This window comes from Tachypleus tridentatus, unplaced genomic scaffold (genome assembly GCF_004210375.1).
Source record: "Tachypleus tridentatus isolate NWPU-2018 unplaced genomic scaffold, ASM421037v1 Hic_cluster_2, whole genome shotgun sequence".
In the NCBI taxonomy this organism is placed as follows: domain Eukaryota; kingdom Metazoa; phylum Arthropoda; class Merostomata; order Xiphosura; family Limulidae; genus Tachypleus; species Tachypleus tridentatus.
The window spans coordinates 9,549,824-9,612,095 of NW_027467782.1; the positions used below are offsets into that span (position 1 = coordinate 9,549,824).

At 32.1% G+C, this 62,272-nt stretch overlaps 1 protein-coding gene and 1 long non-coding RNA gene across 5 annotated transcripts; one reads left to right on the forward strand and one right to left on the reverse strand.

The window, feature by feature from the left end:
- Window positions 1-29,893: 29,893 nt before the first annotated feature.
- On the forward strand, window positions 29,894-34,698 carry LOC143242713 (uncharacterized). The gene is made up of 2 exons (XR_013023163.1): window positions 29,894-30,210; window positions 31,177-34,698. It is a non-coding gene; the product is annotated as an uncharacterized LOC143242713 (long non-coding RNA).
- A 5,984-nt stretch (window positions 34,699-40,682) lies between these two features.
- LOC143242167 (uncharacterized) lies at window positions 40,683-55,114 on the reverse strand. 4 transcript variants are annotated; one of them, XM_076485492.1, is made up of 5 exons: window positions 54,819-55,114; window positions 47,430-47,557; window positions 45,818-45,873; window positions 43,167-43,289; window positions 40,683-40,916 (listed from the first exon to the last, which is right to left on the reverse strand). In XM_076485492.1, the coding sequence occupies exons 2-5, from the start codon at window positions 47,446-47,448 to the stop codon at window positions 40,836-40,838; spliced, it is 279 nt and encodes a 92-aa protein (XP_076341607.1). In that variant the 5' UTR covers window positions 47,449-47,557; window positions 54,819-55,114; the 3' UTR covers window positions 40,683-40,835. The 4 variants fall into 4 exon arrangements, with proteins under 4 accessions (XP_076341607.1, XP_076341608.1, XP_076341606.1 ...); XM_076485493.1 differs by having other exon boundaries at window positions 54,815-55,114; XM_076485491.1 differs by having other exon boundaries at window positions 47,430-55,114.
- Window positions 55,115-62,272: the final 7,158 nt, after the last annotated feature.

A 62,272-nucleotide genomic window follows, 5' to 3' on the forward strand; every position in this document is an offset into this window, starting at 1 on the left:
TTAACAGAAACTCAGTGGAAGTGTTGAGTTCAGTAAACATAGTTTAACAGAAACTCAGTGGAAGTGTTGAGTTCAGTGGAAACAGTAAACATAGTTTAACAGAAACTCAGTGGAAGTGTTGAGTTCAGTAAACATAGTTTAACAGAAACTCAGTGGAAGTGTTGAGTTCAGTAAACATAGTTTAACAGAAACTCAGTGGAAGTGTTGAGTTCAGTAAACATAGTTTAACAGAAACTCAGTGGAAGTGTTGAGTTCAGTAAACATAGTTTAACAGAAACTCAGTGGAAGTGTTGAGTTCAGTAAACATAGTTTAACAGAAACTCAGTGGAAGTGTTGAGTTCAGAACATAGTTTAACAGAAACTCATAAGTGTTGAGTTCAGTAACAGTTTAACAGAAACTCAGTGGAAGTGTTGAGTTCAGTAAACATAGTTTAACAGAAACTCAGTGGAAGTGTTGAGTTCAGTAAACATAGTTTAACAGAAACTCAGTGGAAGTGTTGAGTTCAGTAAAACATAGTTTAACAGAAACTCAGTGGAAGTGTTGAGTTCAGTAAACATAGTTTAACAGAAACTCAGTGGAAGTGTTGAGTTCAGTAAACATAGTTTAACAGAAACTCAGTGGAAGTGTTGAGTTCAGTAAACATAGTTTAACAGAAACTCAGTGGAAGTGTTGAGTTCAGTAAACATAGTTTAACAGAAACTCAGTGGAAGTGTTGAGTTCAGTAAACATAGTTTAACAGAAACTCAGTGGAAGTGTTGAGTTCAGTAAACATAGTTTAACAGAAACTCAGTGGAAGTGTTGAGTTCAGTAAACATAACAGAAACTCAGTGAAAGTGTTGAGTTCAGTAAACATAGTTTAACAGAAACTCAGTGGAAGTGTTGAGTTCAGTAAACATAGTTTAACAGAAACTCAGTGGAAGTGTTGAGTTCAGTAAACATAGTTTAACAGAAACTCAGTGGAAGTGTTGAGTTCAGTAAACATAGTTTAACAGAAACTCAGTGGAAGTGTTGAGTTCAGTAAACATAGTTTAACAGAAACTCAGTGGAAGTGTTGAGTTCAGTAAACATAGTTTAACAGAAACTCAGTGGAAGTGTTGAGTTCAGTAAACATAGTTTAACAGAAACTCAGTGGAAGTGTTGAGTTCAGTAAACATAGTTTAACAGAAACTCAGTGGAAGTGTTGAGTTCAGTAAACATAGTTTAACAGAAACTCAGTGGAAGTGTTGAGTTCAGTAAACATAGTTTAACAGAAACTCAGTGGAAGTGTTGAGTTCAGTAAACATAGTTTAACAGAAACTCAGTGGAAGTGTTGAGTTCAGTAAATAGTTTAACAGAAACTCAGTGGAAGAAACATAGTTTAACAGAAACTCAGTGGAAGTGTTGAGTTCAGTGAACATAGTTTAACAGAAACTCAGTGGAAGTGTTGAGTTCAGTAAACATAGTTTAACAGAAACTCAGTGGAAGTGTTGAGTTCAGTAAACATAGTTTAACAGAAACTCAGTGGAAGTGTTGAGTTCAGTAAACATAGTTTAACAGAAACTCAGTGGAAGTGTTGAGTTCAGTAAACATAGTTTAACAGAAACTCAGTGGAAGTGTTGAGTTCAGTAAACATAGTTTAACAGAAACTCAGTGGAAGAGTTGAGTTCACTCAGTGGAAGTGTTGAGTTCAGTAAACATAGTTTAACAGAAACTCAGTGGAAGTGTTGAGTTCAGTAAACATAGTTTAACAGAAACTCAGTGGAAGTGTTGAGTTCAGTAAACATAGTTTAACAGAAACTCAGTGGAAGTGTTGAGTTCAGTAAACATAGTTTAACAGAAACTCAGTGGAAGTGTTGAGTTCAGTAAACATAGTTTAACAGAAACTCAGTGGAAGTGTTGAGTTCAGTAAACATAGTTTAACAGAAACTCAGTGGAAGTGTTGAGTTCAGTGAACATAGTTTAACAGAAACTCAGTGGAAGTGTTGAGTTCAGTAAACATAGTTTAACAGAAACTCAGTGGAAGTGTTGAGTTCAGTAAACATAGTTTAACAGAAACTCAGTGGAAGTGTTGAGTTCAGTAAACATAGTTTAACAGAAACTCAGTGGAAGTGTTGAGTTCAGTAAACATAGTTTAACAGAAACTCAGTGGAAGTGTTGAGTTCAGTAAACATAGTTTTAACAGAAACTCAGTGGAAGTGTTGAGTTCAGTAAACATAGTTTAACAGAAACTCAGTGGAAGTGTTGAGTTCAGTAAACATAGTTTAACAGAAACTCAGTGGAAGTGTTGAGTTCAGTAAACATAGTTTAACAGAAACTCAGTGGAAGTGTTGAGTTCAGTAAACATAGTTTAACAGAAACTCAGTGGAAGTGTTGAGTTCAGTAAACATAGTTTAACAGAAACTCAGTGGAAGTGTTGAGTTCAGTAAACATAGTTTAACAGAAACTCAGTGGAAGTGTTGAGTTCAGTAAACATAGTTTAACAGAAACTCAGTGGAAGTGTTGAGTTCAGTAAACATAGTTTAACAGAAACTCAGTGGAAGTGTTGAGTTCAGTAAACATAGTTTAACAGAAACTCAGTGGAAGTGTTGAGTTCAGTAAACATAGTTTAACAGAAACTCAGTGGAAGTGTTGAGTTCAGTAAACATAGTTTAACAGAAACTCAGTGGAAGTGTTGAGTTCAGTAAACATAGTTTAACAGAAACTCAGTGGAAGTGTTGAGTTCAGTAAACATAGTTTAACAGAAACTCAGTGGAAGTGTTGAGTTCAGTAAACATAGTTTAACAGAAACTCAGTGGAAGTGTTGAGTTCAGTAAACATAGTTTAACAGAAACTCAGTGGAAGTGTTGAGTTCAGTAAACATAGTTTAACAGAAACTCAGTGGAAGTGTTGAGTTCAGTAAACATAGTTTAACAGAAACTCAGTGGAAGTGTTGAGTTCAGTAAACATAGTTTAACAGAAACTCAGTGGAAGTGTTGAGTTCAGTAAACATAGTTTAACAGAAACTCAGTGGAAGTGTTGAGTTCAGTAAACATAGTTTAACAGAAACTCAGTGGAAGTGTTGAGTTCAGTGAACATAGTTTAACAGAAACTCAGTGGAAGTGTTGAGTTCAGTAAACATAGTTTAACAGAAACTCAGTGGAAGTGTTGAGTTCAGTAAACATAGTTTAACAGAAACTCAGTGGAAGTGTTGAGTTCAGTAAACATAGTTTAACAGAAACTCAGTGGAAGTGTTGAGTTCAGTAAACATAGTTTAACAGAAACTCAGTGGAAGTGTTGAGTTCAGTAAACATAGTTTAACAGAAACTCAGTGGAAGTGTTGAGTTCAGTAAACATAGTTTAACAGAAACTCAGTGGAAGTGTTGAGTTCAGTAAACATAGTTTAACAGAAACTCAGTGGAAGTGTTGAGTTCAGTAAACATAGTTTAACAGAAACTCAGTGGAAGTGTTGAGTTCAGTAAACATAGTTTAACAGAAACTCAGTGGAAGTGTTGAGTTCAGTAAACATAGTTTAACAGAAACTCAGTGGAAGTGTTGAGTTCAGTAAACATAGTTTAACAGAAACTCAGTGGAAGTGTTGAGTTCAGTAAACATAGTTTAACAGAAACTCAGTGGAAGTGTTGAGTTCAGTAAACATAGTTTAACAGAAACTCAGTGGAAGTGTTGAGTTCAGTAAACATAGTTTAACAGAAACTCAGTGGAAGTGTTGAGTTCAGTAAACATAGTTTAACAGAAACTCAGTGGAAGTGTTGAGTTCAGTAAACATAGTTTAACAGAAACTCAGTGGAAGTGTTGAGTTCAGTAGAAACAGTTCAGTAAACATAGTTTAACAGAAACTCAGTGGAAGTGTTGAGTTCAGTAAAAACATAGTTTAACAGAAACTCAGTGGAAGTGTTGAGTTCAGTAAACATAGTTTAACAGAAACTCAGTGGAAGTGTTGAGTTCAGTAAACATAGTTTAACAGAAACTCAGTGGAAGTGTTGAGTTCAGTAAACATAGTTTAACAGAAACTCAGTGGAAGTGTTGAGTTCAGTAAACATAGTTTAACAGAAACTCAGTGGAAGTGTTGAGTTCAGTAAACATAGTTTAACAGAAACTCAGTGGAAGTGTTGAGTTCAGTAAACATAGTTTAACAGAAACTCAGTGGAAGTGTTGAGTTCAGTGAACATAGTTTAACAGAAACTCAGTGGAAGTGTTGAGTTCAGTAAACATAGTTTAACAGAAACTCAGTGGAAGTGTTGAGTTCAGTAAACATAGTTTAACAGAAACTCAGTGGAAGTGTTGAGTTCAGTAAACATAGTTTAACAGAAACTCAGTGGAAGTGTTGAGTTCAGTAAACATAGTTTAACAGAAACTCAGTGGAAGTGTTGAGTTCAGTAAACATAGTTTAACAGAAACTCAGTGGAAGTGTTGAGTTCAGTGAACATAGTTTAACAGAAACTCAGTGGAAGTGTTGAGTTCAGTAAACATAGTTTAACAGAAACTCAGTGGAAGTGTTGAGTTCAGTAAACATAGTTTAACAGAAACTCAGTGGAAGTGTTGAGTTCAGTAAACATAGTTTAACAGAAACTCAGTGGAAGTGTTGAGTTCAGTAAACATAGTTTAACAGAAACTCAGTGGAAGTGTTGAGTTCAGTAAACATAGTTTAACAGAAACTCAGTGGAAGTGTTGAGTTCAGTAAACATAGTTTAACAGAAACTCAGTGGAAGTGTTGAGTTCAGTAAACATAGTTTAACAGAAACTCAGTGGAAGTGTTGAGTTCAGTAAACATAGTTTAACAGAAACTCAGTGGAAGTGTTGAGTTCAGTAAACATAGTTTAACAGAAACTCAGTGGAAGTGTTGAGTTCAGTAAACATAAACATAGTTTAACAGAAACTCAGTGGAAGTGTTGAGTTCAGTAAACATAGTTTAACAGAAACTCAGTGGAAGTGTTGAGTTCAGTAAACATAGTTTAACAGAAACTCAGTGGAAGTGTTGAGTTCAGTAAACATAGTTTAACAGAAACTCAGTGGAAGTGTTGAGTTCAGTGAACATAGTTTAACAGAAACTCAGTGGAAGTGTTGAGTTCAGTAAACATAGTTTAACAGAAACTCAGTGGAAGTGTTGAGTTCAGTAAACATAGTTTAACAGAAACTCAGTGGAAGTGTTGAGTTCAGTAAACATAGTTTAACAGAAACTCAGTGGAAGTGTTGAGTTCAGTAAACATAGTTTAACAGAAACTCAGTGGAAGTGTTGAGTTCAGTAAACATAGTTTAACAGAAACTCAGTGGAAGTGTTGAGTTCAGTAAACATAGTTTAACAGAAACTCAGTGGAAGTGTTGAGTTCAGTAAACATAGTTTAACAGAAACTCAGTGGAAGTGTTGAGTTCAGTAAACATAGTTTAACAGAAACTCAGTGGAAGTGTTGAGTTCAGTAAACATAGTTTAACAGAAACTCAGTGGAAGTGTTGAGTTCAGTAAACATAGTTTAACAGAAACTCAGTGGAAGTGTTGAGTTCAGTAAACATAGTTTAACAGAAACTCAGTGGAAGTGTTGAGTTCAGTAAACATAGTTTAACAGAAACTCAGTGGAAGTGTTGAGTTCAGTAAACATAGTTTAACAGAAACTCAGTGGAAGTGTTGAGTTCAGTAAACATAGTTTAACAGAAACTCAGTGGAAGTGTTGAGTTCAGTGAACATAGTTTAACAGAAACTCAGTGGAAGTGTTGAGTTCAGTAAACATAGTTTAACAGAAACTCAGTGGAAGTGTTGAGTTCAGTAAACATAGTTTAACAGAAACTCAGTGGAAGTGTTGAGTTCAGTAAACATAGTTTAACAGAAACTCAGTGGAAGTGTTGAGTTCAGTAAACATAGTGGAAGTGTTGGTAAACATAGTTTAACAGAAACTCAGTGGAAGTGTTGAGTTCAGTAAACATAGTTTAACAGAAACTCAGTGGAAGTGTTGAGTTCAGTAAACATAGTTTAACAGAAACTCAGTGGAAGTGTTGAGTTCAGTAAACATAGTTTAACAGAAACTCAGTGGAAGTGTTGAGTTCAGTAAACATAGTTTAACAGAAACTCAGTGGAAGTGTTGAGTTCAGTAAACATAGTTTAACAGAAACTCAGTGGAAGTGTTGAGTTCAGTAAACATAGTTTAACAGAAACTCAGTGGAAGTGTTGAGTTCAGTAAACATAGTTTAACAGAAACTCAGTGGAAGTGTTGAGTTCAGTAAACATAGTTTAACAGAAACTCAGTGGAAGTGTTGAGTTCAGTAAACATAGTTTAACAGAAACTCAGTGGAAGTGTTGAGTTCAGTAAACATAGTTTAACAGAAACTCAGTGGAAGTGTTGAGTTCAGTGAACATAGTTTAACAGAAACTCAGTGGAAGTGTTGAGTTCAGTAAACATAGTTTAACAGAAACTCAGTGGAAGTGTTGAGTTCAGTAAACATAGTTTAACAGAAACTCAGTGGAAGTGTTGAGTTCAGTAAACATAGTTTAACAGAAACTCAGTGGAAGTGTTGAGTTCAGTAAACATAGTTTAACAGAAACTCAGTGGAAGTGTTGAGTTCAGTAAACATAGTTTAACAGAAACTCAGTGGAAGTGTTGAGTTCAGTAAACATAGTTTAACAGAAACTCAGTGGAAGTGTTGAGTTCAGTAAACATAGTTTAACAGAAACTCAGTGGAAGTGTTGAGTTCAGTAAACATAGTTTAACAGAAACTCAGTGGAAGTGTTGAGTTCAGTAAACATAGTTTAACAGAAACTCAGTGGAAGTGTTGAGTTCAGTAAACATAGTTTAACAGAAACTCAGTGGAAGTGTTGAGTTCAGTAAACATAGTTTAACAGAAACTCAGTGGAAGTGTTGAGTTCAGTGAACATAGTTTAACAGAAACTCAGTGGAAGTGTTGAGTTCAGTAAACATAGTTTAACAGAAACTCAGTGGAAGTGTTGAGTTCAGTAAACATAGTTTAACAGAAACTCAGTGGAAGTGTTGAGTTCAGTAAACATAGTTTAACAGAAACTCAGTGGAAGTGTTGAGTTCAGTAAACATAGTTTAACAGAAACTCAGTGGAAGTGTTGAGTTCAGTGAACATAGTTTAACAGAAACTCAGTGGAAGTGTTGAGTTCAGTAAACATAGTTTAACAGAAACTCAGTGGAAGTGTTGAGTTCAGTAAACATAGTTTAACAGAAACTCAGTGGAAGTGTTGAGTTCAGTAAACATAGTTTAACAGAAACTCAGTGGAAGTGTTGAGTTCAGTGAACATAGTTTAACAGAAACTCAGTGGAAGTGTTGAGTTCAGTAAACATAGTTTAACAGAAACTCAGTGGAAGTGTTGAGTTCAGTAAACATAGTTTAACAGAAACTCAGTGGAAGTGTTGAGTTCAGTAAACATAGTTTAACAGAAACTCAGTGGAAGTGTTGAGTTCAGTGAACATAGTTTAACAGAAACTCAGTGGAAGTGTTGAGTTCAGTAAACATAGTTTAACAGAAACTCAGTGGAAGTGTTGAGTTCAGTAAACATAGTTTAACAGAAACTCAGTGGAAGTGTTGAGTTCAGTAAACATAGTTTAACAGAAACTCAGTGGAAGTGTTGAGTTCAGTAAACATAGTTTAACAGAAACTCAGTGGAAGTGTTGAGTTCAGTGAACATAGTTTAACAGAAACTCAGTGGAAGTGTTGAGTTCAGTAAACATAGTTTAACAGAAACTCAGTGGAAGTGTTGAGTTCAGTAAACATAGTTTAACAGAAACTCAGTGGAAGTGTTGAGTTCAGTAAACATAGTTTAACAGAAACTCAGTGGAAGTGTTGAGTTCAGTAAACATAGTTTAACAGAAACTCAGTGGAAGTGTTGAGTTCAGTAAACATAGTTTAACAGAAACTCAGTGGAAGTGTTGAGTTCAGTAAACATAGTTTAACAGAAACTCAGTGGAAGTGTTGAGTTCAGTAAACATAGTTTAACAGAAACTCAGTGGAAGTGTTGAGTTCAGTAAACATAGTTTAACAGAAACTCAGTGGAAGTGTTGAGTTCAGTAAACATAGTTTAACAGAAACTCAGTGGAAGTGTTGAGTTCAGTAAACATAGTTTAACAGAAACTCAGTGGAAGTGTTGAGTTCAGTAAACATAGTTTAACAGAAACTCAGTGGAAGTGTTGAGTTCAGTAAACATAGTTTAACAGAAACTCAGTGGAAGTGTTGAGTTCAGTAAACATAGTTTAACAGAAACTCAGTGGAAGTGTTGAGTTCAGTAAACATAGTTTAACAGAAACTCAGTGGAAGTGTTGAGTTCAGTAAACATAGTTTAACAGAAACTCAGTGGAAGTGTTGAGTTCAGTAAACATAGTTTAACAGAAACTCAGTGGAAGTGTTGAGTTCAGTAAACATAGTTTAACAGAAACTCAGTGGAAGTGTTGAGTTCAGTAAACATAGTTTAACAGAAACTCAGTGGAAGTGTTGAGTTCAGTAAACATAGTTTAACAGAAACTCAGTGGAAGTGTTGAGTTCAGTAAACATAGTTTAACAGAAACTCAGTGGAAGTGTTGAGTTCAGTAAACATAGTTTAACAGAAACTCAGTGGAAGTGTTGAGTTCAGTAAACATAGTTTAACAGAAACTCAGTGGAAGTGTTGAGTTCAGTAAACATAGTTTAACAGAAACTCAGTGGAAGTGTTGAGTTCAGTAAACATAGTTTAACAGAAACTCAGTGGAAGTGTTGAGTTCAGTAAACATAGTTTAACAGAAACTCAGTGGAAGTGTTGAGTTCAGTAAACATAGTTTAACAGAAACTCAGTGGAAGTGTTGAGTTCAGTAAACATAGTTTAACAGAAACTCAGTGGAAGTGTTGAGTTCAGTAAACATAGTTTAACAGAAACTCAGTGGAAGTGTTGAGTTCAGTAAACATAGTTTAACAGAAACTCAGTGGAAGTGTTGAGTTCAGTAAACATAGTTTAACAGAAACTCAGTGGAAGTGTTGAGTTCAGTAAACATAGTTTAACAGAAACTCAGTGGAAGTGTTGAGTTCAGTAAACATAGTTTAACAGAAACTCAGTGGAAGTGTTGAGTTCAGTAAACATAGTTTAACAGAAACTCAGTGGAAGTGTTGAGTTCAGTAAACATAGTTTAACAGAAACTCAGTGGAAGTGTTGAGTTCAGTGAACATAGTTTAACAGAAACTCAGTGGAAGTGTTGAGTTCAGTAAACATAGTTTAACAGAAACTCAGTGGAAGTGTTGAGTTCAGTAAACATAGTTTAACAGAAACTCAGTGGAAGTGTTGAGTTCAGTAAACATAGTTTAACAGAAACTCAGTGGAAGTGTTGAGTTCAGTAAACATAGTTTAACAGAAACTCAGTGGAAGTGTTGAGTTCAGTAAACATAGTTTAACAGAAACTCAGTGGAAGTGTTGAGTTCAGTAAACATAGTTTAACAGAAACTCAGTGGAAGTGTTGAGTTCAGTAAACATAGTTTAACAGAAACTCAGTGGAAGTGTTGAGTTCAGTAAACATAGTTTAACAGAAACTCAGTGGAAGTGTTGAGTTCAGTAAACATAGTTTAACAGAAACTCAGTGGAAGTGTTGAGTTCAGTGAACATAGTTTAACAGAAACTCAGTGGAAGTGTTGAGTTCAGTAAACATAGTTTAACAGAAACTCAGTGGAAGTGTTGAGTTCAGTAAACATAGTTTAACAGAAACTCAGTGGAAGTGTTGAGTTCAGTAAACATAGTTTAACAGAAACTCAGTGGAAGTGTTGAGTTCAGTAAACATAGTTTAACAGAAACTCAGTGGAAGTGTTGAGTTCAGTAAACATAGTTTAACAGAAACTCAGTGGAAGTGTTGAGTTCAGTAAACATAGTTTAACAGAAACTCAGTGGAAGTGTTGAGTTCAGTAAACATAGTTTAACAGAAACTCAGTGGAAGTGTTGAGTTCAGTGAACATAGTTTAACAGAAACTCAGTGGAAGTGTTGAGTTCAGTAAACATAGTTTAACAGAAACTCAGTGGAAGTGTTGAGTTCAGTAAACATAGTTTAACAGAAACTCAGTGGAAGTGTTGAGTTCAGTAAACATAGTTTAACAGAAACTCAGTGGAAGTGTTGAGTTCAGTAAACATAGTTTAACAGAAACTCAGTGGAAGTGTTGAGTTCAGTAAACATAGTTTAACAGAAACTCAGTGGAAGTGTTGAGTTCAGTAAACATAGTTTAACAGAAACTCAGTGGAAGTGTTGAGTTCAGTAAACATAGTTTAACAGAAACTCAGTGGAAGTGTTGAGTTCAGTAAACATAGTTTAACAGAAACTCAGTGGAAGTGTTGAGTTCAGTAAACATAGTTTAACAGAAACTCAGTGGAAGTGTTGAGTTCAGTAAACATAGTTTAACAGAAACTCAGTGGAAGTGTTGAGTTCAGTAAACATAGTTTAACAGAAACTCAGTGGAAGTGTTGAGTTCAGTAAACATAGTTTAACAGAAACTCAGTGGAAGTGTTGAGTTCAGTAAACATAGTTTAACAGAAACTCAGTGGAAGTGTTGAGTTCAGTAAACATAGTTTAACAGAAACTCAGTGGAAGTGTTGAGTTCAGTGAACATAGTTTAACAGAAACTCAGTGGAAGTGTTGAGTTCAGTAAACATAGTTTAACAGAAACTCAGTGGAAGTGTTGAGTTCAGTAAACATAGTTTAACAGAAACTCAGTGGAAGTGTTGAGTTCAGTGAACATAGTTTAACAGAAACTCAGTGGAAGTGTTGAGTTCAGTGAACATAGTTTAACAGAAACTCAGTGGAAGTGTTGAGTTCAGTGAACATAGTTTAACAGAAACTCAGTGGAAGTGTTGAGTTCAGTAAACATAGTTTAACAGAAACTCAGTGGAAGTGTTGAGTTCAATGAACATAGTTTAACAGAAACTCAGTGGAAGTGTTGAGTTCAGTGAACATAGTTTAACAGAAACTCAGTGGAAGTGTTGAGTTCAATGAACATAGTTTAACAGAAACTCAGTGGAAGTGTTGAGTTCAGTGAACATAGTTTAACAGAAACTCAGTGGAAGTATTGAGTTCAGTGAACATAGTTTAACAGAAACTCAGTGGAAGTGTTGAGTTCGGTAAACATAGTTTCAAACAACATCATTCAAACACACACACTCTAATATAACTTATCTATTTTAAACAACATCATTCAAACACACGCTCTCTAATATAACTTATCTATTTTAAACAACATCATTCAAACACACACACTGTAATATAACTTATCTATTTTAAACAACATCATTCAAACACACACAGTCTAATATAACTTATCTATTTTAAACAACATCATTCAAACACACACACTCTAATATAACTTATCTATTTCAAACAACATCATTCAAACACACACACTATAATATAACTTATCTATTTTAAACAACATCATTCAAACACACACACTCTAATATAACTTATCTATTTCAAACAACATCATTCAAACACACACACTCTAATATAACTTATCTATTTTAAACAACATTTTTCATTTTAGCACGAAAAAGCAAAAAACAAATATCAGTCGAACTTAATATAACATCTTTATTTTAAATGTCGTCATTCTGATTTCCACATCAAAAAACTGAAACATCTAAATACTGAATACTATTTATAACCACCATAGACAAATACAACATCCTCATTTTTACAGTGATAGTAGTATTTTATAATTTTAATATTAACAATTGTATTATTACTCAAGATTACAGCAGGAATTCTCAATACTGTAATATCTGATGATGCTACCTACAATGTTCAATATTCTCACACTTGATAATGCTACAATATTGAATATTATAATATTTATTAATAATACAATATTCAATATTTTAACACTTGATGATGTTACCATGTTCAATGTTCTAATACTTGGTTATGTTACAATGTTCAATGTTCTAATACTTGGTTATGTTACAATGTTCATTGTTCTAATACTTATAATACAATGTGTACCATAAGATGTAAGTACACATTTTAATGATAAACAGTTTTGTTGTTGTTTTTGATACTTGAAATCTGCACACAAACTGTACGTGCTAGCTGTCCCTAATTTCGAAATTATAGACTAGAGAGAAGGCATCTCGTTAACATCACCCATCGCAGTCTCTTGGGCTACTATAATTGAATAGTGGGATTTGTCTACCACCTTTATGACATTCTTACTATTTCAAAGTATTGAGTGTGAAGAGCCAAGAGACACAAACCATCGGTCCTCAGATTGACAACCGTCACGATAACCATTAAACAACACTTAGACTAATTATAAACTGCTTTTCAATTTATAGAACTACATGATAAATTCTTCAAATAGAATTTTCATCCTGAACAACACATACTGATATACAAAATGTAAAGAGTGTGGTCAGTATACCAGAGAGATGGTAGCCAGTCAATAACACGTTATCACAAATAGGTGATGTGGTTAGAGCACTCGACTAGTAATCTGGGAGTCGGGTGTTCGAAGCAGCTGTTCCACCAAATATGCTCGCCTTTTCAGCCGTGCGTGTGTTATAATATAATAGTCAATCCTTCTATTCGTTGGTATAAAAGTAGGCTAAGAGTTGACGGTGCGTGGTGATGATTAGTTGTCTTCTCTCGAGTGCAGATAGACCTCGTGTAGTTTTGTGTGAAATTAAAAAACAAACAACTTGCCAGAGAGACTTTCAATTTTATGGTGCGCCCACAGTCAAAATGCAGGACGTGTTTAGCGGCGTCACGTCTTGAACCTGAGCTCCATTGATCGGTAAGCTGACTTTGTAACTATTTGGCCACCCTGGTTCCGCCACAAAAGACCAATGTATCACCTTAATATAGGAAGGTGATGTACCATCACAATAAATATATATAATATATTATTATTAAAAGGCATTCTAATAGTCTACTTCTTACTGCTGCAGTAGCGAAGTGTTTCATCCTTATATTAAACGATTGGTAAAGATGCACGAATTTGTAGTTTAAGAAGTGGAGAAACCACGTATCGTGGATCATTCAGCGTTTTACGTAAGCTGTCACCAAGATTAATGTTAGTGGAATACCAAGTGACTCACACACGATACAAAAAACTCCTTCCTCTTGATAGTGGAGCCACGTGACTGTAACCTGTATTACAAAACTCAGATTAATATCTAAATACACACAGTAAGTGTTTTTTATGTCTCTGTCATATGTCTGCAAAAATCAACATCAAGTATCTCTGTTTTCCTGAAATTATGTAGGAACATTCTTTACTATGACTAGCTGGGGTACCTGTACCGTGGATGGAAGTTATGTGAATTCATAATTAATGAAAGGTTATCTCAGGATATGAAAAGTTTTTATCTCTACACATAATAAAAAACACCCTAAAATAGCAAAAATAAAATTATGAAACCATAAATTTGAATATATCTCCTCATGGATGCGTCGCGCCAAATGTGTTCGCCCTCCCAGCCGTGGGGATGTTATAATGTGACGGTCAATTCCACTATTCGTTGGTAAAAGAGCAGCCCAACAGTTGGCGGTGGGTGGTGATCACTGGCTGCCTTTCCTCTAGTCTTTCACTGCTAAATTAGGGACGGCTAGCGCAGATAGCCCTTGAGTAGCTTTGCGCGAAATTCAAAAACAAACAAACAAACCTCATGGATGCAACAAACCTTCGTGCCAAATTTAGTGAAGATCCATCTCAGGTGCTAAGTAATGAGGGGGAAAAAAACAGCAAAATGCAAAATTGATAACTTGTGTATTTCCTCATGGATCTAATGAACTTCCATACCGATTTTTGAAAAAGATCCATGCAAACTGTGCGAAGTATTTACATGGCCAAATAACAGACAGTACTATTCTTTTATATATATGACGCCAGTAAATTAGATCTGCGTGTGTTGTATTTATGACGTCATATGTTCACCCCGAGAGCGGAGAAAAATGAATTTTTTCTGGAGAGGAAACTGAAGTGAAATCAGAAATTCGTAACCCTACTGCAAACCTACATGCACTCAAGATAAATATTTCGAGAAGTTCGAGGTTACACATTGCATAATAAAACGTTTTTCAAGTATCATTCAAGCAAAATTCCATTATAGTATGAAGAGTAAACTTGGTAAGAAAACATGGCTTTAACAACAAGCACCAAACTGTAATGTAAATATAAATATAAGGTAAAAATAGATAAACATACATAAACTTTTAGAACACCTACATTACCTCTTTGTTTAATCTTTCAGTTACTGTGATTATGTTTAACTACCTTTCTTTAATGCTTTTATAGCTATGCCTTATTTATTTTTAAATAAACCGATACGAGAAATGAGTCTTAGGTTACATTTCTTAAGCTTAGAAATATTAGAATGAAAAATCCCATCGAGAATTTTTTTTAAAAATTTACCGACGCAAATTAAAGACAGTTGATACTTCAGCTTACCATTCTATACCCACAATTTTTATTATATTCTTACAGTATTATGTACTATATCTGTTAAAGTTTACACTTGTAATATCACGTAGCAGTAAAAACAGTTTTAATTTCTCTTTTAAACGTTTCTTTCTAAAATAAAGGAGTAAAACTTAGATAATATAAAAGTTGTAACGTACTTTATAATAACAATTTCATTAAAATACATTCATATTAAAGTGGTTTAATTACATTTTAACGTAACTCAGTAACATGGACATTAGGTTTGAAAATGGCTTCGTTGACACATGTTGACAGGAGTAATGCCATACTTTTAATCATAACATATGCATAACAACTACTTTATGTCTACGACCAATGACGAACTCAATTTCTGTAAATCTGAAGCATAATATTTTCATATCAACGACTTTATGCCTACAATCAATGACAAACTTGATTTCTGATAATATGTTTCCAGTCAACTTCAGAGGTAGTTACTTTAAAGTTACTAAGTTCGTTAGTAACATCTTTCTTTGTTAGGGCTGTGGTATATAATCATACCTTGTGTTTTTTACCTCCTTGTATTAATACTGATTTATTTTAACATTTGGTATTTATGCAGTTCCAGCATAACATGGTCAAGCAAGTCACTAAATTTCCTTTGCTCAACATGTTTTGTATCATTCACCTAAATAACACTACATGTCTTTTGTGGTAGAAATGGCAATAACATCATCTATTATTTGTGAAGTTGTACATTTAACATTTTTATTGAAAGTCGAGTGATCTCTTGAAAAATTAACTTCCAAATATCTAATGTTAACCAGGTTGGATGAGTGTGTTGTTAATGAGTTAATTCAATTAGTAACATGATATTTATTCAGTTTGGAACATGGTCTTAACAGAATTATTATTCCTTGTGATTTCATCCAAACACCTTACAACAACATCAAACCTGACTCTACTCTAAACGCAACCATCCATTGTAGCATATATTTGTTTGAATAAGGATCATTTACTTTGATTTTACATTTATGTCTCACGAATTAAGGTAATCTAATATTACAAAATTATTTCACACTACATGTCTTGAAGAATCTCCCATTATTTAGCTGAACTATAGTGCAGGAAATCGGTGCCAATTTCAATTTGTAAACTCATCGTTAGAAATATTAAAATATACATGTTATTTTTATAAATTCTATATGTATTATTTTGGTATAAGTTAAATGACTAATAAATTAGTAAAGTTTGCCGAATACATTATATATTAGAGTATTTTAGCTGCATTAAGAGAGTTCAGGTATACTGAATAACTTGGATCAACTAATAAGTAAAACAAATACAAGTCGGTCCCTAAACACGAAGCAAGGTAGTCGTTGGACCTGCTGTCCTTTATTCAGCTGACCCAAATGTACCTGAAACTACGATGCGATTATCCCACATTTCCCGATCAAACTCTATATAATTAACTACTTTTATCTCTCAAAATTGAATAACATAGTTAAAATCTGGATGTACAATGCCTAGTATTAAGTTATGTCTGAGGAGATTTCAATCAATGTATTAATCGGGAACGATTTTTAAATCTTCTGTTTTGCTTTACAAGGTGATTTGTTACACTAGAGTTTAAACAACTATCTAAAAAAATAATTATGTTTAATATATAATACTGTACAAAATAAAAACAAAACTATATTCTTGTCTTTCTATAGATATTTTCAGAAATCTTTGATTTGAGCTTCTTTCTTGCTGACTAAAACTATTTACTTTCATATTAAAAGCTCGATAAATTCTCATTGTCAAAAATTATTAGACACAACTCTAACTTAGTAATATTCTTATAATAAAACAGTTGCTGTATGCTTCATGACCAGTATCAGTAATATGTCTTTAAACGTTCGGGACTCTTTCAGCAATATTGCTGACACTTAAATATAGCTTATAACCAGAAGAGACTTATCAATTATCATATCAAAAGAACCTTCAGTCAAAAATCAAAGTATTATTCTTCCACATTTTGTATATCCAATATGCTTATGTCTGTTATTGTAGAACACACCTTACAATAACAATGTGAAATTACAGGCTTGAGAAAAAAACTGACACATTTATTGACAAAATTTCTAAATACACTGTTATTCTATAAACACTTTAGTTCATAAAATACCAGATCAACTTTCATTAAACTTTTCTACACTATGTTTATATTACGGTTGCAGATAAAGTCTATATTTTACACCTGTACAACAACACGAGAAAATAAACAGTGATACATCATACTAAAAATATTTCAACACATAAATAAACGAATTATGGAGTCAACATAAATTGAACATGTAAGATTTCACTTTGTCGGTTCAGAAAATTATTTTACGTTTCAAATGTTTTATTCAGATGTAATCGATTATCTTCTACTTCATTGAAACATCATCAAATACATTAATAATAAGAGGTGCAACTGAAGTTAGGTTGGTTTTTAATTCTATACTTTGGATTCTGGCAAAGAAAATCTGCAAGAGCTGTGAGTTTAGAAAGGGTGGATTGAAGTGAAGGAGATTTTGTATCCTGTTCTACAGATAAGGTATTTGTATTTTTTTTCAACTTTGATTTCAAATTATTTGAGAAATTTCTTTGTGGGTGTTTTGAAGAAGAGGTGCAATTGAAGTTCGGTTGATTTCTAATTCTATACTTTGGATTCTGGCAAAGAAAATCTGCAAGAGTTGTGAGTTTAGAGAGTGTATATTGAAGTGTAGGAGATTTTGTCTTTGATTCTGCAGGTAATGAAAATGTTTTTGAATGATTCTCATCGACAGGTTTAAAGAGATGGTTGGTAATTTCAGTTTTCGGCAATCCATCAATCCATCAATTATTGGCTTTTTGTTATCCTTGTGAAATACACAAAAATATATTAATAATATATTTGTCTGAAACAAAATCAGTCACGTAAAATAAATAATATCCTTATTTAACGGAAAAACATTCGTAATTAGGTAACTCAAATGTATTAATATTGATGTTAAAAATACACGGCCTGGCATGGCCAAGAGCGTAAGGCGTGCGACTCATAATCCGAGAGTCGCGAATATTTGTTGGTAAAAGAGTAGCCCGAGTAGCTTAGTGCGAAATTAGCCCTCAAAACAAAATCAAAACAAAAAAAATACATTAAACTCATTTCATTTTAAATATCAGATGTGTGGGTTTTAATATTTTCCTCTAGCAATATTTAGTGTAAATATTAATCTGTCCTATATATAGATATATAGTGGTTTGTCATTTTAAGAAAATAAAGAAATTTCGATAAGTATTGAAATACAGAAAAAGTGATTAATGCCAAATTACTTTCAGTGCTTATGATGATTTATCAATATCAGTTTACGTTCATCTTAACTTCACAGCTAACTTCACGTTGTGTACGTGACAACCGAGTAGCAAAACAGTTAAAAACTGGTCCACCAAAACTTGTAATACAGGAAGGACGTAATAGAAACTTTAGCTACTAAGTTATTGTTCATATATCTCAGACTGTAAAACGAATTCATATTATTTATTTACTATTGAAATATTTAAAAATATCTTAAATATCATACGGTGATGAACAACTTCTTAAAAGTCGTTTGTTTTTCATTTCACCTAAAGACTTCGATGTTAAAATTCTATAATGTAGCAGTGAAAGAATAGAGGGAAGGCACCGAGTTATCACCACCAGCCGTCAACTCTTGGGCAACTCTTTTACAAATAAATAGTGAAAAAGAAATAAAACGAAAATATTAATTGCATATTAAATGAGTTAGCTAGTGAGTTTATATTTCTAACGAATACGGATAATTAACACTTGAATCTAAATTGTTTCACCCACTGTAAGTTCTAGTTAAAATTCGAGTTTAATTGCATAGTTCTAAAACTCCACACCTTCCTTATTCGTAAGCCTATTACATGTTAGAAATATTTAATCTGCATAAAACTCATTACCTATAAACTTGAGGGAATTCGATCCTATTGGATGCCTCTGTACTACCTAACAATAAACAAATTAAACCAACAAAAATATCATGCTTACCATAATAAAAGTATTAGAAGTGGTATTCCCACCGTGGCAAAAAACAAGTGGAGGAGTAAATAACTTTTCTATGAGGGATGCTGAAATTAAAACAATATTATCATTGTTTAACATTGATATCGTTTCTTAATAAATGTTTTCAAGTCGCACCAGTTGGGTAATATTTAACCTGCGAAAATATTTAATTTCAACTCATTAACAATTTCAATACCTATAACTAAAGGAAACCAACGGGAATGAAGCACAGGAAACCATTTGTTAAAACCTAGTCGTAACTTAAATTACAGAAGATGTTTTATTAAATCAGATATATAGCATCTTTTTTAAAATAAATATGTCGAAAAGACATCCTATATATAGAGATCATTGTACAAACATTTATATAAATACTTATTTATGGAGTTTTACTAAATTTTTTTTGTTCAAAATCATAGACGTACGAAGAATGTTTCAGAGGGTGGCTGTACAATTTTTGTTCCATTGAGTTTATATTTTCTGCTTCAGTTTTTTGTCTTAAATTAAATTAAATTAAAATTAAAATCTGTCCAATTAACTGTAAGTATTACAAGCTAGAGGGGCTGTTCCGATCGTACTCAATTTCATTACCATTATTAGTAGCCGCTGATTATGTCAGTTTTTGACCAGAAACACTTTTCAAATTTTACTCTTCTCTGTATATCGGATTCTAATACCAATTTTAAAACGGCTAAATGAATAAATGTCCATTGTATCGTTACACTGTGGACTTTGAAGATATAGTTTGATTCCCACTATTTCAATCATTTACCAAATGAAAACAGTTGCTGATTTGTAAACCTTTAGCCTATAATCCTTTGTTAAGTCAAATTATTGTTTATTACTCTGTAAACAATAGAAATATGTCAGCTTCATCACAATTATGTTGTTTTTCAATTGTTTCTTCTCTTCAGTAATCATAATAAATGATGAAGTTGTCCAGGATAGATTAGAGCCCCCTATACTCCTAACTTCTCGAATTCTGAAGTTTTTTGCTGATTTATTGGAAAACTGAGCCTCCTTTTAAAACATTGTCCTCACTTCTACGTAGTTACCAACCATGACACAAGAACATTTTTATTTCGGATTTTTTGTAATCATTCGGATATAAGATACTAAGCATGTGGCCTAATGTGCCATAACTTGCAAATACAACAATACGTTACTATATTTTATATTCTGTATTGTGAGAACGTATAATTCAGATCGTTAGAAAAAACAAATGTATTTAAAAAAAAAAATGAAAGTCGGAGAAAATTAGGAACAAACAGTGATAATAAAAATAACTTAAGTTACATTAAAACTAACAAATAAGAAAAATAAAATCTTAAAAGGTAACTGATATAGAACATCGAAACAAAAACCAGTCAAACCTCTGTTTCAAACAAAAATCTAATAAAATCAGGAGTACCAAAGAATAAAATCACAACAAAATAATTTGTTTGAATAGTAGAAACAGTTCACTGGTCTGAACTTGGTATTTAGTTCACAACGTAAGTTGGTTTATTCACAATATAAGAAGTGGATAATATTAAACTACATAAATAACATGACTTGTTAATGATACTGACTAGAATATCTAAAGTTATTTGAAAGTTAAGCATTTGCAGCAATATAATTTATAAATATACCTGAGACAAAGTGGTTCTTAGTGCGGTTATAAGTATGTAATAAAACTTACGTTTACATGCATCCCGTGAAGAGGCTCCGGGGTTTGTAAATCGTCTTCCAGGACAAGCTGAACATTTGCAGGATCCAAAATAATCACTGTAATGATCCTTGAGACACGGGACACATTTTTCCTGTTTTTTGCTTCTGAACTGTCCAGGAGGGCAGGGAACTTAATGAAAGGAATAATTTTAACGTATGTATTTAACCATATCCTAAACACCACGAATTTGACAAAAGCAAGGGAATTAAATCATGTAAAAGAACCAACACAAGCTCGTAAACATTTAGTTTTATAGATAAATAAGTTATAGTATTTATAAGTTTTCTCTAAAAGCTGCTTTGTTAACATATTTTCCAAAAGAATCGTCAGATACATCGAACGTACAGAAAAAAATTAGTGAAGATCAATTTGAAATAGTGTTTAGGTGTATATATATGAAAAATATATTTTTATCTATTGCAGATCTATGTATTATTGTTACCTTAAAAAATGCACAAAAATAAATTAAAAATTCTGATTTCGCATCTCAAACGATATTCTACAGTTTTCATAACAATGAAAACACTTTCCAAGATTTTTCATATAAAAGGTTTATTTGTGTTTTAAATTCACTCTGTGTGAAATTATGAAACATTTAATATGGTTTAATATTTACTAATTAATAAAATAGTTTCCATAACTTAGTTTGTGTCCAACAATTTGTTGTTTGGTTTGTGACTTGATGTCTTCTTTTCAGTAAATTACATTACCGCTGTAGTCACCCTTATCGAAAGCTTGAACGTCTACAATTGTAAGGTGTTTGTATATTTTCAACTTCGGTTTTACTTTATATGATAAATTTCTTTGTGGCTCTTTTGAAGAAGAGGTGCAATTGAACTTCGGTTGATTTTTAATTCTATACTCTGAATTCTGGCAAAGATAATCTGCGAGAGCTGTGAGTTTAGAGAGTGTATATTGAAGTGTAGGAGGTTTTGTTTTTGATTCTGCAGATAATGGAAATGTTTTTGAATGATTCTCATCGACAGGTTTAAAGAGTTGGTTGATAATTTCAGTTTTCGGCAATCCATCAATTTCACTTTTTGTAAGATCACTTGAAATCATTGGGTTTTTGCTATCCTTGTGAAATAAACACAAAAATATGTTAATAATATATTTGTCTGAAACAAAATCGGTCACATAAAATAAATAATATCCTTATTTAACAGAAAAACATTCGTAATTAAGTAACTCAAATGTTACATCAAATTAACATTGATGTTAAAAATACATTAAACTCATTTCATTTTTAAATATCAGATGTGTGGGCTTTAACATTTTCCTCTAGCAATATTTAGTGTAAATATTAATCTGTCCTATATATAGATATATAGTGGTTTGTCATTTTAAGAAAATAAAGAAATTTCGATCAGTATTAAAATACAGAAAAAGTGATTAATGCCAAATTACTTTCAGCGCTTATGATGATTTATCAATATCAGTTTACGTTCATCTTAACTTCACAGCTAACTTCACGTTGTGTACGTGACAAACGAGTAGCAAAACAGTTAAAAAAACTGGTCCACCAAAACTTGTAATGCAGGAAAGACGTAATGGAAACTTTAGCTACTAAGTTAATGTTCATATATATGAGACTGTAAAACGAATTTATATTATTTATTTACTATTGAAATATTTAAAAATATCTTAAATATCATACGGTGATGAACAACTTCCTAAAAGTCGTTTGTTTTTTCATTTCACTTAAAAACTTCGATGTTAAAATTCTATAATGTAGCAGTGAAACTATGGAAGGCACCTAGTTATTACCACCAGCCGTCAACTCTTGGGCTACTCTTTTACAAACAAATAGTGGATTTGACCGTAACTTTTTAACATCCCGATAGCTAGAAGGAGACGGGGATTCAAGTCCCCGCCTCTCACATTGAGAGTCGAGTACCTTAATCATCTGGCCATGTCAGGCCTACCTTGAGGTCGTAAAGACAAACTTCAACCTAATTTAATAATAAAATGTAATAAAACAATCTTGAATATCACAAAAAAATACGTTGATGAACTAATTCCTTAAAGTCAAAGAGTCAAACTTGAAGCAAATTTGAATCTTATTCAGAACAATGATTTGTCATTCCATAAGAGTGGTCTTGAGTCTGTATATTCAAATTAGAATATAAATTAAATATTTATTAAAGTGTGAGAAGAATACTTATAAAGTACGTCTTTTCCGGGATTCAGTCCGTTGGCAATGTGTATTTTGTATCAGTAGATTTAGTATTTGATATGGTACATTTTAAGATTATTGTTTCGGTCAATTTGATATAATCACTTGTCAAATGTGCCTTAGCAGCTAGAATGGGCGCACAGTTCTAAATCCATTACTGCGAATTTATTCTCTAGATTTTCTGTCTATGAGTGTGTTATAAGAGTGACGATGAAGTCCCATAATTCGATATTAGTAGTTCAAGTATGTGTGACGGCTGGTGTGTTGGCTAGCTGCTTTCAATCTAACGACGAGTGATACAGATAACTTTTGTATCGGTTTTATTGTTTTTGTTGTTGTTGAATTTTGTACAAGCCTAGGGTTATCTTCGCATTCCGTCCCTAATTTTTAAGTGACAGACAAGACATGTGCTACTATTTATTAATGAACAGTGAAACTGATCGTCACAGTATAATGGCTATAAGGCTGTACTGACAGTCATGTTCGATGACGAGATTCGATCTCGCCACTATATATTTCAAGTTTTTTTCTCCAGTACCTCAGTGTCCAATCTGAAGGCTTATAATACTAAAAACCGGATTTCGTTTGGATGGGCTTATGCTTCACACTAACAAAAAGCAACTTACATTTTTGTATTCATTCTATAATTACTTAATAAGATCTTGAACAAAATTTCTTAACACTCACGTCACAAATTTCTGATAAATTTGTCGTTGTAGAACTTCTTGTAGATTTTTCTGCATCTTCCACACGTTCTACACTAGAATCTCTAATTGGTGAATATTTTACAAAATTGAAGTTTCTTTCTTTTCCTGAATTCCTGTCTTGGCAACGCAGTAATACTTTGAGACTCTCTCGTTTACGAATTATAATACTGAAAAAATGAACAGTTTAATTTTGATAAACATGTCTGTAGCTATGATTATCAATACACTTGTATCAAAAGTAACATGAGCTAACCAATAAGTAACAGCAATCTTAATATAATTTGTACAACTTTAACGTCATTACAATATTTCAATAGAATATTAGTACACTGGCAATTGACACGTTTCATAATAAGATTCTTAATTGCTTTAATCAACGTCGCAGAGTTCTGTTCTTAGAGAACAATTTTAAATCATATTCTAAATTAGGGAAAGAAATTAAAATGAAAATATTAATTGTACATTAAACGAATTAGGTGGTGATTAAATATTTCTGACGAATACTGATAATAAGCAGTTAAATCTTAATTGTTTCACCCACTGTAAGTTCTAGTTAAAAATTCGAGTTTAATTTCATAGTTGTAAAACTCCACACCTTCCTTATTCGTAAGCCTATTACATGTTAGAAATATTTAATCTGTATAAAACTCACAAGTGCCATATAAAATTTACTTTATAAGATATCAATTTCAAAATATTCATAACAAACCATACAGATATTGAAATATATCCAAAATGTTACCCTGCCCAACCAATTAGCTATAAACTTGAGGGAATTCGATCCCATTGGATGCCTCTGTACCACCTAACAATAAACAAATTATACCAACAAAAATATCATGCTTACCATAATAAAAGTATTAGAAGTGGTATTCCCACCGTGGCAAAAACAAGTGGAGGAGTAAATAACTTTTCTATGAGGGATGCTGAAATTAATACAATATTATCATTGTTTAACATTGATATCGTTTCTTAATAAATGTTTTCAAGTCGCACCAGTTGGGTAATATTTAACCTGCGAAAAATATTTAATTGCAACTCATTAACAATTTCAATACCTATAACTAAAGGAAACCAACGGGAATGAAGCACCGAAAACATTTGTTAAAACCTAATCGTAACTTAAATTACAAAAGATGTTTTTATTAAATCAGATATATAGCATCTTTTTTTTAAATAAATGTGTCGAAAAGACATCCTATATAGAGAGATCATTGTACAAACATTTATATAAATACTTATTTATGGAGTTTTACTAAATTTTTTTGTCCAAAATCATAGACGTACGAAGAATGTTTCAGAGGGTGGCTGTACAATTTTTGTTCCATTGAGTTTATATTTTCTGCTTCAGTTTTGTCTGAATTAAAATTAAAAATCTGTCCAATTAACTGTAAGTATTACAAGCTAGAGGGGCTGTTCCGATCGTACTCAATTTCATTACCATTATTAGTAGCCGCTGATTATGTCAGTTTTTGATCAGAAACACTTTTCAAATTTTACTCTTCTCTGTATATCGGATTCTAATACCAATTTTAAAACGGCTAAATGAATAAATGTCCATTGTATCGTTACACTGTGGACTTTGAAGATATAGTTTGATTCCCACTATTTCAATCATTTGCCAAATGAAAACAGTTGCTGATTTGTAAACCTTTAGCCTATAATCCTTTGTTAAGTCAAATTATTGTTTATTACTCTGTAAACAATAGAAATATGTCAGCTTCATCACAATTATGTTGTTTTTCAATTGTTTCTTCTCTTCAGTAATCATAATAAATGATGAAGTTGTCCAGGATAGATTAGAGCCCCCTATACTCCTAACTTGTCGAATTTTGAAGTTTTTTGCTGATTTATTGGAAAACTGAGCCCCCTTTTAAAACATTGTCCTCACTTCTACGTAGTTACCAACCATGACACAAGAACATTTTTATTTCGGAATTTTTTGTAATCATTCGGATATAAGATGCTAAGCATGTGGCCTAATGTGCCATAACTTGCAAATACAACAATACGCTACTATATTTTATATTCTGTATTGTGAGAACGTATAATTCAGATCGTTAGAAAAAACAAACGTATTTTAAAAAAAAAAAAAATGAAAGTCGGAGAAAATTAGGAACAAACAGTGATAATAAAAATAACTTAAGTTACATTAAAACTAACAAATAAGAAAAATAAAATCTTAAAAGGTAACTGACATAGAACATCGAAACAAAACCAGTCAAACCTCTGTTTCAAACAAAAATCTAATAAAATCAGGAGTACCAAAGAATAAAATCTCAACAAAATAATTTGTTTGAATAGTAGAAACAGGTCACTCGTCTGAACTTGGTATTAAGTTCATAACGTAAGTTGGTTTATTCACAATATAAGAAGTGGATAATATTAAACTACATAAATAACATGACTTGTTAATGATACTGACTAGAATATCTAAAGTTATTTGAAAGTTAAGCATTTGCAGCAATAGAATTTATAAATATACCTGAGACAAAGTGGTTCTTAGTGCGGTTATAAGTATGTAATAAAACTTACGTTTACATGCATCCCGTGAAGAGGCTCCGGGTTTGTAAATTGTTTTTCAGGACAAGCCGAACATTTGTATGATCCAAAATAATCACTATAATGATCCTTGGGACACGGGACACATTTTTCCTGTTTTTTGCTTCTGAACTGTCCAGGAGGGCAGGGAACTTAATGAAAGGAATAATTTTTAACGTATGTATTTAACCATATCCTAAACACCACGAATTTGACAAAAGCAAGGAAATTATATCATGTAAAAGAACCAACACAAGCTCGTAAACATTTAGTTTTATAGATAAATAAGTTATAGTATTTATAAGTTTTCTCTAAAAGCTGCTTTGTTAACATATTTTCCAAAAGAATCGTCAGATACATCGAACGTACAGAAAAAATTAGTGAAGATCAATTTGAAATAGTGTTTATGTGTATATATATATGAAAAATATATTTTTATGTATAACAGATCGATGTATTCGTGGTACCTTAAAATACACAAAAATAAATTAAAAATCCTGATTTTGTATCTTAATCGATATTCTACAGTTTCCATAATAATGAAAACACTTTCCAAGATTTTTCTTACAAAAGGTTAAAATGTATTTTAACTTCACTCTGTGTTAAATTATGAAAAATTTAGTATGGTTTAATATTTACTAATTAATAAAATAGTTTTCATAACTTAGTCTGTTTATTTGGAATTAAGCACAAAGCTCCACATTAGGCTATCAGTGATCTGATCTCAACGGGTATCGAAACCCGATTTCTAGCGGTGTGAGTCTTCTGACAAACCGCAGTACCATTGGTGGTTATTTTCATAAAGTAACCTCTTTTTCACAATAATACCACAATTTAAATATTTGAAAAATGTTTCTTATGTGGGATATTTTCCGCAATACATTTATTCATGTTTTTGTTAACATTTTGTGGGCATTTGTTGTGTTTTTGTAAACTTATTCTGAAACATGATGCAACGAATAGTTGAAAACAAATGAACCCGGAGCCATTTGAATAGTAGACCGCAAAGCTATCCACTAGGAAACCTTGCTATTTTCATAACGTATAGTAAGTTGTAGGTCTTATAGAAATTTTACCTTACTGGTAATCTTTCATGTGATAATGTAATTAGCACAGGTATTTTTGTAGTGTGATATTTCGTTTTAACTGAAAGTCACAAAAAGTTTATTACATATATTGCTTACTTCACATATTATTTTGCGTCTCTGTGTAAAAGAAATTAAAATTCAAGCGATTTTTCATCATCCTGTCGTGAAAAATATACTTGAAGAAATATACTAACAAAAACACTTTACAAGGTTTCAATAAAAACATTTGAGTTGTGATGAATCCAAATGTACTTCATGTTTTATCTTTAAATTAATGAAAACACGTGTGTCTATGAAACAGAATTTTTTCTAGAAAAAAAAAAAAAAAGTATATCATTATTCACAACTTACAGCAATCACTTTTCCCTAACATGTATCCATATGGACAAATGATGTTGTTATCTGGTGGCGAATAAACTGAAATAAAAAATTAAATAAAACTGTTAAAATTTGCCAAGTTAACTATTTTACTGACAAAAGTTAAACAATCTTTTTTGTATGTTTTAACACGAAGTTTTAATGACGATATGTGAAATTGTCTAGTGAAATTTTTTTTGTTTATAAACGATTTATAATTTTTTGTAAATTTATAAGTGTAAACCATCAGTTAGTTAAACATCTTAAGCTGGAATGTTTATATCACATCAAAATTCAGTAACACAGATTACTCTTATGTCGGCATGATACTCACAGGCAACATCTCTGATGAGTTTGACATTTTAAAGTCAAGATAATGCATAAAACTAGAAACTATGTCTAGAGAGTTATGGGAAAATGCTCTAATAGAAAGATTGTGGATCTTTAACTGAAGTAGCTTCGAGCTTTCCTTACAAAAAGACTGTGTCCGCGTATCTTTGGGCAAAGAAAAACAACATTGTTAGCGCTCCTGATCTTCTGTCTATCAAGCTCATTAAGAGCTTGTTAGATCTTAGAACCCAAATACTCACCGGTGGTCTTACCTGTTTCCCAAACTCGCCAATTGCTCGGCTCATCAGACATAGAAGGGTCCCCGATGCTGTGCTTGTCAATATACTTTTGACTTTTCTCATCATTATGGGATCCCCATTTATTGAATTCTCCCATGGCTTCACAATGACTAAGACCGCCCTTGAAAATACCCACCAAATTAGTTCAGTATTGAGTCTTTTATAAACGTTGGGTGTTTTCTTATAGCAAAGCCACAAAGGGCTTTCTGCTCAGCCCACCGAGGGGACTTTATAAACGAAAGTTGAGCTCCAACGAACACGTGAATGCGTATTGTTCTCATATAAGTTTATTGTTAATTTTGTTGATCATAAAGGAGTGCAAAATGTAATAAACTGTCATCTATTTATGATAATTTTCGGGTTATTGTTCCATTACATTTGTTTAGTGTTCCCTTTTTTGTCAGTAGTTATATCTCACGATTATTTTGCTTCATCAACACTCAGAAACTAATCAAAACGGTTATTTCTAGTTTGCCAATGAAAACGAAATGTGTCCCTTTTGAAAGCTCTCGGATATAAGGTATCGTATTTTTGATTTAGTAGATTTTTGCGAAGTCCACATGACCCATGAGAATATGAAACTTAGAGAGTAGCTTATAGGGTGCAATAAAAACACTATTATTATTTTTGAGAAATGAAAATTAAAGAAAATATATTTATGCATACAATACAATAAACTAGAATTGTAATGCTACATATTCATCAATCACAATTTATAATACACGAATTACAGATGGTTAAATAAAACAATATGACTTGGAACGGTGTTGGTTGAATATTTTGATTCGTGTGCGCTTTCGCAGTTAGAAGACTTTTAATGGTAACGTCAATGTCTGTATATCCATCTGTTACGGTAGTAAAGATCTATGTACATCCGAGTGGCCCAAATGGTGTATCTGAGAAGTTAGAACACTAGAAACTGGGTTTCGATACCCGTGGTGGGCAAAGCACACATAGCCCATTGTGTCGCTTTGTGCTTAACTGCAAACAAACAAGCGATCTGTGCGGTATCTGTATATATTCCTAAATTAACTTTCAAACAGCACCTAGTTTGGCCTATGTATGTAACTTTACGGCCACTCACCACACGTGTATTTTTGTATGAGCCTTGAACGTTTTTTGTTGTACAAATATCGTATTAGATTCCATGGTAAATTTAAATTGATGTTAACTCTAAATCCCCGTTAATTAGAATACTATGTTAGCGGAAATTATTTTCTAAGTGAAAGATAAATATTCAGTACAATTATCTACCTTTTAAATAATGGTTCACAACGATTTGTTGTTTGGTTTGTGGCCTGATGTCTTCATTCCAGTAAATAACATTACAGTTATAATCACCCATATCGAAAGCTTGAACGTCTTTAATTATAAGGTCGCCTGTATACTTGTCCATTCTTATTTTGTTTCCTACAGATCCAATTGTGCCTGTTCGGCTTGTCCATTTGTAGCTAACAACATCGCTGAATAAATATTTTTGTTTGTAACCAGGTGGGATACATTTAACTTCAATATCTTTTCCTCGACGGATGTATGTGTACTTAGCTTTTACATGTATGCTTGGTAAAATAGCTCTTCCAAACACCGTAGTTTGGATTTCCGCAAGGAAGATAACTAAGGCAAATAAAATTTGCAATAATAAATCCATCATTCAGGAAATTTCTCTGTCTCTTTGATTTGCGTACGCTATGGGCTACTTTTCTCTAAAGGTTTATGTTGCTAAGATATGTTAATAATCTAAATAACTGTTGAAATTACACAATATATATTGTTGAAGAACTCTTAGTAACTATATTGTGATTGTTGCCCCAGTGGCACAGTGGTATGTCTGCGGACTTACACACTAAAACCGGGTTTCGATACCCGTGGTGGGCAGAGCACAGATAGCCCATTGAGTAGCTTTGTGCTTAATTCTAAACAAACAAACAATTGTGATTGTCAAAATAATATTCAGGTAACAATACTTATAAAGTTATATATTAGTATTAAGCCTGTTGTAATGAGTATTGTTTCGCAAAATTGAAAAGAAAGGTTCGATTAATAATAACAAATATCAAATTGGCACGTATAAATGAGAACTTTAGATACGTAAACAATAAGGAAATATATCGTCACGATTAATTATTCAATGGACTAATGAATTAATTATGAATATTTATCCTCGTCATTAAAATGTGTAATTTCAATTATGAAAAAATTAAACTTATAGGCCTTATCCCAAACAGTAAAGATGAGCTTGGCAATTGGCGAAAGTAATTTGATGCTGATAAAATAGCGAATCAAGTGCTATTGTTGCTGTGTTTCTTAAGAGCAGGGTTCCACAATTGATTCTTTGCGTCCTTTCCATTTTGAGGAATCGAACCTCGGATTTCAGTGTTGTTCTGTTCACTGAACATGGTATATAGCGAACCGATAATATGTTAGTTCTCTATGTTATTCACCATATATTTCTTTTCTGGGACCGGCATGGTCAGGTGGTTAAGGCACTCGACTCGTAAATCGACTTTGAATCCTCGTCGCACTAAACATGCTCGCCCTTTCAGCTGTGGGGGTGTTATAAAGACGGTCAATTTCACTATTCATTGGTAAAGAGAAGCGTTTTTTCATTATTATCATTCACTGATTTTAGCATCTTACATGTTATTTAATGCATCATTCCCTAGTTTGTGTTTACATTATTATTTTGGTCTGAATTACTTAATTTTCAGCCATTTTTACAAAAAAGTGTTCGTGCTATTTCTTGAGTGATCATGCCATAAGATGGACATACTTTTTAAGGAATTTCACATTTCTTGCAAACAGCTTTGGATCTTACTTCAATTTTATTATAATTAATCAATTTTCACCCCCTTTTTTGGCTTTTTTAATGAATATATGGCATATACTATGAAAAGGGAGTCAACTTTTCTGCAGTTAATATGGGTAGCTTGTTAATTGATATATTGACTAAACTACTTAAATGTACAAGCTTTTTAGAATGTTCATTGATAAAGTTGTATATCTGTATCCCACAGCTATTACTCATTTCCCAAATAAGAAAATTACTAAAATTAGACAAATTACCATTTTTCAGTTTATTAAATATGGATAAACTGGTGTATTTCTTATTTGAAACTGTACATACTCAGTGTTACAGCATTGAATAGATTTTTCTCTAAAATGAAAGAAAACATTATCTGACAAATTTCAATCTTTGTAGTTTAACAAATAAACTTGATAATGAATAGAAACTTCCAGTGTACATTATTGCACTTCTGTATTCACATCCTTACAGTAATTCTGAACAAATAGATTCAGAAACAACAAAACAGCTGAAGTGACAATAATTCTTTTAACATAAGAAATGATAAAGTTTGAAGCCTAACTATATTTGTTATTCCATAATGCCTATTTTTTATTCCATGACTGATGGGTTTAGATAACAGTTATTGCCTATAAGATACACAACTCTTGAATTTGATGCTTTCATTAATAGGTAGGTGTTTACTAGGGCCAAATTCAGTGCTATAATAATAATGGTAACTGATATGTATAATGGATATATTTTCCAGATAGAATAAAATCGAAGCTGACCTCATTGTACTTTGTGAAGACCATTGTCTGGGAAGTGAAGAAAGGAAGTTATTAGTTCAAAACTATTTCTGGACATTTCTGAACAAGTGATGGTGAGCTAAAATGTTTCCATTAGTCTACAGGTTGATTCTTCTCTTCCTCTCTTGAGAACTAAATTAGAGAGCTCCATCTTGAACAAAAATGAAAATAATCAACAGGTTGAATGTTATGTTCAAGACAGTAATTTTCAGATAGTTCTAATTACTGCATCCCTGCTAGTTATCAGTCCCTATACTAAAAACTACCAGTAGTAAGAACAATACTGTATTAAAACATAGATTGTCGAGTGAACCAAGGAGGCCTTCAGAGTAAATATAATAAATAACTATCAGTAATAACAACAATATTATATTAGAACATAGATTGTCGAGTGAACCAAGGAGGCCTTCAGAGTAAATATAATAAATAACTCTCAGTATTGACAACAATATCAGAATAAAATACAGATTGTCCAGTGATCTACAAAGGCCTACGGAGTAAATGGTATAAATAATTACTTCAATTAAAGATCAGTTTCCAAGTTGCAGGTTGTTGCACTTGAAGAGGCTGTGGTACAACTGCAGAAGCTTGCTACAGCTGATCAGTTCTTCCTCTCCTTCCACTTCCTCTGTATACAGCACTGGCAGGTATTTGAACATGTTTTAGGACTTCATCTTTCCACTCTCTTCCATTTGTAAGACACTATTCACAGGGTTGTGGAGAGTGCTGTGGCAGTTATCAGTTGCTTAGAGCATCTACCTTGCAGTCAGTAGCAGGCAGGATCCACATTGCTATCAGTTTCAAAGCTTAGTGATTGTACGTTATCACTGCCATTTGTTATATTATTTTGTGTTTTATTCGTTCTGATCTTGCATGTGTGATGTGGATACCATTTTTATAATGTCCAAAATACTATAGAAATTGAATTTTTTTTTTTTACAATTTGCATCTTTGTGATAATTAGAGACAAATGGTGTTACTTATCAAATGTAATGCTATAAGATATTTCCCAAACCTTTGTTTTCATTCACCGAGAGCATATTTGGTGTTAAAAGCCAAAAGACATAATATATTATAGCCAAATAGATAAAGGGTCGTTATTATATTTCTTATATATACAAGTTGTTGTTTTTCATGGGAGTTATAAATTAATATTTTCATTAGATTTATTTTAAATTTATTCATCTCTATAGATTGTAACATAAACTTGTAAACTATTTCTTATGATACAGAATCATTTTTGTTTTAAAGTTTGTTATAAAGATACAATAAAAACTGACTTGCCTGTTGAGAGTAATTGAATATAACAAAGATATCATAATGAAACCTTTGATTAATCAGCTTCTGATGTTCAGAAGATATATATGTTCAAAAAATCAATGAACAACAAAAATAAGAAACCACATAATATTGGTATCTTTAAAAGGTAGACCTTTCTTTGTTGTAGGAAAATTGGAAATTACTAAATTAAGTGTGAAGAAATGTGTAGTAACATTATAGTTATGAAAAGAAGACTATCATGATACACCAGAATTGTTTTGATTAGATACTGAAATAATTTGACATATGGGACTAATTTTATTTGTGTTTTATGATTACAAATAAACTATGGAACAACAATTTTTGGTATAAAAGAGTATGAAAAGGTATTTGAAACATTTAACTTAAAAGGGAAATTATTATGGGTGTTTATACAGCAAAATAATAATATGACATGAAAAGTGCTTAAAATATAAATGTTAATAAAAGGGACATAAAGGAATTCAAAAGTAATAAATATTGTTTTATGGATAATAAGTATTAAGAAATATCAGGGATAAAAAAAGTAACAAACTTGCACCGTAACTCGACAGCTAATTTTCCAAAATATGGTTTTTCATAAAGACATGCAAACAGATTAGTAAATGACAAGCAATAGTACCCATCTCCAGTTATGGGAAAAGTTAGTCTTATTTGCTTCTTCCTAATCCTAACCATAAATAATATTTGTTTTATCTTTCCTTGACTAACTGTATTCTTACAAGTTCACACCTGTCTGATTCTTATATCTTCAATTTTAATGATTCTGAATTCCTTTTCCTTGATTTCCACAATTGGGATTTATCTTGTTAGGTTTGTTATGGGAGAATGGGTTCAGATTATTTAGTATTGGTTTCACATTTTAGTTCTCAGTATTTTTGTCTTTACTTGATTCTTCTAACCATACTTTACCTCTCATCTCTGTGCCAAAGGCTGAGGTGCTGCACCATGCTCTTTAGAATTTTTGTAGGTGATTATCATTCCCTGTTTCTTTTCTCCAAAATTTTTGTTGTAGTTCTAATTAAATTTAATCAGAAGCTAAAATCAATCCTTCATTTTATCCTTAGTTTACACACTGTTGCAAACTGAAACGTCACCACTATACCTTGCTTTAGTCCCCAATTTCCTGTGTAAGAATTTCTAATTCACAACTTTCCTTTGTTACCTGTATATGATTCATTGAGGTTGTCAGTCACTACTAAATCCACTTGGGTCACACTTTTATGTACACAGGTGAGGTGGATAATTCTGTATTTTACCTGTAGTCTTTTACCCAAATTCTCTCTCTCTTCTCCTCCAACCACTCTCTTCTATCTGCAGTATATCGAAATTGTGGTGTTCATTAATATTTCTGAATTTTTCCTTGCTCACACTCAAGTTTCACTTGAGAGTGTTTCTTAAGCCCTTTCTGAGTTTTGCTCAGCCTTTTTCCATTTGCCTGTGAGTGACTAGTCACCAAAATCTACACTTGTTCAACTTATAGTTCATGAGAGATAATTTGATGATGGGGACCATGGCTTCACTAAAACCAACTAACTCTTTGATCACACACAGACATTTCCATCTTCTCCTCTGAACCTTGCATTCACAGAAGAATTACTCACTGAAATCTTGACGAAAATAGTTCATATGCCCCCTCCTCCAGCCCAGGATTTATAATGGTGGCTTGCCTCTCTGGCATCACCATCAATGTGCCACTATCTTTATCTAAGATGGATCTGTATCTGTTCACTGATGCTTCATCTCATCATATGAATGTACTCTAACTTCTGGTAGTCTGTTGGGCTTATTCATTGTTCTTACCCTTCCTCAGGGATTGTTTCGAAAAAAAATACAAGATAAATCTACCATTTTTTTCTTCTAGAATAACTGTAGATTGTTACATAAAATAAGTTATTTATCCTAAATAATCCCAGACTTGTAACAATTTAAATTTTGTCTTCATTTAGTTTTGTTGTTTTAATATTTTTTGAACTATGTAAGTATGCACCTATAAACACCTAGTAGACAAATGACTAAAACTGGAGTAAAATAAACAAACACTAAATTATGTAGCACATGCATTTTACATGCATAGATTCCTGAAAAATTGTTTCACTCATATTTTCTTTTCTATTCTAATAATATTCTGAGTTTCACATTGTACTCACTTTTGTAACAATAAATGAGAAATATAAAAGCAAGACTTTTAGTACTTACTTGTGGATCTTGTACTTTATTGTAGTAAGTCTGGATAAAAGTTAACACTTGTTAATACTTTGCTGAATTAAATTAGGAACACAAAATAATAACATGCAAACATTTTATAATATCGTGTAATTAATATTATTTAAGTGGCTCTCTGAGTATAAACTATAAGTATATAGAAATACATAAAGAGCTCACAACATGTGAACAAACTGGCAAGTGGTTACTTAGAGGAAAGGTGATTGTTATTAGTGGTCAGATAAGAGCCAGATGCTCAAAAAGTGCCACGAAAGAGTCAGTTGCAAGTCAAATTACTGTTGAGGATGGTAAACCTTTCCCTGGATCAACAGTGTTGGCCTTGGTATGCCGCATGCAGGTGATTTCCGTGTCATCTGCTGAACCAGAACATGGATTTTCCCAGATGGCAGTTATTAAGGATGATTGGTGGTCCAAACTAATAAATGATTCTCTTAATGACTTGATGACAATAAAATTAGCTAAAAATAAGACCTGTGATCTTGCAAGCATAGAATTACTGTGCAAGTCTGTAGAATCCTGGTGGAAGGACAGTAAAAAAAACAAAAACAACAGACAATTTGTGAGTCCACATGGAACTCACACGTAAAGACAACAGAGATACTGAGTCTACATCAGCTTATGTCTCAGTGCTGGATGACTAAATCTACCAGTTTAATTGATGTGTCATTTTAATGGATACAAGGCTTGTTGCCACTTGCTTTGAAATAATGTTTCAGTGCTATGAATAAAATGATTCTGTTTTATATAATAATTGTCTCTACTTGATTTCTTGTTTTCGGTAATGTCCGGTGAAAATTTTGAGGTGTCCTGCTGAAAATTTAGAATATTTCTACCCTTGGAGAATTAACTTAAAACGTTAGTATTTCTAAAAGGATATTAAATATCTTTATCAGCAAAATGTCAATCTGTAAACAGTGTGAACCAACCAAGTAAAGACATCTTGGTAGCTTAAGCGAGGTATAACAATATCAATTTAGGTGGGATATTGAATGAAGATTTAAAGGGATGCTGAGTACTTATCTGAGACAATACCTGATTTTGTCAGCAGAATGTTTTGTGGTATCTACTTTATGACTCCTTGATATCCTGAACTTTGAGTGAAGTATTTTAAATGGCAAAGTGTGGCTGCCAGACTTCATCCAAGAAAACATAACACACCAGTTTCTTGAGTAAGATTGAAAGTGTAATTGTGACTCCTTCCTGAGATGAATAATCTATTATTTGTTGCAGTTCTGACTGGATTTCTTTCTTGAACAAATTTGCATGAACAGTATCTGGCATTCTGCTGTATAAGGGAAACATCCAGATCAAGAATTTGAGGTTGAAATTTTCTGCACATACAGGGAAGCAAAGAGCTTTTGGCCCTATAGGTGAATATTGTCTTGACTAAGCTGAAAATGTTTACCAAATCAGACAAGGGATGAAGATAAATATTTATATGATGAATAATGATCATCCAAAGGCATGGATCTGTAAAGTAAAAAATATTTCTTATTTCCAAGAGATTCTGTGGATAAGAAATAAAATTTTATTTGGATTTAGAAATACTATGTAATTTACTACTATACGTGAACTAGAGTAACATTACCTTCTTTAGAACATCATAACTCCATGATGTGAAGAAGGTGATGTTAACTAGTTGTGTTTACCCTAGTTTACAACTGCTAAATTATGGATGGCTACCATACATAACTCTCGAGAGCAGCTTTACACAAAATTGGGAACAAAAACATTTCCTCATGAACCTCCAGTAGACTAACAATGAAGTCTCATCAGAGGATGAAGTATAGAAGTACTACTTACTAAATAAGCATGACATGTACAGACGTCACAAACGTTCATATGTGAGAAAGAAAAGCAAGTATCATCTGTGGATCAAGCATTGTGAAAAGGAACATCAAAAGTAAACTTCATGAACAGTGTCAAAGATCTCTGCTACATATTCTATTCCTGAAACTAAATTTGTAAATACTAAAAAACAAAATGCAGAGACTCAGCTGTTGTTATGAGTAACACATCTGTGTGTTTTATAATAGTTACACAAACTGTAAATTTGCATTTGTTTATATTTCAAAAATAAATGCAAGGATCCTAACATACTTTCAATCTACTGCCCACTTCCTTTGAGAAGCTGTCTCTGTAAAATCTTAGGATGGCTAATACTAGTCTTGTTTGTTTCTTTGAATCAAACAACCTCTAACCCACCCAATGTGGATTTTGATGACAGAGCTTCACTGTGGACCACCTGATTCGACTTGAAACTTCAATCAAGGAAGCCTTTTTCAAGACACATCTTGTTTCTGTTGTTGTTGTTCTTTTACCTTAAGAAAGCTTGTGATATCACGTGGAGATATAGCACTTTGTGAGACTTCCACTCATATAGGTTTTGTGGCTATTTGAAACACATTACGTTTCCAATACCTAATCACCCATTGATAAAAAAATGGAAATATAACTTTTTTCCAAAACTCAGTCTAATTACCTACTGATAAATAAAATAGAAATAGTAGAAATATAATACTTTATTTTATAGCTAATCACTTGTGATTTATTAATCAACTATAACAAATAACACATTTGTGTCGTATTATATTAATCTACTGATATCAATCGTGTATATTTAAATTTTAATATTCACAAGAATTCAAAATCAGCAATAAACACAATTTCATTTTCAACAACAGTTCGTTTGTTTGTAGTTAAGCACAAAGTGTTAAAGGGCTGTCAATGTCCTTCCCACCACGGGTATTTGAATCTGCTTTCTAGCATTGTAAATCCGCAGATATAACGCCTTGCCCCAAGAAAATTTTAGCAAAAGCAAATGAATAAGTTAAAGAAAAATCTTTATTCTCGATCACGTGTATTTTTTTTATAGCAAAGACCCTTCAGGTTATCTGCTGTGTCCTCTGAAGGGAGTTAGTCTTCTACAATTTCAACTAATAACACAATTTATCTCCATCTTATATCGTTTGGGCAGTTAACCAAAACTGGAAAGAATAATGACTGTAATCAGTGAAAGCTTGCAGAGCTCAATGTTTTACTGTCTTAAAGTTTCTTCCATGAAATTATTTTATAAGATGAATTTAATACCTTGTTTGTATCAAATTATAATTATATAATGTAGACAGTACTATAGAAAAGTGTCAAAAATTAGATTTCAGGCTACTTTTAAAAAATAATGGTTTGGTTTGAATTTTGCACAAAGCTACACGAGGGCTATCTGTGCAAGCCGTCCCTAATTTAGCAGTGTAAGACTAGAGGGAAGGCAGCTAGTCTTCAACACCCATCGTCAACTGTTGGGCTACTCTTTTACCAACGAATAGTGAGATTGATCCTCACATTATAACATCCCTACCGCTGAAAAGGCGAGCATGTTTGGCGTAACGAGGATACGAACCCGCGACTCTCAGATAACGATTCGAGTGCCTTAATCACCTGGCCAATAATAATGGAAGGTAAATCACAGGTGAAACATTAAAAGTTTATTCACCTGCATATTTAGTATAACAGAAACTCAGTGGAAGTGCTTGAGTTTAGCACAGTTAATATTTTCTATGTCTACCATTTGCACTAATAATTGCAGACAGTCTGTAAGGCATTTCTGCAACAAGTTTAATCAAACTGTCCTTTGGGACTTTACTCCAAATCCTCTCATACACTCCATAAATTTTCTTCAGAATTAACTTTTGATTTGTCAAGTTTTTGATCTATAAAATTCCAGATTTGTTCAACTGGGCTGAGATCAGAGCTCTTTGGGGACCATCACTCCAACAGTTTCTTTCTTAGCTAAGTAATTTTTGCTTAGGTTGGATGAGTGTTTGAAATCATTAACTTCTTGACAGTACAATCCAGTAATATGCAAACCACTGGGTATACTTTGACAGATCAGTATCTGATGGTAGTTGCACTGGTCCATTGTTTCAGCTATTTTACAAATATCTTTTGTCACCTCAGCACAAAAACACCACCAAACCATCACACTGGTTCCCCCCCATACATCATGGTAGATGCTCTATATTGAGGTAAATATATTTCACTTTTTTTTCTTCTGCTGGATGTATAACCTATGTTATGAACCAAATATTGCAGACTTTAACTCAACTGTCCATAACACCCCTTTCCAATCATCAACAGTACAGCAAATTTCAGTATCTTGACAATACTTGAAAGACGAGGTCAAGGTTTTCTTAACTGCTACATGACCAAATACTCCATTCTCATTGAGTTTCCTTGATACTGTAGATCTGGTCACTTTTCTGTTATTTGGTACATGGTCGTTTATCTCATAGTTTGAGATCAACAAAAGTCTTCCTTCTGCTTCAAAGACTGCATAAACAAAGATATTAAAAAACATCAGTATCATTTAATTTAGGTGTTCTACTTTTCCTTTCCTATTTTCAAATTTACACATCTCAGTCTCTTGATCTATGGTGTACTTGACAGTGTTTGGGAAGCATTTCAAGTCAGCAACAATTTGTCAGAGTCCAACAAACATCTCGTAAAACTTTTACATAATTTCTCTGCTCCACTAACTATGTTCTGTGCTTTTTTGGAAAGTGTAATATTGTTGTGTATGCTGGTGGGTGTGGCAAGAGGTGTCTGATTTTCTATCTGATAGCTCTGTAACTAAACAAGATACAAAGCTATAAATATTTTGTTTCAGTGATGATGGTAATATAGTGAGTAATATATGTTAAATTTTGTACTTATAGTTGTGAATAAATTTGAAAAGGGGACAGTCTATAATAAAACTGTAACATTTGTCACAGTAGGAGAAATTTGGGATTTTAAAGAATATTGCTTTATAAAAGTAAGAAACTAAAACTTATACTATTGTAAAATATAGATTTTTAGCTACAATTTTAAGCTATACTAATTAGTAGAACGTAAAAAATAGTTTAATTAAATCCTGAATGCAAATCACTAAAATCCTCATGACACATGCAGTAAAGGATGTATGTGGACACAGCTAAATTGTGTATCATTCTCTACATGAGCAAGAACCTAATGAGGTATTCATTTGAACTTAAAGAGTTAATAAAAACTGCAATCATATCAATTGTCATGAAATTATAAACCTGTTAAAATTAGATATTTTGATTATTTCAATACTTAAAAAATTGAATAATAAATATATGTTTTGTTTGTTATTAAGTACAGAGCTAGATAATGGTATATTTTGTGTGTTGAGTTTTAGCTTCATTATTTATTTTTGACTTCAAGATTTTAAGCTTTGGCAATTTGAGAGAGGGAGCTCACAAATCAAGGATCTCAAATTTGATTCCAATTAACATCAAAATTGCTCACTATTTGTTTGATATGACAAAACTACAAAGGCTATCTCTGTTGCTGCCACTCATTTTGAGTTACTGACTGGAGGAAAGACAAACAGCTAGCAACATGCACTGCCAACTTTTCTGGTTTTACTTGTACATACCATGATTTAAGAACACTGTATTAATCAGTTAATGAAGCAAGTCCAGTCTGATTAAAGTATTCATCTTTTCACTTCAGGTTCATGCTTTATATAGCTTACAACATATCTGTATTCCTTCAGCACATATGAATATCTCAACAACAGGATTTCAATGTGAATCTCGTAACTCAGTGACAAAACATTATTGATCATAATTACAGAAGTGACTGGCTATAATGAGCAATTTGCAATTCTTATGGTGTGAAGCATAATTATAATTAATTATACTTGTCATACAACAGCAGTATTATACCTTTTGTACTTTTTAATACTAAAATTCCTTATCTAGACCCTCTAGTGATTTTCAGGAATTAGAAAAGTGTATATCAAAAATATTTCAATAACAACAAAAAATTAAGTTTAAGAACATTCATTTCTGTAACATCTATAGTAAAAACAACGTAATAAATATTCAATATATAAATACGTAACACACTGTCAACAAATGATGTTTCATGCAATGAGTTGATGAAAACACAAATATTTATTTATAAAAACAATACATAACCTGCATAATTTCTTCTTAAAGAATTTACAAGAATATTACTTTACATGAATAAGACAGAGCAATTTCAGTAAAAACTTGAAAGAACTAATTCTTTTTTTTGATACAATAATTCATGATGAACAACGAAGACAACATTTTTTATTGCCATGTTCTTGACATTCACAGCTTTCAGTACGCATTTGTCGTAAGGCCTAGAACAAGAAGAATAAAAATAATGTCACTGTCATGTGTTAAAGATTAAGGTTCAAAGTTCACCCTGAAATAATTATGGGTAGAAAAAGAAGGAAAGTAAGTAGCAATTAAGTACATTCATGAGAAAACATTATCCAACAGTAATGTATTATCTAATGCAGGGGTTCACAACCTATTGGCACTCGCGACATGAAAATGTAATTGATGAAATAAAATAAATGTTATCCCAAGCTACTTCTAACAATGCTACGCGACTCCCCTGGGGGGGGCCGCGACCCACCGGTTGGGAACCCCTGATTTAATGGTTGAGATAACCTTGTTAAAGAATGCCCGAGATCTTAACATTCAACACGTCGAGAGTTAGGGCATAATTAACATACTAGAAGAGTAAAATGAAACCAAAATATATTTAATAAACAAGTGTAATCTATAATGAAATTGATAACACATGCATATAGTTGTTATAAATTATCACATACCTAGACTTTACACATGTAAAAATACAGATACAATAAGTTACTCAAAGAAATGCAGCTCTGTTTAATCAAGTGATATAACTGAACAATGGAATGTAAGCATTCACATGGATACAAGTTACTTATATGCATTAATATTTCTACATATATCATATATAATAAGGCTTAGAAACAGCAAAGTTGTAAAAGTATAAAATAGAGACACTATTAAACTTGTGGTAAGAAATCTCAATCATGAAGTTATCCTTGGTCTATAGACAGCATTAACTGATTCATGCACGTCTATCAAAAATCATCCAAGAGGAACAGTCCAGTCCTTATTTAGCAGTAATTCTTGGGATTACCAATAACTTTCATTGAGTTCATATGCATATCAGAATCCAAAACTTCTAAATCACTAAATTATATAAATGCTAGAGTAAAATTATAGTGAGTCAAACACTGCCAGTCATCATAGCCATGTAATTCTTCCTGCCAACCAAATCTCTGCTTCCCAGTAAGCATTTTCTTTTACTTGGTTTTATTTTCTTACAATGATTTTGTTAATCTTTTATTAAAAAATGTTTCAAGTAATGAGAACCAGCAGATGCTTAAAAGTATAAGGTTACTAAAACAAAGTAGATAAGGAAGGGTCTGAATACATATTTCATTTATTATTTAAACCTTCACCTCTGTCTCATTTCCTTATTACTGTATAAATCTTCTGGAGTTGGTGATTCATACACTTATCACAGACTGCATATCCAGTGATTTAAGTACTACTTGTAACATGGTAATTGCCTCACAATAATGTCTGTTACGATCCTACTAATAACACTGCACAACAAAGTTTTTGCTTCTTGAACACTGTTGGGTGTTCCTTATAGGTTTTTTGGCTGTTGATCAAAAAAATCACATCCAAATTTGCCCATCATGTACCGTTTCATCGAAATCTTCAGTTTTGCTACAATGGAAAAATGATATCTGGGCAACTGGAATCCATCAATGCTTGCTGACTACTGTTGGACACTGCAACGTGATGCACCGGACATTGAATACAAACGAAAATCAGGAGCAAAACACTTCTAATTATGTTGAACTTAATAGCATATTAGAAACATAAATGCAATTAAATACGTTATTGCCAGTAAACAGTTAACTGACTATTTCTCAGAGTTCCAATGTGATGAAGCAAAACCAAAACTATATCTATGCATACCCACCAGGTATCTGCCACAATCAGCAACAACTTTTTTGGAAAGCAAAACTTTTCAAAAAAATAGTTGTGCAGTGTAATTAATGTAACTTTAATAAATTAACAGAGAATTTATCTTGTTGGTATTGTTTAGCTATAAACAAAATCCAATATGGAATCATATACTAGTGATAAAACTGCTCAATGTGTTATAAAAAAGAAGATAAGAAATTAGAAAATTTGAATTTTCAACTTAAAGATGCACCTTATGTACATAAGGGCTAAACAGCTAAGTCAAACACTTCCTATAACTCAAGTTCTGCTACTCACAATTTCAAGTTATCCACCCTCACAACCTGAAATACTAATTATTAGGCCATACAAAAAAGGTAATACTTATGCAGATATTTAAAAAACGAAATTTTCAAGTGTACATACATTAAGAATTAGATGACAGAAATCATCAATCCTTAGTAACAGAGTCAAAAACAGTTACTCAGAACTTTTGAACATACTGAAGGATATAATAGTAAAATAGAATGGACAATTTTTTTGACAAAAAATGTTTGATAACTTCATAAGATTTCTTTATAATGTACCTGATAGTTACTAGTATGGTATCCACTCATATACCATGACATCAGCATTGAAGCTAGAGCTTCGTCATCTGTGACACCATCATCATCCAGAGGAAAAGGTGGTAGTGGTGGAATATCTGGAATCTTAATTAAGTAAATTAGTAAGTTAGAAGCAAAAGTATTCATTACAAGTGACAGAAAACATTTAAGATAATCTTTTTTTTAAATTATTTTATGGACTTTAAAAAGGTTAGTTGTGTTGCACTCTTGATTTTATTCACTTAGAGTAAAGCTTTGAGCTATTTATGTTACCCAGCATGAAAAGTAACTGCACAGCACTTAAGTCAGGCTAAGAGCTGCTCAATAATAACATATAATAAATCAACATTTTATTATTTATGTTACAATTTTAAAATGTGAATGACAGTGTTATTAATTCTTAATAATTTAGTTTAGAATATCCTGCAAAAAAGAACACCTGGTGTCAACATCATTCCTTCTTGTTCTCACATCACTTCTGAAGTGAATGCTGGTTTTTGCCTGCATGTGAATGTTGATTTTTGTCTGCATGTGCAGCTTTCGAATGGGAGACAGATGAACACTGAGGCAGACAATATGGTTCACAATATGTTCAAAGTTAATTTTAAACAGTAGCTTTTGTTTAGCTCATTTAACCATTTCTAGACAAAAGCAATGTCACTGATACCTTTTGGTTTTTACTTCTCAAAGTAGAAACTATTTAATCAAAGTGCATGATATTTAGTACAAACACACTAAATAGTGGTATCTAGTATTGGCTTAAAATTTTCCTATAATTTGATGAGCATATGTATATGTATGAAACACAGACATCACATGAACACTGTTAAAGGCTCAATAAAGATACTTTACTATTGTTTTGATTTTTTGTTTAAAATTAAATTTTTACTAATTGAATGATATACTACAGTGTTATTGAGTTGCAATATTTATAAGTCTATCATTCAGTGTACGATACGCAGTTAAACATATTCTGACGACTCAGATCTTTACTGGATATTAGTTTCTTGTTAATCCTGTTCAAAGAAAATAAATAAATTAACACATTACTGCCTTTATTTGTGATAGAGAAAAATGTTTTCAATTTGCAGAAGACTTAAGATTACTATTTGTTAGGAAAACAAATATAATATCAACCTTGTTGTGGTATTTAGTCAATAATGATAATAAATTTGTTAAGTAGGGGATATCTGTAAAACTTACAACAAATTTCTTTCTAGACGAAAGCACATTTTTTAAGAATATGCAAACAAGAGTATTTGGAAGAGTTTTATCATACAAAATTAAGGGTAATTCAAAACTGTTTAACAAAATCAAAACAATGTGAATAAAAACAGGAAGTTTCATATTTTAAAAAAAGAGCATTGCTGAAAAATATTATAAAGACAGCACATAGCCAATTTTTTAATTTTTTTTTAATTTGGTTGCATAGATTGTAGGGAGCATGCACATATTAATTAATCAAACCTAGCTGATTAATGAGCCTATTAACTAATCAATTAGCAAATGCCATTTATCACACAGACTAGTCATGTTATCAGGATTTTAATAGCAAAAGAGGGAAGAATTCTTTAAAAATAAGCATTTGTGAAAATTTTGAACACAAACTGGGTGGCATTCAATTGACTTTTGAAATAATCAAAACAAGTCAAATATATTTACAAAATATTCTTTTCACTATAGGAAATCACAATTTTATTTAAAACTTTAAACTATTTTTTTCTTGGATACAACTGTGGCAATCACCAAACAAAGTTAAGTAAAAGAAATATTTTAAAATTGTTAATAATTGATGTCTTAAAAGGAGTTTTACAGTTTAACTCAGATAACAAGAAAAATTTGTACTGTTAAGGAGTGTTTATAAAGCCTGATACAACTGTGGTAACCCATAGGGTAATATAAATGAATTATTTGCTGGTACTTTTGTGATAAGAGTAGAGAAAAATAATTTGTCTTATCAACTGCATTCTAAAGTAATTGAATCAGCCTGTGTGGACTTTGATGAAAGGAAACAATTATTTAAAGCTCTGGATACAACTCTGATAACCAACAGTGTAACAAACATTTGTATGTAAAAGTGACTTATTTTAAAATATTTTTAAAAGCAAGTGGATGTGTTCTATTTGTTTACTGTTGAAATTTATTGCCAACAAGTTACAAACACCTACTGCAAAAAATCCAGTCCATACATACTTAAAACCTGATACATATCTTTTTCATTAAATGAGCAATGAATGGAAGAAAGGTAGCCACAAGTTCATATAAATGATGTTTGGAAAAATGACTACTCAAATAAAAGAAAATATTACAATGATACTGTTCACTGATTGTTGGAAATTGTGTGCATTATATTGTAAATTCACTAATATATTATTAAGAAAATATTTACAAATTCTGACAAATGTGTGTAAAAAATGATGTTCACCACAGTGATGCCATATGTAAATTTCTCTGTTATTTGTCTGAAAACATTTGCAAATTGTGGGATAACCTTGCAAGCTAGTAAACCAAATAACATATTAGCATAAACATATGTACTCTTTGTTTTTTGAGAAATTATTTAAGAACTGAGAGGTGAGTTTACATTCTTTTAAAGACAAATGAGTGAGTCAGTTCAACATATATGGACTTACAAAAGATGTAGATGGTCCATGGAGTTGATCAGCATACTGCCAAGCTGGATTGGAACCTTGTACATACAATTGAACAAAACGGTTCAAGCTTATATACATAAGTAATAAACAGTGACAATCTATATAAAAAAAAGCAATGAAAAAATTACCTTGACTTATAGTTAGCTTTATTACAATAAAAATTCAGTTATACAAATTTAGAAATATGTTTTTCTTGTTATAATTTTAATTGAGATGTTTTGTATTTTGTGATGTCTATAAATGTTCTAAGTGTTTACAGTTGGAGTGATTTACATGCTGCATCTTAAGTTTTTGAAGACTTGGAAAAAATATATTTTAATATTGAAACATGTATCACATAGTTACTCTGTCACATAATGTGTCAGTTAATTAGTTAGTAAGTCTGTTACCATGTTCTCAATCACTTACTGAATTAGTGGAGGTTAAACAGCCAGATTTGATTCAGTACCACAGATAGGAAAGTTTATTTATATGTGAGTTAGACCTATCCCTTAGTTATTGTTAGTTCATGAAATTATGTAAGTTGTAGAGATTTCAGCTAAAGAGATAATCACTTTTTTTCCTGTAAGCAGACTGGAATTAGTAATATTTTTACTAAGTAATAAAAGAAAACAACACACCAATAGACTGTTGCAATATTAGCATAAGGAATAATAATATTTTAGTGTAAATAAAATAGAATCAAGACTTCAAGATGACAGTGTATGTTTGAACCAAGATTAAAAAAATGTTGGAAATCACAAAACAGTGGTAATAACGTGAAGAAAACGAGAACAAATAGATGTGAAATAAATTAACAGAAATTAGAATAAAGAGAAGAAAAATTAGAAGATCAAAAACACACAAGGTAAAAAACAAGAGAATTAATAACAAAAATAAATTTCATTGAAGAGAGTATTGGAAATGTGCAGGAGGATAATAAGAACAAAGCTGAAGTCGTAAAATAAAATGAAATAAAAACCACTACAATATGAGCTCTTTCATAAGGTGGGCTTTTCTTCTTCAGGGGCAAACTGGTGGTGGTGGTGTAATCAAATGAATGATATTTATATACAGAGAGGGAGTTTAGTGATATTATGAAGGTCATCCAGTTTTTCCAGGAAATGTTTATTTGTCTATAAATTATTGTAAGTGTCTCATTTCTTATACAACATAGCCAATGGCAGTAATGTCTGTGGAAAGGTGTTAGGGATATTTTAATTTAGAAATGGCTAAATATATGTGTATTTAAAACTATGCTTAGGTGTTTAAGTAAAATAAAGGTGACATCTGGAGACTGATTTAAAAATATATGTCATACTAATTAATTTATAAAAACAGGTATGAAAAGTTATCTTAAACAAACAGCAAATTTTAGAAAATTCAGCTTTCATATTTCATAAAAAAATAAGGAAAGAACAGTTATTTTTATTTTTTTGACAGAGATAAAACCAATGAACAGAGATCACCAATTCCAGGAGCTAGATTAATTCTGAAAGGTTGAACAGTTTAGATTAGCAATCCAATAAGCTTCTTTTATTTCTCTATTTGCTTTAGTTCTGAAAATTCATTATTCACCAGTAAGTTCACAAGTGACCTGTAAAGACCATACCTGAAAACCTGCATGACATGCATGAAGTGGCATAAATGATTGGATGTGAAACAGTTTCTTTGCAGGTTGTTTCCAGCCTTTAGAGATCCGTACCTGGTTCCAATCCATTCCATACTCTCACTATGGTTCTAAATAATGAATTTAGATGATACAATGTAAATGCAATTCACTTTCAAATGTTAAAACTTTTCTTACCTGAAAAATGTAATTCAGAGATACCTACTTCTCTGCACCACAAAGAGTGAGTGATTTCCTTCACACACATAGTTATGTAAGTTCTTGCACATTCTACAAGCCTTTAACAAAGCTCCCATTTCTACACATGCTAGGCGTTCTATGCTAGTCTATAATATATAAAACTGTATAATAAATTATGCATAGTAGTTATTGAAAGGGAAAAATGAAGTATATTGTAGGTTAAACCACCAATGATAAGATGTTAACTACAGAGAACTATATTTTAATAATACATACTGATGTGGATAAAACTGTTGGGTAATACTTTCTTCAGGTACCTTTAGCTGAATAGTAAATGGAAAAGATTACACAATAATATAACAGATAAACACTTATAACAGTGTTTAAAAATGTTTAAAACAATACAATAAAGAAATTAGACTGTTTTGTACATATAAAACAATATACATGTATATTATAATTTTAAAAATAAAAATCCACAACTGAAAATTTTGTAAAAGAAATGAAAAATTAGTTGATGAAAGTTAAAAAAAACATCACTGAAAAAATAATACATGATTAAATAAATGCATAATACTGTATAAAAATGTTTAAAAGAAGTTAAAGCAAAGAACAGAAACTTTAAAAAAAGCTAAAGCTTTCATTTATCCTATCAAGATATCTTTGAACATTTTAAAGTAATTATTTTGCAAACTAGTGTTAAGCCACTGGTTTATCTGTGTTACAGCTTACTGTGACCCCAAAATGTATGAACAATATGTTGGTTTTTCCTATTTATAATTTTCTACAACACATGAATATGATGGAATATATGATGCATTTTTATATGTGGTTAAAATGATCCATTTTATTCATAGATTTTTTTTCTTATAACTTGTGTTCACTAATTCTCTATTATACTATTTTAACCATTTGTAATCATTACTGTACACATTTCTTTGTTAAAGTCATATAACCTTTGATGATTTAGAACATTTTCTTTCACAAATTTACTGTTCAACTACAGATAACTAAAGAAGGGCACTGCCCAAAGGGCTGTATCTACAATAGTATATATTAAAAAATAAATATATCTGTAGTAAATGTCATGTTGTCTTTGGTGGTTTAACTGATGACATACTTCTTTTGTTCTTAAAATGTAATAATAACTAACTATACTTTCACCAATAAGAGAGCAATACATCATCCATACTTAGTAATCCATACAAACATCTGCCTCATGAGGCAAACTAAATACACCAAAAGTGAAGGAAGAATGGGAGGTGGTGTATCAATCTGAAATACATTTACAGGTAAAATAAATGTTAACTTTAGAAATGTTACTAATCTTTTTTGCATCACTAAGAGCTAAATTCTCACCTTGAAATGGTGGAAAGAAATTACAATGATGAACTCTTTTCTGGAAACAGCACCAGGAAGGGAAAGCCCATGGGGTGTGATATCCATAAGGTGGGTAAGTTAATGGGGAGCATTTGTTGAAAGACTATGTCCATCTCAAGTTGAGAATACTCTTTGCCCAATAGAGGTAGTAGAGCAAAACATAATGCCATAGAAACCTTTTTTTCTTTTTTTTTTGGATGCCAACATATCACTGAGATGGACAGAATGGCAGACTGTTCAACTGTTCATTAACTTGCAGATGGATAGCTGGGCATGAGCATATAGTGTTATTAAAGCTATAATTCAGGCTACTCAATACTGGATATCATACAAATGAGGTGTACAAAGAATATCATCCCACAGCTCATTGGTCTGGATCTAACAGTCAAGATTGGCTTGATTCATAATTTAATGACATGTCTTGTACTACACAACCAGGTAACACTCTAGCTCTACTTCTGAATACAGGTGTGTGTTCACTTGGTTTTGTATTACAGCAATCACATCACTAAATGAGAAATTCTCCATATCTACTTCCTCAGCAGCTTGTAACTAATGAAGCAAAGCCACCCCCTCCAAAAGAAACAAAACAAGTGTACTATAAGAAATAGGGGAAGAGAGAAATTTGCATGGGGAGAATACTGAAGATGTGAATGGACCACTGTCATCAGACACAATCACCTGGAATTATGTCCATTACTTAGAGACAGCACAAAGGTTACTACAACTAAAGACACCAGGTGTTTGTGTATAGACACCCCCTGACTGTCAATTTGTTTTACATTTTTGTCAATTAATGATTGGCTGGTCTTGTATAAAACTCCATATCAACAGCAGGCAATAAGCAGAGGCAGATGGCTTAACATTTTCCATGCTACCCATTGAATGCATATTTTGGGTAAGTATTTCCTGTTACACACCAACTGCTTATTGGTACATCCCACTGTCTGGATAATATATATATATGTTGAATAAGGTAGTTATAAGACCAGAAAAAAAAAAAAAAAACAAACAAGCAGTCCAGAAGATAGAGAAACCACTGTATGGATAGGTTCCAAATCTGGGAGAGAGTTGTTCTGTGGAGTGGAAACTGACAAAAAGTGGGAGACAAAAGCCAGGATACATGAAACGTTACTGTGGTGTATGTGATGGGACACTATTGTATCACATCTTATAGTATCTGAGATTGAAAGTAAAGTGAGTGGAAAGGCAGTAATGATAGGAGGTCAAAAGTGAGAGAAAAATCCACTACAAATACCAGAAGATAGAGAAACCACTGTATGTAAAGGTACCAGATCTAGGAGAGAGTTGTTCTTCTATCACCTAAGCTTAAGTTTTCAAGACATGATTCATAAGTAACTAAATGTGATGATCATGATCTTATATGAGAAAGACCAGAACCAAGACAAAAGAAGTTCTGAGAGTGAGTACTTCCACAATGGGGGAGGGAACAACAGATGTTTTTGAATGGATCACAATAAAAATACCAAACAGATGAGACAGAAAATGAAGGTTAGACTGTGAGGAGAGACTAGCTCAAAAATATAGAACCAGAGAAACCTTGCCCTTGGCATCAGAAATGGATCAGCCATCCAGAGCTGTACCTCATTGGAACAGAAGCAGCTGAAAGGTGTTGTTACAGAACTGGTGGGTGTTAAGCACTAAGTACCACCTACAGTCACCAAAGATACAGAAACTCACATTTATATGCAGAAGGAGCACACAGTCACTGATCTGAGATCTGAAAGGCTCCAATCATATGCAAGTCTGTATAAATGGGAAAAAAAGGGTATCCAGGGCCATGTGAGATCAACTGATACCTGCATTGACAGGTCATAAACTACTGAAGGAAATGTGTATGGGCAAATCTAAGAGGAACAAAAGATTCAAGAGAAGAGGGAATCCTCCAAAATAACTCATGCAGGAAACAAAGGAAACAAGAGTCCTGGTATCAAAAACCTCCAAGTGACAAAGACAAAAAATGTAGGCTGTGCCTTCTCCACGAATGTAGTTAGAGGAGGGTTGAGATTGAAATGAGACTACTCCTGAAGGAAAAGGGAAGTCAAAACAAAGTAAGCCACACTCGGTGTGGTAAGTGGAGACCAAGTGTCTATAGATTAGTGATATAATAGGCTTCAAGAATATGACCTCAGAGAAAAAAAAAGTCTGGGCCATAACCAACTTAAAAGGAACTATTGAGAATCAAATATTTGATCACTGAGGTAAATCAAAGGAAGCAAAAAATATGTAGACAAATCAAGATATGGAAGTTATCCATCATGATGAGAAAACTGACCAAAAGAAAGACCAAAATTGGGTTAAGTGGGACAGACTAATAGCCTTCTGCCTTCAATGGAATGATAAAAAAATACAGAAGTAGAACTCTAGAATGGAGCAGAGGAATTACCTCACAGCCTATTCAATAGGAGAGGTGCAGAGTAAAAGATGGAAGGAAAACCTCTGAGAAAGAACCTACAGAACTTCATAGGATGTAGCAAAGGGATTCACCAATGGAAAAGTTTTTACAGGACTGAAGTCAACAAGTAGCTCCAGGAATGAATTGCCTCCATGGCTTAAGGGAGATAGTTAATAGTAAGAAGAGGACAAGAGAAAGAGGAGGATCACTCAAAAAAAAAACAATATATACAGACACACAAAATAAAAATCTGGTGAATACAAACACTGCTGAAGAACTGCATCATCAGCTAAAGATACCAACTTAATTAAAAAAAACACAAAAACCCAAACACCATATCACAAGGACCCAAGACAGAAGTCCTGGATAAGGGTTAAACAGAAAATAAAGCAACCTAACAAGGAGCAGTCCAAAAAAATATCCAACTAAATGGAACAAATGGAAGAAAACCCAGAGCAAAGTGGAAAACAAATATGTGCAAGCTGCCTCACAAAAGCTGGAAGGGTCATGATGGATAAAAAGGAGCAGAAAAACAAAAAAGAAATTGAAATACGGTGAAAAAGGGTAGATTGAAAGAAAAATGTAAGAAAAATATATCTCTAGACTCAAAGTATCAGGTGAAAGAGGACCATGCAGGTGTTCAAGATTTAGCAGAAATTAACTGCAGAAAGAGAAAACAAAAGACACATAACTGTAAATCCCAAGCATAGAAAGACAAAAGTAGAACTTCAATGAGAAGTTAAAGCAAGTGTAGTTAGTATCCTACATCAGAGATAAGAATCAACCCAGCCAAATTGTGCACAATGGCAGTAATATCACTGATCATTGTCTGCAGTTGTCATTACAGTATAGTATGACTTCTGTAAAAGAGTTTTAAAAACCTTGAAGGATATCATTAATGTGGGAACATTCAGTTGAAAACATGAAGCTCATATTATGATAGTCCTTTTTCTTAAATCATAAAGAAAGAAAATAACGGCAATAATTAAAAATACACTAAAACAAGTATGGCAATAGCCATAGATCTAATAATGACCTTGAAGATTACTGGATGAAACTTGTACATTGGATTAAATAACAGTAACAGGTAGTAAGACATGTTTCCCTAACAATAAAAGGTGAATTAAAAGAAAATCAAAATCAACATAATTCAAATGAAAGTTCTAACTGTTAAGTTTAAACTTAGTATTATTCTACTTGATAATGAAGAAAGGAAAGACTACACTTGTGTTTGTGGTGACTACTACACATAAAAGATGTGTCACCCTCCTACTGCTGGGGGGGCTATGGTATAATAATGATGAAACAACAGACTGGTACAATGCACATTAATAGATGTAGGAATGAGAGCTTTGTTAGAGGCCTGCAGCATGCTCAGGAACTTACACTGAAGTGCACACTCAGGTAATAACTCTTTCTGGTGAAAAGATTGTTTTGTTTTTGAATTTCACACAAAGCTACTCGAGGTCTATCTGTGCTAGCCGTCCCTAATTTAGCAGTGTAAGACGAGAGAGAAGGCAGCTAGTCATCACCACCCACTGCCAACTCTTGGGCTACTCTTTTACCAATGAATAGTGGGATTGACCGTAACATTATAATGCCCCCACGGCTGAAAGGGCGAGCATGTTTGGTGCGATGGGGATGCGAACCCGCAACCCTCAGATTACAAGTCGCATGCCTTAACACGTTTGGCCATGCCAGGCCCTGGTGAAAAGAACACAATTTTATTTTTAAACTAAAATACCTTTAAAATGAAACTAGAAGTATAATTTTAGCAGTTACCTCTTTGAAAGAATGATGTTACTACAAGTAATCTTTAGTATTTGAAATTATAATTCCAATAATTATCATTAATTTTTATAGATTTCAGTTTTAGAATAATGTTACACATACTTCTACCAGCTTTAAGTACAATACTAAATATTTAAACATTTTAACATGCAAGTATTAAGTTATCTGAAGGAAAAAAACTTATTCTGTGCAATAATTAAAAGGATTTCTTTCAATTCTTGAAAAAGTATTATTTTGTACAAGATAAAACACACAAAAATAAAAAATGTGTGGAGCAACTAGTGACATCAAAGCTGTCTACTTCCATTGGCACTAAGACTAAATAGTTGTAAACAAAATGGGAATAAACCTAAAAGAACATAGTCAAAGGTTGACAAATACTACATAAAGTTTAGATACAAAAATCACTGTGGCAGAGTTTAGAAACAAAGCATTTTTGTATTTATACTGTTTACAATACCATGCAATACTTTTAAAACATTCACTTATGATATCTTTCATGGACACACATATATTCATTACAATATATTACATAAAAAATAGCTTGTTCTCAGGCAATTATAATACTGCTTTAATACTATAATACTATTTTATGAATTTATGTCATTATGTTTGGTATCAAATTGTAGATTATACTGTAAATTTTCATATTATACATTATTCAATTTCTTAATTTAAAAATAAATATTAAAAAAACACTTTTAAACATTGATTTCTGTGTGTCACAAGGTATGTTAAATGCAGCATTGGTTCAGATTGGGTGTCCAAGTACGAAGCTTATTGTTTTGTACAAATTAGGAACTAAAATTACTGATACTGAGAAGCTAGAATATGAAATAAGAACCTCCTATCTTTTCTATTTGCTGATATATAATTCATATACTGAATTAAACACAGTGGCTCTACTCACCTCTTCCCATTTTTGAAAACAGGTCCTTATATGCACTTACATCTTGTGAATAACCAATCAAAAGCTTAAAATATCCCTCAAGTGGTTTTCTCAACCATTTTAAAGTATTACTTTGTGCTGGTAAGTTGGGTCTTTAGCCCGTTTGAAATTTCATATTCTTTAAGACCCAAATACAGCTTAGTTACTACACTTGATAAATTATAATGGTATCAATATAGTAATTTATAAATTTTTGGTTATTCAAATGTATATATATAAAACCTTTAAAAATTATTTAATTTCTCATCTTCCACGTGTGAAGTTTCTTAAATATTAGCAACATAAGGCAAAGAGCAACTGAGTACAAAGGTTGTAACTGGAAGAGATAATTGTTTGCTTTACTTCTTTATTTACAGTTCTATATTTTACAAAAGAAATAAGTTTAAAAAACATATTTGTTAATTGTAGTAATGATAATACATATATAACTGAAAATACTAGCCCACTAAAGCTCAGCCAAGATAGGTAACTTTGTGATGACTAAAGGTCAGTTTTATGCTCTTGGATACAGTAAGATGGGTGCACATGTGCTGCATCCTTGTAGCTTCTGTGATGTAGGTTAGCAATGACTTAAAGGTCAATATAATAAATATATATAAATGTATAATGTTATACAAGTCTTAAATTACTGACTGAGTATGCATATTTTACCTACACATCAATGTTATCAGCAAAATAACCTTGGGCTGCAAGTTCCTGCTGTGCTCTTGCATGCTTTCCTTGAGATGCAAGAAGATCTCCAATCCAAACTTCTTCCTCATTACCATACCCAAGAAAGTGAACAACACATGTCCCTTCTTGTTCATTAATACTCATAACACATGCTTCATAGAGAAGTCCATCTTCAGAAAATATTGCCTGACAGTAGTCTCCCAATTAATAAAGTAACAGTATATATGTTTACTATCACAATCTTCTTATATATATATCATAAGCTTAATAAAATAGAGAAAACGTATTTCAAACTTTCTTTAGTGAAGAAAGTTTGAAAATTTTTACCTTACGCTTCTCTCATAAGACATATTTGAACTTTTAACTCAAAACTCAAGCTGAAACCATTTATTATAATTTAATTAAAACTGAACAGCTGTTAGATTATGTAACACAATATGCAATTCTTCACCTTTGTTAGAAATGTTAAAAATTAAACTGCTAACCTTAACATGAAGATTAAATGTAGGCTATTATATTAAAATATTATTAATATAAATATATAAAGCAGAAGTGTGATTCACTTGTATGTCTGTTTATTCTACATACACTTTGTGCCAGTTTCAACTAAAGTTGGCTTGTATCTATATGCCCCCTCCAGGAACTGCCATAGGAGGATTGTGTTCATCTAATTAAGATGTCAGACACAAACGTAACCAACTCATATTTATCATGTTAACCACATCTAAAACCTCCTTGCTGGGTACTGACATTTGCTTAAAGGTAAGGCAAGGATCATCACAGTCATTTCAGGCCCTAAAATCATGGATGTGAGGTAAACACAGACTCCAGGGCATGATACAGGATTGATCCAGAAATCTGGAAATGTGTCATCCTGTATTTGCTGGAAGCTCACTGCAAGCAATAAACTCCTGTCACTGTAGGACTGTGCCAAAACATTCAAAGGTCAGTAACATCCATATCTCATGAGAGAATGAGGAAGTGCCCAAGACAGAAACAGAAATATACTGCTTACTTTCCATTACCCAATTCACAGAAGGAAGAATCAAGGGAGACAGATGGACAACCCCAAATCTGTGTGAGGACTAAAGTTGATTGGCTCTCTTGATATTCAAAAACCAGCCTGCAGGATTCAAACATCTGCATGAGGATAGGATGAGCACATCCAATTGAAGAGGAGAACTGCATTTAGATGTTTAATTCTATGATGCCACTCAATTTAAGGGATGGTATACTCTTTACACCATCAGAACACCATTGCTGTATTTTGAACAGAATGGTTATAAATATATATATAACCCATCCATCAGGATGTCTCCATGGTACCTGTGCTCAACCAAGGACCTAGAATAGGACCACTTCACTTTCAGAATTATGAGAAGATAGTGGATCACCTTCCATGAACAATAAATGAAATCAACATTGATAAAATAGGATGGCCATGCACTCACCAACCAGATAGCTTTGTGTTAAATCTGAACTGGAATTACAAGTACACTCCCATGGAGGCTGGTGCCACTCCTACTTACACTTGGAGAAAACAAAGTATGAAGGCCCCCCCACTTTGCCCTCTTCTCCTAGAGTGGAGAAACATGCTCAAACAATCTGAAGGAAAAGCTTTTGTCTGCCACTCCAACAACAGAAAACTGTGGTTGGTACGGACTCCCAAGGATCACTGGTAACGTCTGGGAGATATAAAAGCATTGGAGGGACCTGAGGAACAGTACTCTAAAATCTGTGCAATATGTGAACCAAGTTTCCTACATGTCTGAAAGTAAACTGATCCCAGTTTATACAACCTGATGATAGGCAGGGACAACCAGGATTTCCTTTAGCTCTACTTGTGATTGTCCATGAGTGGCAGTCCATAATAAGGTGATACCATCCAATATGTGTCTAGATAGTCTTATGGAACACCTCATTTCAACACAGCCTGTTGCAGCCCATAGTAATTATAATTAAAATTGTTGTTAGTGTGAAACAGAGAAGGGATCCAGCAAACACACTCAAGACAACTTAATGAGAACTAATATTAAGTGGTTTCACAGCCTTCATAGTATTAAGAGAGTCAGTAGAGATTATACAATTAGAGTAGTGCTAACTTCTATACATTTCAGAGCAAGTGATATTACATAAAACTGAATAATGAACACAGAACATGAAGGAAACTGTTGAACTAATACAAAGTTGTTGCAAACCACAGATGAACCCATGGTCAACTGATATTGAGTTATCTGTAAAAAAAAAAAAAAAAAAAAAAAAAGTAACTTAAAAAGTGTTTCTTAAATAAATGCCACTGTGCTTTCAGGCAGAAGTATCCAAGTTCTTTAGGTGACTCAAGGAATAACAAGTGGAGAAAGCAAGAATCCATGGTGAGATGAGCTGATTATAAGATTCTGTAGCAGGATGAAATGTCAGAATCATCTCAGTCAACTTTGCCTAAATACGAGGCCAAAGGTATAAATCTTAGACTACCTATCTGCAAAATACATAGCCCAATAAGGCATAAAGATACAATGGCAGATGGGATACTGTGGCAGAGGTCAGAGCTTTGCAACATAATTTAAAGATACTTGAAAACATACGAGAAGTAATCTTCATATGATTTTGTTTACAAACTCTGGACTGGTGAAATGCAGGAAGCCCTGGATGAAGTGCAGTCTAGAGACTGACAGTCCTTCTTAGATAAAATTATAGATCTTAAGTACAGAGCACTTATTAGCTCCCCAAGAGGTGGAAAAGAGGATGCAAAGCATATTCAGTACTGTTGTAATTTGTCTTTAAGCTAATTAATATGTGGAATAAAAAAGTCAGCTTACTGTCAAGAAGAAGTCCTAAGAACTTGATTTCAGCTACCAAAGGATTTGTGCACCTTCCAGATGGAATTGGAAGTGTGTAAACCATATTGGTAACAAAAAATGTATGTAGCTGCTTTTAATTAATCTTATTCACATGAGTTTCGGTCAAATAAACCAAGTTTGTAACAATTTATACTCATTATCATTTCCATACTATTACTATTTACTTATAAAATAGTTTGTAGCAATTTATACTCATTATCATACATACTATTACTTTTAATATTTTAGTATTTTCATAACAATTTGGCAGTAAACATTACAAGACCTCTGTATATAAAAAATACATATTTTTAATGAGGTACTTGTTAATAAAGGTTTGCCTCTGAATTTATCAAGTAGTTTTATTAACTAGTCCAAGTGCAAAGTGACTTTCATGTTAAAATTAAAAAATACTTTTATTCATTTGACAATTTACTAATTTTATGTAATCTCTAAAAACCTTTTCAATAATTATAAAATTTACTTTTCAGTACCCTATATACATATACAAAGTTGACCTAAATTATCTTTTCATCATTTTCATTCTCAAGCAACTTCACATGTAACATCAAACTACATTTATACTAAAACAGTAGACATTTGTTTTTACTTAAATTTTATTGCCCTTTGAAATGCCTCCAACTAATAATCCCATCACATACAAGTAGTAAGTTACTTGGAAACTCAAAGCTTAAATTACCATATGAAATTACATAACAGAAAAGAAAAAATCTTGTGAAGAATGTTTATTATTGTTTCTCTTTATCTTACCTCATCTAACTTAGTAATTGTTATTATATGATGTACATCAGAAAATAAAGTAAATTACATGGATGAATTACACACATCTCAATAATTATCATAATTTTTTCTGGCTTTCTAACTATGTGATAAGAGCCTCAAAATCCAGCTGAGCTTGTTGATGTGATGCCAGTGAGAACAAATGTGAAACTAAAATGGAAACAGACAATGTACAAAATACATCATTTTATAGATTAGAGCCTTGGCTTTCAATTCATTATAAATAATATATATATAAAATATCCAAGTGAACTATTGGCAATTTGTAATAAGACAGGATATGACAGATGGGTGTTGCAAGGTGGTTCTGATTTTCTAGTTTATGGCTCTGTAAACAAGTAACAAGAAAGTTATGAAAATTATGTTTTGCCTGAGTAATATCTATATCATAATGAGTAATTTATGTTAAATTTTGTAACTTTTCAGAGAGTTGATAAATAAATCAGAGATGAAGAAAAACCTGCAAAAGCAAGCATCACATTCTCATATCAAAAGAAACTGGGCATTTTAAAAAAATCCTTGTAAAGTTAAGAACTTAAAGTTTATAAAATATTAATTAAATTTTGATGCCAACTTTATTCATACATAATAACTACATAGTTTAATTAAATCTTGAATGCAACTCTAAAAATCATGATGTTCACAGTTTGACCTGATTGTGGCAAGTGTTGATCAATACATAAAGTAAGAAATAAATGAAATAAACAAAAATCTACGGTAGAAATGAATAAGAAACTTAAAACGTTAGAGTAAAGGCCTCATATTTGCTAAAAGTTAAATACATTTTTTTGTGTTACATATTACTATAATGTTAAAAAGATTTCATGTGTAACTATAAAAACAGTGTAGTATATGCTGCAGCAATATCCAACCCAGTAAAAAATTGTTTTCTTATATTAACCACAAAAATAGACAGTTTCTATGTCACATGGTATTTACTTCCTGAAAAATGTCTGAAATGTCACAGAAAAAAACAGAACAGAATAAATTCATTATTTAAATATGTTACTTTGTTTTCTTTTGCCAAACTAGGCACCTTGTGTATGTATAAATGTAAATAAATTCAGTATCAAAACATGAAGAACGAAAAAAATGTTAAAGGCAAAGGCAGTTATTATGAGTTATTGTTTTATTCTTATTTTTCTGTGATTACAATAAATATAGATAATTTGGTTTTGATATTCATAAATATCAATGATCTTAATAACAAATTAAAATCAAATTTTGAAATTCCGATTTGAAAGGAACAGCATGTTACTTATAATAGACAGAAATATCCTTCACTTAAAAGCACTTCATTCACAGCTTATTTGTGTGAAAAAGTTACTGTATTTTGAAAATACTAATATAACATAACAATAACTTAAACTGCCTTGTTACAAACCAAGAGATTCTCACCTAAGTATCCAGGAGTTATTTACGACATCCATTCAAAACTAAGACTACTACAGAATTTGTTTATTGTGGTAGCTCAATGAATATAAGTTACTAAAGTATGATACCTGTACTCAATTAAAAATACCTTATACATATTTTGAGTCATTGTTTAAATGAAAATGACATTTAGCATAGGATTTCTACTTCTTGCAATAATAATTATAAGCAAGCAAAAGATATAACGTCTCTATCTGTCTCATGCATCCCAGTTTGCACTGAAAATCAGTTATCTACAACCAAAGTTCACTATTTTAAAATCAATATAAATTTCTGAAGAAAGATGAATTACCTTTACCAAATACTGAAAGCAGTTCTGAGGTAAAACTTCTACAGTAAGAGTAGTATGATAAACACCCACATATTTTAGATTTAACCTTCTGTTTGTCACTAGTAATACTCTTTACCTAGTAAAACATACACAAAAAACAATTTCTCAGAATTAAAGGAACAGTTTTTTGTTGTTTTATTCAGCCCAAATTGTCAAGTTTGAATATTCAATTTCTCTATAGAAAAACAGAATCCAACGTGGTTAAAAATGAAAGGCAAAGATCATTGAGACCAAACAGATTATAAACGGATTTAATAAATATTTTTGTTTAACCTCTCTTCATGTAAAATGCACACACAAGTGGCTTCCAATAAATAATCAACGGCTAAATTTAAAAAAAAAAAAAAAAAATTCCAAAAGTCACTTTGATAAACCTATGAAAGGATGGCAATGTAGATTGTTAAGGAACTTTGAAAATGATTCCTGTGTTGTAGTCCTGATATTACAGGGATATAATGTGAAACTAAAATGGAAACAGACAATGGACAAAAAATACATCATTTTATTTTAAAACAGTGTAGTATATGCTGCAGCAATATCCAACCCAGTAAAAAAATAGGTTTCTTATATTAACCACAAAATAGTCAGTTTCTATGTCACATGGTATTTACTTCCTGAAAATGTCTGAAATGTCACAGAAAAACAGAACAGAATAAATTCATTATTTAAACATGTTACTTTGTTATCTTTACCAAACTAGGCACATGTGTATGTATAAATGTAGATAAATTCAATATCCAAACATGGAGAAGTAAAAATGTTAAAGGCAAAGGTATTATTATGAGTTATTATTTATTCTTATTTTTCTGTGATTACAATAAATATAGATAATTTGGTTTTGATATTCATAAATATCAATGATCTTAATAACAAATTAAAATCAAATTTTGAAATTCGATTTGAAAGGAACAGCAGTTTACTAATAGACAGAAATATCCTTCACTTAAAAGCACTTCATTCACAGCTTATTTGTGTGAAAAGTTACTGTATTTTGAAAATACTAATATAACATATAACAATAACTTAAACTGCCTTGTTACAAACCAGAGATCCTCATCTAAGTATCCAGGAGTTATTTATGACATCCATTCAAACTATCACATTTGTTTATTGAGGCAGCTCACAATACCAAGCTACTAAAGTATGATACCTGCACTCAATTAAAAAAATATCTTATACATATTTTGAGTCACTGTTTAAATGAAAATGACATTTAGCATAGATTTTACTTGCATAATAATTATAACTTAAGCAAAGATATATCGCCTCTTCTGTCTCATGCATCCCAGTTTGCACTGAAAATCAGTTATCTACACCAAAGTTCACTATTTTAAAATCAATATAAATTTCTGAAGAAAGATGAATTACCTTTACCAATTGAAAGCAGTTCTGAGGTAAAACTTCTACAGTAAGAGTAGTAAGATAAACACCACACATATTTAACCTTCTGTTTGTCACTAGTAATACCTGTACCTAGTAAAACATACACAGAACAAATTTCTCAGAATTAAAGTAACATTTAAATGATGTAATAGATGTCTTTAAAACTTGTTAATTTAATGTGTAAAACATTTTTGAATAAGTTGCTTTAAGGTACATTTTGTGAAGTTACTATTTATCATCACTGTTTTTAACACAAGTAGAGATAAGGTAATTTCTTATTTGAAATTTATTAAACATGTACAGCAGCTCACTTTTGTTTTATACCCCTTTTCCTCTTTTCTTGTTATTTTTTCTTCCAGTTATTTTTTCATCTCTCTCAAACTTGATTCTTATTTTTCTTTAATTACTTCCTGATAAAAAAGGTAAAAACATTACTGTTGAAAACACTTAAAAAAGATACACCTTATAATGCAATTTGTTATTTACAATCTTCAAAGTTGTGATGGGCTCCGTGAGTGATTTGAACACATTTCAGACATTAATCTGAAATTTTAATATTAATTAATGTCACACTGGTGAACTTATGTTTCACGTGTGTTTTGTCAATAAAAGTGAAAGAGAGAAATGAAAAATAAATCAAGTTTATAT

Bases quoted from the DNA above. Each gene is read 5' to 3' on its own strand.
- LOC143242167 (XM_076485490.1), bottom strand. From the start codon at position 45,916: ATGTATATAAGCTTGAACCGTTTTGTTCAATTGTATGTACAAGGTTCC. The intron at 43,290-45,817 runs GTAAGTCCATAT...TACTTAATTAAG, and splicing joins ATGGACCATCTACATCTTTT to ATTCCAGATATTCCACCACT. The intron at 40,917-43,166 runs GTACATTATAAA...TTCTTGTTCTAG, and splicing joins ACCATACTAGTAACTATCAG to GCCTTACGACAAATGCGTAC.